The sequence below is a fragment of the Dreissena polymorpha genome, chromosome 9, assembly GCF_020536995.1.
Source record: "Dreissena polymorpha isolate Duluth1 chromosome 9, UMN_Dpol_1.0, whole genome shotgun sequence".
NCBI classification, from domain to species: domain Eukaryota; kingdom Metazoa; phylum Mollusca; class Bivalvia; order Myida; family Dreissenidae; genus Dreissena; species Dreissena polymorpha.
Window position 1 is genome coordinate 75,324,742 of NC_068363.1, and position 60,777 is coordinate 75,385,518.

The 60,777-nt window shown below is 36.8% G+C and overlaps 2 protein-coding genes across 2 annotated transcripts in view; one reads left to right on the forward strand and one right to left on the reverse strand.

Moving 5' to 3' along the window:
* The window catches only part of LOC127843608 (zinc finger protein 91-like), a 37,762-nt gene extending 27,079 nt beyond the window's left edge, over window positions 1–10,683 (forward strand). Inside the window, exons 11-15 of the mRNA XM_052373293.1 lie at window positions 1,640–3,212; window positions 6,688–6,804; window positions 8,150–8,275; window positions 9,106–9,230; window positions 9,883–10,683. Of these exons, the coding sequence (XP_052229253.1) occupies window positions 1,640–3,212; window positions 6,688–6,804; window positions 8,150–8,275; window positions 9,106–9,230; window positions 9,883–10,083 (2,142 nt within the window). The 3' untranslated portion in view covers window positions 10,084–10,683. The remainder of the gene's footprint in view (window positions 1–1,639; window positions 3,213–6,687; window positions 6,805–8,149; window positions 8,276–9,105; window positions 9,231–9,882) is intronic.
* A 5,407-nt stretch (window positions 10,684–16,090) lies between these two features.
* Window positions 16,091–46,832, reverse strand: LOC127846176 (uncharacterized). The gene is made up of 7 exons (XM_052377353.1): window positions 46,766–46,832; window positions 32,519–33,183; window positions 32,106–32,264; window positions 24,434–24,734; window positions 17,576–19,560; window positions 16,615–16,945; window positions 16,091–16,173 (listed from the first exon to the last, which is right to left on the reverse strand). Exons 2-7 carry the CDS (start codon window positions 33,107–33,109, stop codon window positions 16,091–16,093), a joined length of 3,450 nt encoding a protein of 1,149 aa, XP_052233313.1. The 5' UTR covers window positions 33,110–33,183; window positions 46,766–46,832.
* Window positions 46,833–60,777: the final 13,945 nt, after the last annotated feature.

The window sequence follows — 60,777 nt, forward strand, 5'->3', positions numbered from 1 at the left end:
AACGTCAGGTGCAACATTTATAGTATCATGCACTTTTAAGCTCACCTGAGCACAATGTGCTCATGGTGAGCTTTTGTGATCGCCTTCTGGCCGTCGTCCGTCGCCCGTTGTGCGCCGTCAACATCTGCCTTGTTAAAACTCTAGAGGCCACATTTATTGTCCAATCATCATCATCACCACCATCATCATCAGCATCATCATCATCATCATCATCATCATCATCATCATCATCATTATCATCATCATCATCATCATCATCAAATACATAAATAGAAACGTCAGGTGCAACATTTATAGTATCATGCACTTTTAAGCTCACCTGAGCACAATGTGCTCATGGTGAGCTTTTGTGATCGCCTTCTGGCCGTCGTCCGTCGCCCGTTGTGCGCCGTCAACATCTGCCTTGTTAAAACTCTAGAGGCCACATTTATTGTCCAATACATGAAATTTGGTCTAAAGATTGGTCTGAATGATATCTTGGATAAGTTCGAAAATGGTTCCGTTGGCTTGAAAAAACGTGGCTGACAAGGGGCGGGGCTTTTTTCCTTTTATGGCTATAGTAAAACCTTGTTAACACTCTAGAGGCCACATTTATTGTCCGATCTTGGTCAGAATATTCATCCCAATAATATCTTAGACGAGTTTGAAAATGATGCCAGTTGGATGAAAAACATGGCCGCCAGGTGGCGGGGCATTTTTCATTATATGGCTATAGTAAAACCTTGTTAACACTCTAGAGGCCACCTTGTCCAATCATCATGAAACTTGGTCTGAAGATTTTTCCTAATGATATATTGGACAAGTTCGAACATGGTTCCGGTTATTATGACACATTGTCAGAAGATTTATCCCAATGATATCTTAGACACTTGACAAATAGTTCCAGAAAGTTGAAAAACATTGGCACCAGGGGGCGGTACATTTTTCCTTATATCGCTATATGACTATAGTTAAACCTTGTTAACACTCTAGAGGCATTTATTGTCTGATCTTCATAAAAATTGGTCACAAAAATATCCTCAATGATATCTTAGACGAGTTCAAAAATTGTTCCAGTTGGTTGAAAAACATGGCCACCAGGGGGCGGGGCATTTTCGTTATAAGGCTATCGTAAAAACATGTTTACACTCTTTATGTCACATTTATTGTCCAATCGTCATGAAACTTGGTCAGAATATTTGTTTTAATGATATTTTGGATGTGAACGAAAATGTATTCGTCTGATGTAAAACGTGGCCGCCAGGGTGTTCACTATTCATGAAAGTTGGTTAGAAACTTAGAACATTTGTTCTTATTACATTTTGGCTTCACAGAACAGGTCAGTTCATTTGAATCTCAGGTGAGCGACTTTGGGCCTTTCTTACCCTCTTGTTTTATTTGTGTCACCAACGAAATCAGCACACATACATGTAAACGGATAATAATTATTTTATAGTATATCTATCTATATATATTTCTTGTGATCGATCTGATAGGATTACATTATGTCATCGCTGCATTTTAAAATTTGTGTACGTTGTCTATAACCCAGTGAAATACTAAGATGGCGAAAAGAAATTAATTGGCAATTTTAGCAACATTTTCCCCACCATATGGTATCGGTTTACATGCACATTCTCTAGATGAACTTTCACTTCAGAGCCACAAAATGCAGGACCATGGTCTGAAGCTCGTAATTGGCAACAAATACAGTCCGGAGAGCAGTCCAAAGCACGTGACCTCAACTTCCGGTAGTTTTGAAAGTAACCCCGTAATTTACATAGACACAGTGAGCAGAAATGGGACAGAACCGGAAATATCGTCTGTTTCGGACAAACCCGCCTCGTTATTACACACGGCGCTTACCTCATCGCTGACGTCATCGATGTCTTTGACTGGAGTTAATTTACCAGAATCGCCAACATCGGAAGCTACATATTCAGAGAAATTAATCTCTACTTACGGTGACAAAGTTTGCTTGGCGTGCCCGTTTTGTAGCCAGACTTTTAAAAGCAAATCTGAATTAGAAAAGCATAGTAAGATCCACGTAAACACCGGGTCACAGAAGTGTAACATTTGCGACGAGGTGTTCGAATCCTCTGGTATTTTGGCGGAACATAAACTTACACATTGCAAGATACAGCAGGGCAATGTTTGTGTTGCTTGCAAAATGCCGCTGAACGTTGAAGAACAATTCTATCTCCATTCGCAGGAACATGGTTTCCAAGGGGCAGTAATGCAATGCATTGTGTGCAGACAAACTCTTTCGTCGCTGCTAGAACTACAAATGCACGGAAAGCATCACTTCCAAAGTAGGTCATTCTGTAGTTACACTTGTTGTGTTTGTCTCAAAAGTTTTGATTCAGATGAAAATCTCGTGTCGAAAATAAATGGCTCCGGTCGGACCTATTACATCTGCAAACCGTGCTACCTTGGAAAGGCGGAATTCCCGTGCCCACAGTGCGGCGCTAGATACACGACTTCAAGCGGTCTCGAAGAACATGTGCACTCGCACAAAAAGTCCTACCAGTGCATCAAATGCCAGGAATCGTTCAGTTCTGAGCAGGAAATACAACTGCACGTGGCGACACATATGATGACGGAAGGCAATATCCACGAATGTTGCATATGTTTCACAATCTTAGATTCGCCAGCAAAACTTCAGTGCCATTTAATAGAACACACTTTTGCGAATTCTGAATTCAAATGCCACGCATGCGGGAGGAAATTCAAAAGCGCGGCCGAGATCCAAACTCACGCACTTGATCATGGCGTCTTGGCGCGAAAGTTCAACTGTTCCTTATGCAGTCAACGATTTTTCTTCAGTGCAGAATTGGAAAATCACAATTACGTTCATCAAAAGTCGCGTGAAACAAGTTTATCTGACAGCGATAAAGGGTTTTTAAGTCAGCATCTGACAATATATCCACTTGCACACCCAGTCTTTGAGGAAAAGCCAGTCTCGTCTCTCAGAGGTCACAGCCCGGGGAAAGGTCAAAGCACAGTCAAATTTCAAAGCCCAGCACAAAACGTCAAAAAGCATGTTGAAGATTCAGACTTGTCATGCACAAAATGTGACAAGAGTTTCAGATCGGTCATTCTTCTGTCGGAGCATTACAAAATGTGCAATGTGGCATCATTGGCGTCGGCTGTAGGGTCATGGACACATGGATGCCCTTGTTGCTCAGAGAATTTCCAGACTTTGAGTGAACTTCAGAATCATATGTATAAAGGTAATTAGGATTGACGTCATATTTATAAAGGGAGTTAAGATTGACGTCATGTTTATATAGGTAATTACGATTGACGTCATATTTATAAAGGTAATTAAGATAGATCTACAAGTATGCTCGTATCATATTAAGATAATTTGCGTTATTGCGTTATTTGACCAGATCCGGTTTATCTTGGGAATATATAAAAAGCTTAGTTGGATTTTACAATCACGTTTTTTTCTGGCTAATATGCCAAACTACAACGCTGTCAAACTGAACTTTGATGCAAATAAGACTCCGTAAAATGATTGGATGGATGCGACATGTGATTTTAAGCTCACCTGAGCACAATGTGCTCATGGTGAGCTTTTGTGATCGCCTTTTGTCCGTCGTGCGTCGTCAACAGTTGCCTTGTAAACACTAGAGGCCACATTTATTTCCAATCTTCATGAAATTTGGCCAGAAGAATGGTCTTAATTATATCTTGGATGAGTTTGATAATGGTTACGTTTGCTTGAAAAACATGGCTGCCAAGGCGCGTGGCATTTTGTCTTATATGGCTATATATGGCTATAGTAAAACGTTGTTAACACTCTAGAGGCCACATTTATTTTCCGATCTTTATGAAACTTGGTCAAAAGATTTATCCCAATAATATCTTGGAAGATTTCGAAAATGATGCTGGTTGATTTAAAAACATGGCCACTAGGGGGCGGGGCATTTTTCCTGATATGACTATATATGGCTTTAGTAAAACCTTGTTAACACTCTAGAGGCCACATTCATTGTCCGATCTTCATGAAAATTGGTTAGAAGATTTGTCCCAATTATATCTTGCATGAGTTCGAAAATGGTTTCTGTTGGTAGAAACATGTCCCCATAGGGGGCGTGGCATTTTTCCTTATATAGCTATAGTAAAACCTTGTGAACACTCTAGAGGCCACATTTATTGTCCGATCATCATGAAACTTGGTCAGAAGATTTGTCCTAATGATATCTTTGACAACATCGAAAATTGTTTCGGTTGCTTAAAAAACATGGCCACCAGAGGGCGGGGCATTTTTAGCTCACCTGAGCTCTGCTCATGGTGAGCTTTTGTGATCGCCTTTTGTCCGTCGTCCGTCGTGCGTCGTGCGGCGTCAGCATTTGCCTTGTGAACACTCCAGAGGCCACATTTATTGTCCGATCTTCATGAAACTTGGCCAGAACATTTGTCCCATTGATACCTCGATTGAGTTTGAAACTGGGTTATGCTGGGTCAAAAACTAGGTCACTAGGTCAAAAAAAAAGAAAAACATTGTGAACAATGTAGAAGTCACATTTGATGCCCAATCTTCATGTAACTGTGTCAAAATGTTTGTCTTAATGATATGTTGGTTGATTTGAAAATGGTTCAAATCTATACATGAATCTATATATATATAGTGAAAACATGTGACACATTTTTGTCTAATTTTCATGAAATTTGGTCAGAACATTTGTTTTCTGGATACGACGGTTGAGTTCAAAAATGGTTCGGATCGGTAAAAAAAACATGACCGCAAGAGGGGGGGAGGTAATTTTCCTTATATTAATAGAGTAAAAAAGCTTGTGAACACTCTAGAAGTCACATTTTTGGCCATATCATCATGAAATTTTGTCTTAAGATCGATTTTATAGATATCTCGGACGAGTTCAAAAATGGTCATGATGGGTGGAAAAACATGGCCGCCAGGGGATGGGGCAGTTTTCTCTATATGTATATTGTGAAAACATGTGAACAGTCTGTTAAAGAAAGATAACCTGTACATACTTTCTAATACCAGTAGTTAACTCCATTGTTAACACTCTAGAGGCCACATTTATTGTCCAATCTTCATGAAATTTGGTAAGAAGATTGGTCTCAATGATATCTTGGATGAGTTCGAAAATGGTTACGTTTGCTTGAAAAACATGGCTGTCAAGGGGCGGGACCTTTCCTTATTTGGCTATATGTGGCTATAGTAAAATCTTGTTAACACTCTAGAGGCCACATTTATTGTCCTATCTTCATGAAACTTGGTCAGAAGATTCATCCAAATAATATCTTGGAAGAGATCAAAATGATGCTGGTTTGTTGGAAAACATGGCCGCCAGGGGGCGGGGCATTTTTCCTTATATGGCTATAGTTAAACCTTGTTATCACTCTAGAGGCCACATTTATTTTCCGATCTTCATAAAACTAGGTCAGAAGATTTGTCCCAATGATATCTTGGGTGTGTTCCAAAATAGTTTTGGTTGCTTTAAAATCATGGCAACCAGGGAGCGGGGCATTTTTCCTTATATGGCTATTGAGATTGGTCTCAATGATATCTTGGATTAGTTCGAAAATGGTTTCGTTTGCTTGAAAAACATGGTTGTAAAGGGGCGGGGCATTTTTCCTTATATTGCTATATATGGCTATAGCAAAATCTTGTTAACATTCTAGAGGCCACATTTATTGTCCGATCTTCATGAAACTTGGTCAGAAGATTCATCCTAATAATATCTTGAACGAGTTCAAAAATGATGCCGCTTGGTTGAAAAACATAGCTGCCAGGGGGCGGGGCATTTTTCCTTATATGGCTATAGTAAAACTTTGTTTTGTTGAAAAATGTGGCTGCCAGAGTGTTCACTAGTCATGACAGTTGGTAAGAACATTTTGTTCTTATGACATCTTGGGCTGCACAGAACAGGTCAGTTCATTTGAATCTCAGGTGAGCGACTTTGGGCCTTTCAGGCCCTCTTGTTCCTAAAATGGCTATATGGCTTTAGTAAAACCTTGTTAACACTCTGCGGGCCGTATTTATTGTCCGATCATCATATACTAGTAACTTGGTCAGTACATTTGTCCCAATGAAATCGTTGATGAGATGAAAAATAGTTCCGGTTGGTTGAAAAACGTGAGCACCAGGGGGCGGGGCATTTTTCCTTATATGGCTATATGGCTATAGTAAAATCTTGTTAACACTCTTGAGGCCACATTTATTGTATGATCTTCATGAAACTTGGTCAGAAGATTTGTCCCAATGATATCTTGGACGAGTTTAAAAATTGGTCCAGTTGGTTTTAAACCATGGCCACCAGGGGCGGTACAATTTTATTCATTTGGCTATTGTAAGAACCTGTTAACACTCTTAAAAGTCACACTTATTGTCCAATCTTTATGAAACTTGGTCAGAATATTACCTTGGATGTGTACGAAAATGGTCCCGGTCTGTTGCAAAACGTTGCCGCCAGGGTGTTCACTATCCATGAAAGTTGGTTAGAACATTTGTTCTAATGACATCTTGGGCTGCACGGAACAGGTCAGTTCCTTTGAATCTCAGGCGAGCGACTTTGGGCCTTTTATGCCCTCTTGTTTGCACTTTTAATCAGACATGTATGTGCGAAAGGTCCATCCTATTTGTCAGAAGTTTAAATTTCTTGTCAGATTTGTCTGACAGGTTCCACATATGCAAATAAGAAGTGTTAATTAACTTTATTTTCAATCCAGAACATTCCAAGGCCGAGTCCATGGACCCCATGAAGTTGAGGCACACGTGCAGCGAGTGTGGCAAGGAATGTTCATCGGAGCATAATCTTCTGACACACATGAGCACGCATAGAAAAGGTACTTTCAGACATGAACATTATATTTAAAAAGTAATGAATTATAATCAGCGCAGCAAGCTTTGAAAGCGGACAGGCCAAGAGCATTTTCATGACGAGCAAATATGCTGGTCTTTAATGAATAACTAGTATTATCATATTATTTATCTGGTTTGATGCGCATTTGTTAGAAATAGTATAATCTTTATGCGAGATCTTACAAACGACAAATATTTGTTATTGGTTATAAACAAACAACAGTCAAGCTTTGCCACCGAATACATAATTAAATTTGGTGAGCAATATCAGGAGGGGCATTCTTGTTACCATCAGGAAGTCTTTTATTAAAGGCAATAGACACAATGCATATACACGACAGGAAAAAACTTACAGCACAGCATGAACAAGCACATGTTAAAATTTGTGGTCACCGCCTTTGAGCGGGCAATGCAAATAATTGCGGTTTAAATTAAACCAGTTTCACGGCTACACATGCAGAAACAATATCGTAATCGTGATGTCAATTTGTGATTACCGGTAGTCAAGGACACGCTGTACATTAAAATATGTGTGAAAGGAAACTGTATATTACAATGCATTTTTTTCATTAACAGCAATACGGGAATTTTGTAAAAACTGAAAAGTCCGATGCGTGTATCATAATTAAAAAACCTCTCTGTGTTGTTTGTTATATTTATAATGCAATAGGCCATACGCACATTTCTTGTTGGCGTTAACGAATTCCATTAAACGGCTTATGTTTACTACATGGGTGTATTTTTCCTAATTTCATCTGATTACAACCTTTTTTAATGTCAATATAGCAAAGTTAATAGTTCTTAAATTGACTTTAGTTATGAAAAATGTTTGAACTTTAAAAAAAAACTTAGGGGATCAACAGACCATACACCCCTGAACTCATTCACCAAATGTTTTCATTATTTTAAATGTTCATTAACGATGTTTTTATAGCAGGTAATTAGCTGAAACTATGAGAAAGTAATGACCTGAAATCACATCCTATATAACGGGGTATGATGTAACGTCACATCCTGTGTAACGGGTGTGTTACGGGTATGATGTGTCGTCACATCCTGTGTGTCATGGGCATGATGTGACGTCACATCCTGTGTGTCATGTGTATGATGTAACGTCACATCCTGTGTCCCAGATGTGATGAGTTCTTTCTGTAAAATGTCAAGACAGCTTTAATTTTTGACGTTAATCGATCTATTTCAACGTGGATAAGTTTTGATGTACCCAGTGAGGTTTTGGGTGTAAGATATCCTCCCTCCCTGCATCCTCAAGTTTTACGAATATCACACCCACGTTTTGATAAAATCCAATAAATGGCATATGCGTTTCAGGAGAGAAGCACGTATGTTCCAAATGCAATCGTGTGTTTTCAACAGCTGTCGGCTTGTCTGTTCACATGGCGGCGAAATGCCATGGTTACCAGTACGAATGTCCTGTGTGTCAAGTACGATTTGCAAGTGAGTAGTGGTGGCGACCCCTTCTTACTAAATTGACGTTAACAAGATATTCTTTACGACTGTTCTAGTTTCGAAGTATTTGAATTGGGTACACTGAAAGGATAAACTCGATTGGTGATAAGCTGTTTATGTCCCCCACCACTATAGTGGGGGACATATTGTTTTTGCCCCGTCTGTTTGTCTGTACGTTGTGTTGGTTTGGTCAAACTTTAACATTTGCCATAACTTTTGCAATATTGAAGGTAGCAACTTCATATTTGGCATGCATGTGTTTCTCAAATGGAGCTGCAAATTATGAGTGTTGGAAGGTCAAGGTCAAGGTCATCCTTGAAGGTCAAAGGTTAAAAAAAAGAAGTCAAAGCGGCGCAGAAGGGGACATAGTGTTTCTGACAAACACATTTCTTGTTGTAGTATGATTTTAATAAATAATATTCAATGAATACAATAACATACACCTTCCATTTAATAATCCTTTACAGACGGTTCAATAAGGCAGTTGAACAGTTTAATGCGTCTGTACTTTATTGTCACTGATCACACAGTTTCTACTATTTCCGATCATTTGAAAACAACGCCGTATCTCTGTGTCTTAAAACTAGAATTTCAGTATTTTGTATTCGTCGGTGCAGCGAATGCGTAAACTGAAAAGTAATTGGGAGGTCCAGGGGTCGATCATCACCATGGTTGAGTATTTTAAAGACATTCTTCACTGATTCTACCCAGGAAAAATGATCAATATTGTGTTAGTAAGCCAAAATTCGTTCGACGTCATCGAAATGCAATAAATATGTTAAACATTTACTCATGACACGCGTTGCTTAAATTTACAGAGAAAACCCAAAAGATGGATCACATGAAGTCGCACAGTGGTGACAAAGTGTATCCTTGCCTACAGTGCGGACTACTTTTTACGTGCAAAGAGAAACTGAATGTGCACTCGGACCAACATTCATTGGTAGGTTTTGCGGACTAACTTTTACGTGAAAATATAAACTGATGGTTCACTCAGACCAATATTGATTGGTAGGTTTTGCTGACTACTTTTTACGTGCAAATATAAACTGAAGGTTCAATTAGACCAACATTCATTAGTTGGATTTATTAGTGTCGGGATCAGCTTTATACGTAAAACGATGTGTCTGCTCCTACACATTGTGGGCGACTTTCAGTACGTATGTCCGTATTTTTTGTAATTTCCATGAAAATAATTGACGTGTCCTTTGTATGTCCTATTTTGTCTGCTCATGTACATACTTGTATTTCAATTACAACATTTCTGCAATTTGCACTTAACAAAATATAATATTTAATACAATATCGTCAATATGTTGGTTGAAAGTTAGGTAAATTATAAAGTAATAAATTATAAATATACAAGTTATAAAATGAAAACTACTTTAAACAAAAATAAACATGTTTATTTTTTATGAATTGTTACAATTGTTACATCAACGTCAACATCAACAAAACCCACATGCACATCCATAAAAAACTTAACGAGACCTAAATGACAAACCGCTTATATATATGCCCAAGGGCGATTTTCAAAAATCATTTTGCAAGCGGTAAATTTATGTTTATTTTTTCTTTTTCTGTCGAACTTAAAGGAGACGGATTCGAGTCAGGTTCCCGATGAAGCAAACGTCATGGATGAAATAATCGCCTCTAGTGAAGACGTCGCTGCCAACGGTGATGTCACAAGTGTTGAGCAAAAAGACGCTAGAGATAAATCAGACAGTGAGAAGGATGGCATGAAACCGGAAGTAACGAGCACGTGTTCTCTGTCAGACGAAGGCTCGATGGATTAATGTTGATGAGCTGTTAAGAAATTGCATGTGTGGGTGTTGATAATAAGTGAACGCTTTAATCGTTGTTAAATTAGATCTGTATTTTTATTTAAATAGAAAATGCTTCTATTTTACAATGATCACCATATGTTCGTGTCCTATAAACCACTGTTACCTGGATTTTCCTTCATTCTGTGTATAATAGTTTCACCAAACACCTTATAAAAATGTTCGCTCGTTTATTCATATGATCTGTTGAATAACTTAGAAAACTGTATGTTTGTGAATACACACAAAAAACACTTACACAAAACTTAACCTCTGTACCATTTGATTCCATGCTATTATCGCGTATGAACATTCCATAACCAGTTTGATAGATTTTTGTTTAAAAATGTATAATAATGTTTTCAGAAATGACATATGTTTGATATGATGAATTGATGCACACGTTTAGCAAAACATCACTAAACTGTCGTTATTTATGATTGTGTAAAATATTTTCACATGTGTGTATACTAAGATTGGTCTGATGTTGCTTTAAAACATTGTTTCCTTGTTGTTTGATATGATAACAGTAAACACAGTCGTTATTATTTCATTAAAATAGAGAAAAACCAATCAATCTCTTATTTAATCATCACAATCTTACTATCTAATAACAACAAACTTACATATTTTATATTTACATATTTGCACAAATAGCTTAGTACATGTCTTAATTTATTGATATCAGCGTTAATATTATTAATTAGAATCTACGTATTTAACTGTTTGTATAACGTTTTAGTTATGTATATAATCAATTCTAACCCGACTTATTTATCAACGTCTCGGTCTTATGGTGTCAATAATGCAAGTCCGGAAAATAGTTCTCCGTAGCAACTACTAAAGATCACGCGCTGAAGTATGAATAACCTTGATTGTTTACTTTTGTATCAAGTTTAAGTGTACGGGCATCCATGGCGATAGAGTTTAAGTGTACGGGCATCAGTGGCGAAACAGTTTAAGTGTACGGGCATCAGTGGCGATGATACAGTTTAAGTGTACGGGCATCCATGGCGATGATACAGTTTAAGTGTACGGGCATCAGTGGCGATACAGTTTAAGTGTACGGGCAACAATGGCGATACAGTTTAAAGTGTACGGGCATCCATGGCGATAGAGATTAAGTGTACGGGCATCAATGGCGATACAGTTTAAGTGTACGGGCATCCATGGCGATATAGTTTAATTGTGCGGGCATCCATGGCGATGATACAGTTTAAGTGTACGGGCATCAATGGCGATACAGTTTAAGTGCACGGGCATCAATGGCGATACAGTTTAAGCGTACGGGCATCAGTGGCGATACAGTTTAAGTGTACGGGCATCAATGGCGATACAGTTTAAGTGTACGGGCATCAGTGGCGATACAGTTTAAGCGTACGGGCATCAGTGGCGATACAGTTTAAGCACACGGGCATCAATGGCGATACAGTTTAAGTGCACGGGCGTCCGTGGCGATACAGTTTAAGTGTACGGGCATCAGTGGCGATACAGTTTAAGTGTACGGGAATCAGTGGCGATACAGTTTTAGTGTACGGGCATCAGTGGCGATACAATTTAAGTGTACGGGCATCAGTGGCGATACAGTTTAAGTGTACATGCATCAGTGGCGATACAGTTTAAGCGTTCGGGAATCAGTGGCGATACAGTTTAAGAGCACGGGCATCAGTGGCGATACAATTTCAGTGTACGGGCATCAGTGGCGATACAATTTAAGTGTAAGGGCATTATTTGCGATACAGTTTTAGCGTACGGGCATCGATAGCGATACAGTTTAAGTGTACGCGCATCAGTGGCGATGCAGTTTAAGTGTACGGGCATCCATGGCGACAAAGTTTAAGTGTAAGGGCATCAATGGCGATACAGTTCAAGTGTACGGGCATCAGTGGCAATACAGTTTAAGTGTACGGGCATCAGTGGCGATGCAGTTTAAGTGTACAGGCATCAGTGGCGATACAGTTTAAGTGTACGGGCATCAGTGGCGATACAGTTGAAGCGTACGGGCATCAGTGGCGATACAGTTTAAGCGTACGGGCATCAGTGGCGATACAGTATAAGTGTACGGGCATCAATGGCGATACAGTTTAAGCGTACGGGCATCCATGGCGATAGAGTTTAAGTCTACGGGCATCAATGGCGATACAGTGTAAGTGTACGGGCATCAGTGGCGATACAGTTTAAGCGTACGGGCATCAGTGGCGATACAGTTTAAGCGCACGTGCATCAGTGGCGATACAGTTTAAGTGCACGGGCGTCCGTGGCGATACAGTTTAAGTGTACGGGAATCAGTGGCGATACAGTTTAAGTGTACGGGCATCAGTGGCGATACAGTTTAAGGGTACGGGCATCAGTGGCGATACAGTTTAAGTGCACGGGCATCAGTGGCGATACAGTTTAAGTGTACGGGCATCAGTGGCGATGCAGTTTAAGTGTACAGGCATCGGTGGCGATAAAGTTTTAGTGATACAGTTTAAGAGTATGGGTACTGGCATCAGTGGCGATACAGTTTTAGTGTACGGGCATCAATGGCGATACAGTTTAAGTGTACGGGCATCAGTGGCGATGCAGTTTAAGTGTACAGGCATCAGTGGCGATACAGTTTAAGTGTACGGGCCTCAGTGGCGATACAGTTGAAGCGTACGGGCATCAGTGGCGATACAGTTTAAGCGTACGGGCATCAGTGGCGATACAGTATAAGTGTACGGGCATCAATGGCGATACAGTTTAAGCGTACGGGCATCCATGGCGATAGAGTTTAAGTGTACGGGCATCAATGGCGATACAGTGTAAGTGTACGGGCATCAGTGGCGATACAGTTTAAGCGTACGGGCATCAGTGGCGATACAGTTTAAGCGCACGTGCATCAGTGGCGATACAGTTTAAGTGCACGGGCGTCCGTGGCGATACAGTTTAAGTGTACGGGAATCAGTGGCGATACAGTTTAAGTGTACGGGCATCAGTGGCGATACAGTTTAAGTGTACGGGCATCAGTGGCGATACAGTTTAAGTGTACGGGCATCAGTTGCAATACAGTTTAAGTGCACGGGCATCAGTGGCGATACAGTTTAAGTGTGCGGGCATCAGTGGCGATACAGTTTAAGTGTACGGGCATCAGTGGCGATAAATTTTAAGTGTACAGTCATCAGTGGCGATACAGTTTAAGCGTACGGGCATCAGTGGCGAAACAGTTTAAGTGTACGGGCATCAATGGCGATACAGTTTTAGTGTACGGGCATCAGTGGCGATACAGTTTAAGTGCACGGGCATCAGTGGCGATACAGTTTAAGTGTACGGGCATCCGTGGCGATACAATTTAAGTGTAGGGGCATCAGTGGCGATACAGTTTAAGTGTACGGGCATCAGTGACGATACAGTTTTAGTGTACGGGCATCGATGGCGATACAGTTTAAGTGTACGTGCATCAGTGGCTATGCAGTTTAAGTGTACGGGCACCCATGGCGATTAAGTTTAAGTGTACGGGCATCAATGGCGATACAGTTTAAGTGTACTGGTATCAGAGGCAATACAGTTTATGTGTACGGGCATCAGTGGTGATAAAGTTTAAGAGTACGGGCATCAGTGGCGATACAGTTTTAGTGTACGGGCATCAATGGCGATACAGTTTAAGTGAACGGGCATCAGTGGCGATGCAGTTTAAGTGTACAGGCATCAATGGCGATACAGTTTAAGTGTACAGGCATCAATGGCGATACAGTTTAAGCGTACGGGCATCAGTGGCGATACAGTTTAAGCGTACGGGCATCAGTGGCGATACAGTTTAAATGCACGGGCGTCCATGGCGATACAGTTTAAGTGTACGGATATCAATGGCGATGAAATTTAAGTGTACGGGCATCAGTGGCGATACAGTTTAAGTGTACGGGCATCAGTTGCGATACAGTTTAAGTGTATGGGCATCAGTAGCGATACAGTTTTAGTGTACGAGCATCAATGGCGATACAGTTTAAGTGTACGGGCATCCATGGCGTTAGAGGTTAAGTGTACCGGCATCAGTGGCGATACAGTTTAACTGTACGGGCCTCCATGGCGATACAGTTTAAGTGTACGGGCACCCATGGTTATACAGTTTTAGTGTACCGGAATCAGTGTATAAACAGATTAAGTGTACCGGCATTCATGGTAGGACATCTTCATACATTTATAGCTCTATATATTAAGTCATTTACTGTATTAACCATTACCATGTTCATTACTACTGTAGTACAATACTACATACGTGCCTGCATAACGTGTGTTTTAATGATTTGTGGTACTAACCTTAATTATACTGACAAAAAGGGGAATAATTCTGCTTAATGGTTAGATGAATCGTTACAGTTGTATGGATTGGTCAGTGAAGTATATACTACCAATGACAAGCAATACAACAAGCAATACAATACGCTTGTGTTTGAACGTTCACAGATATATTATAATTATTGTTATTTTATGCTGTATAGGACGTAAAACACTTCAAATTATTGCACTTTATTTTTAATAAATCTAATCTACATACAACCACAACATTTCGACAAGAAACATTTACAGTAATAGCTGCATGCAGCCATTCGTATACATACTTGAAATAGGTAATGGAATATATTTGTTTTAATTCGCATTTTAATTGACCTAAAAACACAACATGTAATAGTAAAACACACGCAAAGAATTTACATATGTTCAAATTATTAACAAATCTGATAACATATGTTAAATAAAAAATCTGTAATGTTTGTTTGTTGCAACCGATTGAACCAAAAAATATATTGCCATCCCGGTAATTCGAACCTAGGTCCTCAGAAAGCACAAGCCAAAGCGCTACCACTGCATCACGAAGCCTCTCCTGTTGTGAAGTGAAACATTAACGGTAAGATACTGTAGTCGACGTTTGTAACCAAATTATCGGGTAAACACGTTACACACGCATTATTGTTACCAATATCGAAAGATGATTATCTGTTAATGAACCAATATTTTATACATTCTTTTGAGTCAAGAGCGTTATTTCGCTTGTTGAAACATAATGCATACAATATTTTTTAATATATGAAACATATTTTGAATATTGTCATTTTACCAAATTGTTTATTGGTCCTGTTTATGTATGTGCGTTAAGTGTCGTCCCACATAAGCATGTGGGGAGGGTAATTTCCTTTATAGGAGGAAAGTGTCGTCCCTGATTAGCCGGTATGGACTGCACATGCTCATAAGGGACTATACTTTTCGCACATAGATTAAGCCAGTTTTTGCACAGAGCGGGGTTAATACATATAATACAATAACTGATTTTTGCGATATAATCACCAATACATACAAGAAGAAATACCTCGACGATTTACACCCTTAAAATTAGCAACTTGCAAATACAATCCGACATAAATCACGTAAGTGCTCAATCTGATTCATAAAGAATATTTTCAAACTTATCAAAAATACAAAATGAACATATCAAATGCGAACGTCATCTTCTTCAAAATCATTGTCTTCGTGGTTGTCTTCGTCAATGTTAAATTCTGTATTCGTCGATGGCTATTATACCCAACAACATTTGTTAATCATGAAGCATGTGCATATCAAGTTGAGCTAAAACAAGCAAATTCGTTGAATTGATATCTCCCGCCAATATGCTTCTGGACACAAAAGTGTTATATTTGACACTCAAAAAAGCATTTTTTAAGATACAAAGGGCCATAACTCCGTTATTAACGGTGGGTGTACAATGCCATTTGGCGTGCATCATCCTCTTATCCATATATATACTCATACCAAGTTTCAATGAAATCCTCCAAAGCCCTTCCAAGATATGGCCCAGTACAGACGAAAAGACAGACGGTGGGACGGAAAGACGGGCGGACGGACGGACGGAATGATCATGGTTCAAACAAAAATCTCAAACCTAAATTCAAGCACTTTTCAAGGACTTTTTAAGGCCTTTTTTTTCCATTTTCAACAACTTCAACGAAATAACCCTCCGCCGATGTTAATATTCCAATTCATAGTCGGTGTCGCTATCTATGTCATATACGGACGAGGATTCATAGTCGGTGTCGCTATCTATGTCATCTACGAACAACACATGTTCACGAATATTCTCCGGTCTATTCGGCAGCAAAGTTACTTGTTTACCGATCTTAAGAGTCAGAAAATTCTGACAAGAAGACAAGTCAAGCCCTTCATATTTGCATCTTAGTGTCAGATGTTCCAGGTTTGAAAGATCACGTAGAGAATTAGGCAACAATGTAACTAGCTTACCAAGCTTAATGTCTTCTAAACTGTGACAAGATGACAAATCCAGCCCCTCACATTTGCAATATAGTGTAAGACATTGCAGCTTCGGAAGATCACGTAATGCACACGGTAACAAAGTAACTTTTTTACCGAGAATAAGTATCACAAGCTTGCGATACAGTGACAATTCAAGCCCATCATATTGACAGCCTAATTGTAAATGTCTCATGTTGTGTAGTTCACGCAGCGTATTCGGTAACAATGTTATATGTTCACCGAGACTGATGAGCTCTAGGTATGTACAAGAAGATAAGTCCAATCCATCACATTTACACTTCAAATTTAATATTTGCACTTGATGAAGATCACGCAGAGCAAATGGTAATAGTGTTATATGTTCACCGAGACTGATGTGCATTAGATTTGTACATGATGATAAGTCCAACCCATCGCACATGCATCTTAAATCGAGATAATCCAAATTTCGAAGCTGTTGAAGTGCATTCGGTAATAATGTAACATGCTCGGCCAGTGTAATCCACTTTAGCTTTTTGCAACTCGTCAAATCTAACCCGTCATATTTACATGCTAATGATAGAGACTCCAGGTTATTGAGCTCATATAGAGCATTTGGTACCAAGGTCACATGTTTACCAAGCAATAGTTCACGCATATTCTTAAATGATGACAAGTCCAATCCATCCTATTTACACTCCAAATTTAATTTTTGCACTTGATGAAGATCACGCAGAGCAAATGGTAATAGTGTTATATGTTTACCGAGAAGTATGTCCTTTAGATTTGTACAAGATGATAAGTCCAACCCATCGCACATGCACTTTAAATCGAGATGATCCAAATTTCGAAGCTGTTGAAGTGCATTCGGTAATAATTTAACATGCTCGTCGAGTTTAATCCGCTTTAGCTTTTTGCAACTCGTCAAATCTAATCCGTCATATTTACATGTTAATGATAGAGACTCCAGGTTATTGAGCTCATATAGAGCATTTGGTACCAAGGTCACCTGTTCACCAAGCTCAAGTTCACGCAGATTCTTAAATGATGGCAAGTCCAATCCATCACATTTACACTCCAATTCTAATTTTTGCACTTGATAAAGATCACGCAGAGCAAATGGTAATAGTGTTATATGTTTACCGAGAGTTATGTCCTTTAGATTTTTGCAACTCGTCAAATCTAACGCGCCATATTTACATTTTAATGATAGAGACTCCAGGTTATTGAGCTCATATAGAGCATTTGGTACCAAGGTCACCTGTTCACCAAGCTCAAGTTCACGCAGATTCTTAAATGATGACAAGTCCAATCCATCACATTTGCAGTACAATGTAAGCGACTTCATGTCCGAAAATCCACGAAAAGGTAGCAGTTCTACATAGCGTTCGTATACATAGAGCTTCTGTAAACGTTGCAACAAAGAAAGATCCAGTTTAGTATAGGTATCTCGTATTGTTTCGTGTAGATAGGTTAGAAAATCGCCTATTTGCAAATATTGTAAACAATGTGCCGACGATGATAGTACCTCATATCCATGGAGGTCAGGATACTTGTATGTACTGAACCCAAGTGATTGCACATTGCACACATTGTTTGACAGAAGGGATTTCAAAGCACAGTTTCTATTCTCATCAATATCGAAGTTAAAATGATGAAGTTGCAGATTTACTTCCTGATCTTTGAAATTATTGGATTTGGCTTCTAAAAAGCCAGTGATAAAAACGTCCTGAAAACGTTTTACGTACAGGTTCCGAATACACGTCCGAACATAGTTTTTGTGCAAATTCCTTTTTTTATAGTATTGGTTCAAATTCGTTATACAGTGCGAGTTCATCGTGGAGGATATTCGATTTGCAGCACCTATATTAAGTCCGCAGACAAAAATGAAAACTTGAGAAATGTCGAACAAAGAATTAGGAGTTTGACTCAAATATGCTGAGAAAACATCGTCAATGACGTTCACATTAAGAGCAATATACAATGCAGCGAGAAATTCCTGAATACTTTTGTGGATGAAGAACATCGTGGACGGTTTGCAACTCAAAGTTGATGTTTTTCTCTCTGATAGGATTCCCGAATTAAGTGCAAACACTTTTTGTTCCTCAAGAAGGTGTCGGTATAATACTTTATCGCTAAACACTAACGAACCATCTCTATCAAGAGAAAACAGCAGATAAAATGCTGCCCTTGAAATAGATTGTATATGATCATAATTTGGTTGCAGATATTTTGTATTTTCGAAACATTTGAATGGCGGACACTGAAAATAGCTCCATTTGTTGCTGTTCCTTTTTAGAAAACTATCCAGAATCAGGCTGTAGATTTCACAGGTCGATCCTGTTAAAATTGTTCCATCCACCCACAAACATACTATATGTGTTAGCATCATTGGAGTCAATACCAAATCTTTAATAAGACTATTTCCACGTACATACGTCTCAAAATGTTCGTGCTTGCTGTCCAGGTCATCACTTAGAAGGCATCCTAAAATGTTTTTACTGAGCATTGATGAATCCATCACGCCTTCTAATTCTAAAAGGCAATCAATCTGAGAATTTTTCAAACGTTCGTCAGACATTTTCCATGGCCGTGTAGTAATTAACACAATACACCGGAATGTTTGAGCTAAAAATGGCAGGACAAGTTCCTTGTCTGGATCACACCATTCGTCCAACCCGTCTTGAACAACAAGACATATTTCCTCTTCAAAAATACGTTGAAGAAGTATGTATGCTGCATTGACATCTTTTTCAGCATAGATCTTTTCAATTATTTGTTTTTTAATAATCTCTGTTAAATTCCGTTGACATCTAGACTCACGTAATGCAATGTGAAAGACAAACGTATACGCCTGCAGCGTTTCTACATCAGCAAAGTGATGGTTTTTTACATAAGATTTCGATGTGGTTGCGCAGTCATTGCACCAGTCTGAAAGTAATTTAGCTGCAAATGTAGTTTTTCCCTTGCCTGGTTCTCCTTGCAAAAATACGTGCTTCTTAGCTTTGGGATCTTCCTGGAAAATGTCATTGTATTTGAAAATTTGGCCAGCTTTCCGTTCCACGCCGTCCTTTCCCGTAACGATTCGATGTATTTTTGGTGTAACATATATTTCCATTAAAGATTTATCATGGCTTGGAACCAATGGAGAAACAGGTACGTGCCGTAGGTTGTCTAGGTAATACTTCTTCAAACGTCTTTGAAATTCTGAAAGTGAAATGCATAATAAAAAGATGCACTAATTGATTGTTGTTTATTCAATGTGTTACTACGATACAATTTAACTATTCACATCTAAATAATGATTCCCTTCGCAGTCTTGACATGCCCAAATTAGCCATTTGACCTCAAACTGTGGCCTTTTCCTTAGAGCTTGGGACAGAGTGAACATTTTTCTTATATGTCTTATATATATATTAATGCAATAAACCTTCAGATAAGTTTGCATTTCTCTTTGTTTACTTTTGTCCCGATTATCAATGATGAACATTTGAGCAATAATTGCAAAGTAAGTGTTAAAAATATAATAAATCTTAACAAGAGCTGCGTTTGTGAAAGACAATGCCCCATGCTGCATGTATGAACCACCCAGCAGCTATATCCCAAATGAAAAGATATTTATGGGATATAAGGCCATAACTTCGCCAAAAATCAATAGACCGAAACGAAGTTTACACTTCATCTGTAGGTCATGTAGGTAGACTCACATACCAAACATCAACTCAATATCTGAAATGCTTGTGTTAAAACAACGGAAAACGGTTATTATACAGAAAATGTATATTGCCAAGGTCCATAACTTCGCCAAAAATAAATGTTCCGGAAAGAATTTCACACTTCATCTGTAGGTCATGTAGATATACCCATAAACTAAAAATCAGCTCATTATCTAAAAGAGTGGCATAAAAAACTCCGAAAAACGGTAATTATAGAGAAAATGTAGTCTAAAGCCCATATCTTCGCCTAAAATCAATATACCGAAAGAATTTTACACTTAATATGAAGGTCATGTAGGTAGACTCACATACCAAAAATAAGCCCAATATCTGAAAGCGTTGCGTAAATAAACTCCGTAAAACGATTATTATAGAGAAAAGTCCAAGTCTATGTCCAAGGCCTATAACTTCGCAAAAAAAACAAGAGGACAATGATGGCCCTGTATCGCTCCACTGTTTTTTATGCAAAAAAAATCGTGCAATGCGCATGGGTTGAAATGTACTCAAGCATGTGACTTTCTCTTTCTATCCCTCGTCCCACTGGGCGCTTAAAGTTGGAAGGGCGAGCATTTTTATATATTGCAAAAATTACTACCGTGTTAACTAAACAGACTTAAAAGCCCGGGAATTGTTGCACAGGTCCTTTGCTTATAATGTAGGTACATTTATCTCTCCAAAAGATATTGTCGTTCTTTCTATTTCACATATTTTTAGATGCTGAAGATCAAATCTATGCATTTGATTTGAAACAGATTCACAAGACCCATATGAATCAAAATGCCTTAACCCTTTACCAAACGACAGATTTTGGACATTCCCAATTTGAAAGAGGTTGCAGACGACAATTAAATTGTAATGGAATCTGAAGGAAATGATCAGGTAGGGTAGAAATAATTGTGATAAAAGGAGAAATTGCTCATCTTGAGCAATTTCTCCTTTAATCACAATTATTTATAAAGTCGTCAGCTACAAACCTGTAAAATCCTGTTAATGTTTGGCAAAGGGTTAATAATCTCTGGCTCATTCTTAAGAGCCTTTCACACATTTATAACAAATACATAGTAGTATCTTTTTTGCTTGTAAAGCATCATCTCATAATATAACAAGGGCTGTTTGTAAAACATGCATGCCCCCCATATGGGCTGTCAGTTGCAGTGGCAGCCATTGTGTGAATACGTTATTTGGCACTGTGACCTTGACCTTTGACCTAGTGACATAAAATCAATAGGGGTCATCTGCGAGTCATGTTCAATGTACTTATGAAGATTCATGATCCTAGGCGTATTAGCTTTCTTGAGTTATCATCCGGAAACCATTTTACTGTGTAAAGTCACCATGACCTTGACCTTTGACCTAGTGACCTGAACGTCAATAGTGGTCATCTGCGAGTCATGATCAATGTACCTATTAAGTTTCATGATCCTAGGCATAAGCCTTCTTGAGTTATCATCCGGAAACCATTTTTCTAAGTTGAGTCACCGTGACCTTGACCTTTGACCTAGTGACCTGAAAATCAATAGGGGTCATCTGCGAGTCATGATCAATGTACCTATGAACTTTCATGATCCTAGGTATAAGCGTTCTTGAGTTATCATCCGGAAACCATTTTACTATTTCGGGTCTCTGTGACCTTGACCTTTGACCTAGTGACCTGAAAATCAATAGGGGTCATCTGCAAGTCATGATCAATGTACCTATGAAGTTTTATGACCCTAGGCATTAGTGTTCTTTAGTTATCATCCGGAAACCATTTTACTATTTCAGGTCACCGTGACTTTGACCTTTGACCTAGTGACCTGAAAATCAATAGGGGGTCATCTGCGAGTCATGAACAAATTTGGTAGAGGACTATAAGATATCACTACATACCAAATTTAGTAGCCCTAGGCTCTATTATTATGAACAAGAAGATTTTTAAAGTTTGCACAAAATAGGCCTTATTTAAGGATATGTTCATTTTTGTGACCTCCGGGGCAGGGTCAAATTTGTCCCCAAGGGCATAATTTGAACAAACTTAGTAGAGACCTATTAGATGTCACTAAATTCCGAATTTGGTAGAAATAGGCCCAATAGTTATGCACAAGAAGATTTTTAAAGTTTGCACAAAATGGGCCGTATATAAGCATATGTTCAATTTTGTGACCCCTGGGGAACAGTCAAATTTGACCCCAGGGGCTTATTTTGAAAAAAATTGGTAGAGGACTATTAGATGTCATTACATACCAAATTTGGTAGCCCTATGCCATACGGTTATGGACAAAAAGATTTGTAAAGTTTGCACAAAACAGGCCTTATATAAGCAAATTTTCTATTCTTTTGACCCCCGGGGCAGGGTCAGATTTGACCCCAGGGGCATAATTTGAACAAACTTGGTAGAGGACTATAAGATGTCACTACATACTAAATTTGGTAGCCCTAGGCCCAATGGTTATGGTCGAGAAGATTTTTTAAAGTTTTCACAAAATAGGCTTTATATAAGCAAATTTGCAATTTTTTGACTCCCCAGGGCAGGGTCAAATTTGACCCCAGGGGCATAATTTGAAGAAACTTGGTAGAGGACTATAAGATGTCACTACATACCAAATTTGGGAGCCCTAGGCCCTATGGTTATGGACAAGAAGATTTCTAAAGTTTTCACAAAATAGGCCTTATATAAGAAATTTTCAATTTTTTGACCCCCCGTGGCAGGGTCAAATTTGACCCTAGGGGCATAATTTGCAGAAACTTGGTAGATGACTATTAGGTGTCATTACATACCAAAATTGATATCCCTGGGCCTAATGGTTATGTACAAGAAGATTTTTAAAGTTTTCACAAAGTAGGCCTTATATAAGCAAATTTTCATTTTTTTTGACCCCCAGGGGCAGGATCAAATTTGACCCCAGGGGCATAATTTGAAGAAAAATGGTAGAGGACTATAAGTTGTCACTACATACCAAATTTGGTAGCCCTAGGCCCAATGGTTATGGACGAGAAAATTTTTAAAGTTTTCACAAAATAGGCCTTATATAAGCAAATTTTCAATTTTTGACCCCCAGGGGCAGGGTCAAATTTGACCCCAGGAGCATAATTTAAAAAATTTGGAAGAGGTTCACCCCAGGAACATTCCTGAGAAATTTCATCAGAATTGGACCAGTAGGTTAGGAGAAGATGTTAATAGAAAAAGTTAACGCACGGACGGACGGATGCACGCACGCACGACGGACACAGGACCATGACAAAGGCCCCGCTGGCCTCTGGCCAGTGGAGCTAAAAATAGACCGGAACGAATTTTACACTTCATATGTAGGTCATGTAGGTAGACTCACCAACCAAAATTCAGCTCAATATCTGAAAGTGTTGCGTAAAAAACATCCGGAAAACGGAATGTCGGACGGACAAACAGACAGACAGACAGGCAGACAGTTGACTGATTTATCCCAGCCAACCAGGGACATGAACAATCTATGTATAAACTGTCGGTACATGGGGAAACCCGCATAGTTTTCCGCAAGCGAGCTCGACACAGCTATTATAATTAACATTTAATATAACCTTAAATTCATTTTAAAAACCTATATTTCACTGCAACATACATGACATATAATTAGTATATACATGCCAACGGCACTGTACACAGGTAACCTTCATTAATTGGAGTGCTTATATCGGTACGATTTTATGATAGTGTTGTCGCAATCTATTTAATTTTGTACAGACATTCAAGTGCATTCAAAACCATTATTGAAATGCAAAAGTATGTACTTGAAATTACTAATCACATATTATTTACAATTTTTTATTTGTCATTTAACCAATGAGTTGCACGGAACATTGTGTCCCCAGCTGCAGTAACAATTTTTTCAAATTGTTTTCATGTAATGCAATTCATGTAAAAAAAATTGTTTTCATGTAATGCAATTCATATCTGTTTGCGAATATGCGTTATTTTGCACCGAACATAAACATTAGGTTTTTATCGTTTATCAAAGCGAGTGATTTTGATTATAAAATTTTCATCTGTTGCCTTCATTCACCAAAACTCCATACTCTAGCTACGTTTTTTCAACATCCTGCACTGCATTGGAACGTAATAGCGGACACATCATTTGATGTTGGTTAAGATATCATATCTGATACTGTAGCCTAAGTATGTTATACATTTGAAACAAAGATATTTATCAAATTTACGGGTCCATGTTTACTTTACATTGACACATAATTATGAATCGTTTAGAGTGAATACATTTAAGGACACATGAACCGGGATTTTGTCCGAAGTGTATACATTCATTACGTTTATAAAACAGCTGAAAAGAGCGTTTACAAATGGAAATGTAATGGTTTTACTCATAAGAGTAAGTTAATGTGAGAAACATACAAACCGTCAATAGCCTTTTCGTAGTCCAGCTCCTCCTTTCTTGAATGAACTTTTTGCACATGTATATCCAATTCGCGTTTAGATCTTTCAGTGCATGTGTTTGTATGTTTCGTAATGTCCTCTGTGCATTTGTCTAGCAGATTTTGAACGTGTACATTAAGTTTTAATTCAAGTTTATCTATGTAGGCTTCCATTTTTGTCTTTGACTCCTCCGACACTTGTTTGGCCTGTGTTAAAGTTTGATGTGCGTCTTTCAGCAACTGACTCACATCCGTCACAGATAGCTTCAAACTGTTACTTTGTAACTGTTAAAATAAAAAATGGAAAATGAATATGATATTGCACTTGTCAAATAGGGTTTGTGTATGATTTCGTGTTGTTTTGATAATGTATTTTTCTGAATATTGCAACAATATTTAAACTACCTTGAAGTTGAAAGTACATTTTGTGATCCAGCGACAACAAGGACAGTACATTTTGTGATCCAGAGACAACAAGGAAAATGCGTTATGTGATTCAGAGACAACAAGGACAGCGGGTTATGTGATCCAGAGACACAAGGACAGTGCATATTGTCATCCAGAGACAACAAGGACAGTGCGTTATGTGATCCTATCAAGTTTCATGATCCTAGGCATAAGCATTCTTGAGTTATCATCCAGAAACCATTTTACTATTTCGGGTCACCGTGACCTTGACCTTTGACCTGAAAATCAATAGGGGTCATTTGCCAGTCATGATCAATGTACCTATGAAGTTTCATGATCCTAGGCATAAGCGTTCTTGAGTTATCATCCGGAAACCATTTTACTATTTCGGGTCACCGTGACCTTGACCTTTGACCTAGTGATCTGAAAATCAATAGGGGTCATCTGCGAGTCATGATCAATGTACCTATCAAGTTTCATGATCCTAGGCATAAGCGTTCTTGAGTTATCATCCGGAAACCATTTTACTATTTTGGGTCACCGTGGTCTTGACCTTTGACTTTGTGACCTGAAAATCAATAGGGGTCATCTGCGAGTCATGATCAATCTACCTATCAAGTTTCATGATCTTAGGCATAAGCGTTTTTGAGTTATCATCCGGAAACCATTTTACTATTTTGGGTCACCGTGACCTTTACCTTTGACATAGTGACCTCAAAATCAATAGGGGTCATCTGCGAGGCATGGTCAATCTACGGATCAAGTTTCATGATCCTAGGCATAAGTGTCTTGAGTTATCATCTGGAAACCATTTTACTATTTCGGCTAAGGGTCATCTGCGAATCATGATCAATGTACCTATGAAGTTTCATGATCCTAGGCCTAAGCGTTCTTGAGTTATCATCCGGAAACCACCTGGTGGACGTACCGACCGACCGACCGACAGACCGACCGACATGTGCAAAGCAATATACCCCCTCTTCTTCGAAGGGGGGCATAAATATGTGTTTTATTATATCGAATACATAATCAGTAACTTATTTATCCATCCAAATCCGCCGTGTATCAACCCTGGTTAATAACACGTACAATTATATTTCAATCAGCAGCTCAGACAGATTGTGATAATGTTCGATTAAAACCGTTCTGGGCCCATACCAATATATAAGTACCAGATCCGATAAATAATCAATCTAGTTACACAACGGCGAATGAGACCTACACACTTTTCAATACCGGTGTGACTAGTGAGCGTGAGCTCAATTTAGATGTGTCATGTTTATAAGATATACTTGCGATGGGAATTTTCTACTGCGCGTTTGTTTTAAGCATTAATCAACTCAAAACGTATCATGTGACACATAATGAATTAATAAACTTCAAAATCTCTTCAATGTATGAGCATAAACTGTCGTGTTTGGAAAAAAGACACTTTCGTTGCAACGTGAATTCGCCAATTTTTATCTAGGGAATGCATTGATATTTGGATGTTGCATCGGTCAGCCGCTGCCGTATAGGGGGTTAGGGCAAGTCTCTGTTCAAATTCCATTTCACAAGCCCATTGTTATGAAGTTATGTTACGGTGTTAAAAGCATGTTTTGATTGATAATATATTGTGAAACGGGGAACCAGCTGCGAAAGTTTCTTGTTGATGACTTTTAAAACCATTTTAATTAGCGGTGTCTAAAATTATTTTTAAAACCAATATTAATGACCGTATGCATGTTTCAAAAACAAATACAAATACAAATAACGTTCTTACAAGTCATTGCTATTTTTAATCGTACAGTTCATTTTGCAACAAGAGGGCCAAGATGACCCTAGTTCGCTCACCTGAGGAGTCGGTTCATTCAATCTTTACTAAATGTCAAACTTGACCTAGATATTGTCCATACAAACATCCTGGTCAAGTTTCATCATTATTGAAACAAAACTCTGGCGTATTGAGTGTTATTGTTTTTGTAAGATTTGACCTGGTTACCTATATTTGGAGTTGACCCCCCTTACCAAACATCAAACTTAATTGCTAACAAAAAATAAATATCATGACCAAGATTCATAAAATCTTTAAAAAATTGTGACCTCTAGACTGTTTACAAGGATTTTGCATAATATAAGGAACAAGAGATGTGTTCGTCAGAAACACAATGCTCCCTATTGCGCCACTTTGAAAGAATTTTTTTTGTGACCTTTGACCTTGAAGGATGACCTTGACCTTAAACTTCCACCACTCAAAATGTGCAGCTTCATGAGAACGCCGCTTTGATTATTTTTTTGACCTTTGACCTTGAAGAATGACCTTGAACTTCTGCCACTCAAAATGTGCAGCTTCATGAGAACGCCGCTTTGAAATTTTTTGTGTGTTCACCTTTGACCTTGAAGGATGTCCTTGACAGATGACCTTGACATTCCACCACTCACAATGTGCAGCCTCATGAGAACGCCGCTTTGAAGAAAAAAATTGTTTTGTTTTTGACCTTTGACCTTGAAGGATGACCTTGACCTTGAAGGATGAACTTAACCTTGAACTTCCACCACTCACAATGTGCAGCTTCATGATAACGCCGCTTTGAAAAAAAAGTGTTTTTTTTACTTTGACCTTGAAGTATGAAATTGACCTTCACCTTTCACCACTCAACATGTGCAGCTCCGTGAGATGCACATGCATGCCAAATATCAAGTTGCTATCTTCAATATTGAAAAAGTTATGGCCAATGTTAAATTTTTCGGACGGACAAACGCCATATATTTGACATTTGACCTTGAACGATGACCTTGACCTTCACCTTTCACCACTCAAAATGTCTAGCTCCGTGAGATGCACATGCATGCCAAATATCAAGATGCTATCTTCAATATTTAAAAAGTTGTGGCCAATGTTAAGTTTTTCGGACGGACAGACGCCATATATTTGACATTTGACCTTGACGGATGACCTTGACCTTCACCTTTCACCACTCAAAATGTGCAGCTTCGTGAGATGCATATGCATGCCAAATATCAAGTTTCTAAATTCAATAACGCAAAAGTTATGGCCAACGTTAAAGTTTTTTTTCGGATGGACGGACAGACTGACATACACACATACTGACATACTGACACACTGACTGACTGACGGACAGTTCAACTGCTATATGCCACCCTACCGGGGGCATAAAAATTGGACAATCTAAGGGCAATAATTATGGAATTAATTACGTGATTTTGCTCATTATCAAACTTGACCGAGATCTTTCAGCAACTTTGAAAAAGAATGCTTAAGAAATGTGAATGCTACAGTGTTAACAAACCAAATGTGGACTGACGGACGGCGGACAAAGACCAATCCTAAAACCTCACCTGAGCAATCAGGTGAGCGCAAAAGTGTGTTTCACCGATCTGAGCAATTTTCCAACTTGTCAGAGAAATCAATAAAACCAATGTTTTGACTAAGTGTCACAATGATTAGGCAAAAAATGTGACTTCTACAGTGTTCAATAACAAGGTGTCTCTAGTCACATAATGAAAACTGCCCCAACCCCTTGCAGTTATGTTTTTGTACCAATCAGGATTACTTGCAAACTCATCTGAGATATATATAAAACCAATCTTTTCACCAAGTTTCGTGATGATTGGGCAAATAATGTGACTTCTAGAGTGTTCACAAGCTTTTTTACAATATAAATATAAGAAAACTGCCCCCCCCCCCCCAGGCAGCCAGGTTATTCAACTGACCGGAACCAATTTTGATCTCAACTCTCGTATCAAGGAAACAAATGTTCTGACCAAATTTCATGAAAATTGGGCCAAAAATGTGACTTCTATAGTGTTCAAATGTTTTCACTATATACATATAGAGAAAAATGCCCCGCCTGCTGGCAGCCATGTTTTTTCACCGATCTGGACCATTTTTAAACTCGTCCGAGATCTCAATAAAACCAATGTTTTGACGATTGGGCAAAAATTGTGACTTCTAGAGTGTTTACATTAAGGTTTCTCTATAGCCAAATAAGGAAAACTGCCCCGCCCACTGGCAGCCATGTTTTTTTTAACGGACCGGAACCACTTTTGAACTCAACCAACATATCATTAAGGCAAACATTTTGACATCAACAAGGGACAAAATTGTCACAAAACCAGGTTTTCATTGTGAAAAAAAATCTGATAAAGGGAGAAAACTCAAAGTGAACTTTTGAAATGAACAAACAAAATTAACCCCCTTTGTAAGTTTGTTTTTAAAAAAAATCTATTTTTAGTCGTGGCGACCTTGACATTGGAGATATTGACGTGATTCTTTCGTGCGACACACCGTCCCATGATGGTGAACAAATGTGCCAAATGATTTTAAAATCTCACAATGAATGACATAGTTATGGCCAGGACAAGCTCATTTATGGCCATTTTTGACCTTTGAACTCAAAGTGTGACCTTGACCTTGGATATATCGACGTAATTATTTCGCGCGACACACCGTCCAATGATGGTGAACAAATGTGCCAAATGATTTTAAAATCTGACAATGAACGACATAGTTATGGCCCGGACAAGCTTGTTCCGCCCGCCCGCCAGCCAGCCCGCCAGCCCGCCCGCATTCGCCAATCTAATAACCAGTTTTTTCCTTCGGAAAACCTGGTTAATAAAACCAATGTTTTGACCAACTTTTATGATGATTGAGCAAAAATTGTGACTTCTAGAATGTCACAAGGTTTCTCTATAGCCAAATAGGGAAAACTGCCACTATATACATATAGAGAAAAATGCCCCGCCCACTGTTGGCCATTTTTTTTCACTGATCTGGACCATTTTCGAACTCCTTTGAGATATCAATAAAACCAATGTTTTGACCAACTTTCATGATGATTGGGCAAAAATTGTGACTTCTAGACTGTTTTCAAGGTTTCTCTATAGCCAATAAAGGAAAACTGCCCCGCCCACTGGCGGCCATGTTTTTCAATGGACCAGAACCACTTTTGAACTCAACTAACATTTCATTAAGGCAAACATTTTGACCAAATTTCATGAAAATTGGGCCATAAATGTGACTTCAAGAGTGTTAACATGTTTTCACTAAAAACATATAGAGAAAAATGCCCCGCCCACTGGCGGCCATGTTTATTCACCGATCTGGACCGTTTTTCGAACGCGTCCGAGATAACAATAAAACCAATGTTTTGACCAACTTTCATGATGATTGAGCAAAAATTGTGGCTTCTAGAGTGTCACAAGGTTTCTCTATAGCCAAATAGGGAAAACTGCCACTATATACATATAGAGAAAAATGCCCGCCCACTGGTGGCCATGTTTTTTCACTGATCTGGACCATTTTCGAACTCCTTTGAGATATCAATTAAACCAATGTCTTGACCAATTTTCATGATGATTGGGCAAAAATTGTGACTTCTAGACTGTTTACAAGGTTTCTCTAAAGCCAAATAAGGAAAACTGCCCCGTCCACTGGCGGCCATGTTTTTCAATGGACCAGAACCACTTTTGAACTCGACTAACATTTCATTAAGGCAAACATTTTGACCAAATTTCATGAAAATTGGGCCATAAATGTGACTTCTAGAGTGTTAACATGTTTTCACTAAATACATATAGAGAAAAATGCCCCGCCCACTGGCGGCCATGTTTTTTTACCGATCTGGACCCATTTTCGAACTCGTCCGAGATATCAATAAAACAAATGTTTTGACCAACTTTTATGATGATTGGGCAAAAATTGTTACTCCTAGAGTGTCACAAGGTTTCTCTATAGCCAAATAGGGAAAACTGCCACTATATACATATTGAGAAAAATGCCCCGCCCACTGGTGGCCATGTTTTTTCACTGATCTGGACCATTTTCGAACTTCTTTGAGATATCAATAAAACCAATGTTTTGACCAACTTTCATGATGATTGGTCAAAAATTGTGACTTCTAGACTGTTTACAAGGTTTCTCTATAGCCAAATAAGGAAAACTGCCCCGCCCACTGGCGGCCATGTTTTTCAATGGACCAGAACCACTTTTGAACCCAACTAACATATTATTAAGGCAAACATTTTGACAAAATTTCATGAAAATTGGGCCATAAATGTGACTTCTAGAGTGTTAACATGTTTTCACTATATACATGTACATATAGAGAAAAATGCCCCGCCCACTGGCGGCCATGTTTTTTCACCGATCTGGACCATTTTCGAACTCGTCCGAGATATCAATAAAACAAATGTTTTAACCAACTTTCATGATGATTGGGCAAAAATTGTGACTTCTAGAGTGTTTACAAGGTTTCTCTATAGCAAAATAGGGAAAACTGCAACTATAAACATATAGAGAAAAATGCCCCGCCCACTGGCAGCCATGTTTTTTCAACGATCTGGACCATTTTCGAACTCATCCGAGATATTAATAAATCAATTATTTTACTAATTTTCATGATGATTGGGCAAAAATTGTGACCTCAGTGTTTACAAGGTTTCTCTAAAGCCATATAAGGAAAACTGCCCCGCCCACTGGCGGCCATGTTTTTCAACGGACCGGAACCACTTTTGAACTCAACCAAGATATCATGAAGACAAACATTTTGACAAAGTTACATGAAGATTGGGCATGAAATGTGACTTCTACAATGTTTACAAGGTTTTTCTTTTTTTGACCTAGTGACCTAGTTTTTGACCCGGAACGACCCACTTTCAAACTCAACCGAGATTTTAGCAGGACAAAGCTTCTGACCAAGTTTCATGAAGATCGGTCAAGAAATGTGGCCTCTAGAGTGTTCAGAGCAAATGTAAACGGACGGACAGACGGACGGACAGACATACGACGGACAAAGACCAGTCACAAAAGCTCACCTGGGCAATCAGGTGAGCTAAAAAAAATGCAAATACTTCTTGCTAAAAGATATTTTTAAACCAATTGATCTACATTTCCATCATCGGACTCTTACGGACAAATGTGCGTTTCACATTGCGATAAATACTGGTTTTCCAGAGTTCTATTTTGAGCTCCACGCGATGGTGACATAGCGGTAAGTGGCAACATTGCCATGAGAGAATCGATAAGGTGTGTTTTTTTTTAATTATACATGTTGATGCGATTATTGTATAAATGATATATGAAAATTAATCTGAACATTGCATGCAGATTTAACTGTTTGATATATAAATAGGTTTGTAGCATATTACAATTTATACAGGGTTTAACATCAATGATCAAGTTAATTTTATCAACGCAGTTAATATTAAGTTAATGTTTTACTTCTTTACAAGAAAATATTGCGGTACCTGGTTTAATTTTGTGACTGCATCTTGGGCACGAACGTCATGTATCAGGACTTTTGAATCACTGAGTAAGGTGACCAGTGTTAAAACATACTCCTGGAGATCGGCGCTTGTTACTTTACAATCAGGAGAATGGCGGACAGCTTTCCCTACTTCACGAGCCTGTCAAAAGCATATTAACTGTACTGTTATATTAACTATGTGTGCACATTGTAAACTGTAAATACTGTGTGAACTGTTCACAATACTTTTTTACGTTTGTAAATAATAAATTTTCCACACAACACATATATTAATTCAGATTTCAAAATTAATCGCTCATACATTTTACGTACAATAATTGCGACACTGATCATGAATAGTGACAATCAAAGCACAATAAACACATCAGATTTAAGTACACGATGCTCATTTACCTTTGTCAACAGACAAGGAGAACTGAGCTGAGGTGCTATGCTGAACGATAACTTGCTATCAAAGATTGTACAATTCAACATGATACTGATGACGCCGTTGAAATCTGTTTTTTCAAAAGAACGCACTTTAATATACCCATCTGGAGGCATATAACATTTCCCTACTTCCCAATGATTACTCGCCCATTGTTCCGCTGAGGTGTTATTCCAAGAAGGACCGTTACATCTAGGGCCTTTAAATCTATGTGCGTTTACTATTTCGTTACGCACTTTATCGCATATCTGGGTTGGACATTGTCGCCATAGTTTGCTGGTTGTGTCATGAAACTTGCAAACTCCGCTGTGATTTCTTTTGTTACACAATTTGTCTGTGGGGCATTTCAGAAGGTTCGCTGTACAGCATATTGTGCATGTTGTGTTTGGTGAAAGTCCTGAAGTCTTTGTAACGGATTGTAAAATACTCAACTGAAATTGTTGTACTTCCGTGTCAACAAAATTGTGTAGGCCGGTCTTTGTTATATTTAATGCCAGCCATGCTTTCAACCAGTTTGTCATTTCCTGCTCCAAGAAAACATCTTCTAGGCTCGCCATTGTTCTTATTTAGAGAACAGTACCTTTCCAAAACAAATAGAAGTCTAATGAATGCTTGAGCTCCGGTTCCATGGCTGAAACAGATATGCAAGAAATAAAATATTCGGAACTATTCGGTAGCAGAAACTATGATTGAACAAAGACCTTCATTTAAATTAGCGAGCGTTGAGGTGTTCATTAGATTTCCAATAAAATGACGTTAGAAATCTCTTGTTTCCACGTGACCATGTTTAACAATCGGTCCAGCAATATACAGTCCAACCTGCCCGAGCGACCGCCTGTTAATAGCGACCAACAGTCAATAACGACCACATCGTTTTCCTCCCGAACGATTTCACTATATATTGAACCTGCGAATAAAGCCCACCTGTGAACAAAGACCAACGACCACCCTTTTACAATCCCAAATCTCCATTTTGATAGCTTACAACGACCACTGCAATCATAAAAATCAACGATTTCGCAACTTTCAAAAAACAAAATGGCCACCAGGACGCTGCGTAGTCACGTGATACACAACTTACCAGTGGACTCGTTGGTCGCTATGGAGATATTGGCAAGTGACAGTTTATTGCACTCGGTAGCAGTTGTTTGTTTATTTAACATGCATTGCTAATTGGTAGTCGCCTGCTTCTTTTATGCATTTGACAGTTTGTCAAAAGTGTAAAAATTTGCCTTTGTATTTAAGTGACTCGCGATTAATGTACTATTTGCCGAAAATATGAAGGACAAATTTGAGGCTTTCATAAACTCATTAAGGAAATTAACGGTTTCATATCATTTACGATGCCTATTAAAGACAAACGTTTTGATAGTCATTCTCTTCTTAAATTTCTCCGTAATAAGAAGTTCATAGAAAAGTAAATTGTCAGTTCAAGTTAACCATCATGGCTTCCAAGCGTAAGTTCTTGACGTTGGAAGAACGCGTTAAGGTTATTAGTTTGTTAGGTGAAGGACACAGTTGTAGACGAGTGGCTAGTGATCTTGGTGTAGGAAAAACTCAAATTCAGAGCATTTTAAAGCGTAAACATGAGATTATGGACGAATTCGAGGAGAACGTAAACGGTGAAAGTAAACGCCCTAAGCGTGAGTCGGATTGTCCATTATTGTCAACTTTACTGGTTGTGTAGTAGTGATTCATATATAAATGGTTGCTATGTTATGTGTATTTTGTACTTTGTTCTTTATAGAATTACATGTACATGTACGTATACATGTATGTCAATAGTTATTTATACAGTATATGATAAATTAAATAAATAATTAAAACATAAGGGAATAGAAATACAACATGTAATAAATATACAAATGTAAAACAAAACTGTGTTTTCAATCCTTTATTTCATTACACATGCATAAGTATTCAAACATTTAAACAAAAGAGCAAATACATAGATAAGGTACCTGTTAAAAAACTACTAGCATATTTTGCAAAGTTTCGATCGACCCTGCGAATAAAGACCACCTGTGAACAAAGACCACAACGACCAAATCCCTTAAGTGGTCTTTATTGACAGGTTGGACTGTACTCTCGTCTAATCTAGAGCTAATTGTGACACGGTCATCAAAACAAGGGACATTTAACAAACTTTTTAAGAAACAGAAATAGCACAAAAACGAAATTCTAAAGAAAAACTAACATTATATACATCTATAGTGCTATTTCTTGAACTACGATTTTGAAAGTTTGTTTGTATCATTATTTGAAATACAAATTTATTTAGCATGCGTTTATGTTATTAATAGGCCGTGAGCCAAGAACGCTTTTGCTACCCCCCTCCCCCCGGGGGGAATTTTGTAGACCTTATTTTTTAATCCTCTATATCCCCTGAGTCTCATGACACATTGTTTGAAATAAGCTAGCGGGGCGTTACGGATAAATTTAACTTCTTTAAAATATATGAGTAAAAAACTTGTTTACGTCCCCTACCACTATAGTGGGGACATATTGTTTTTGCCCTGTCTGTTGGTCTGTTGGTATGTTGGTCTTTGCCCTGTCTGTTGGTATGTTGGTCTGTTTGGTCAAACTTTAACATTTGCCATAACGTTTGCAATATTGAAGATAGCAACTTCATGTTTGGCATGCATGTGTATTTCAAGGAGCTGCACATTTTGAGTGGTGGAAGGTCAAGGTCATCCTTGAAGGTCAAAGGTCAAAAAAAGGCAAAGTGTCGCATAAGGGGACATACTCATAGTGTTTCTGACAAACACATTTATTGTTAAATAATTGTTTCTATATTACCTTTCTAACAAAATGCAAACTTTTTAAGAAAACAACTTATCTTAACATTCTTTAATAAAAAAAGATTGTAATCATTCAAAGCATACCTCTTCTGTTTATATAATGATATTTTCTATTAAAATATATGTAACACATATATATTTTACACATATTTGTATATGATTCATGTACATATTCCTTAATACTTATTGTGTGTCAAACATTTTATTTCAGATCATAATCACATTATTCCATCAATCAGTATGCCAACAAGCTAGATAAAATAATGACAATAATCCATGTAACAATTATTAATCATGTTTTTCAATGGACCGAAACCAGTTTTAACTCAACCAACATATTATTAAGACAAACATTTTGACAAAGTAACATGATGATTGGGCATCAAATGTTACTTCTACAGTGTTCACAAGGTTTTTCTTTTTTTTTGACCTAGTGACCTAGTTTTTGACCCAGCATGACCCAGTTTCGAACACGGTCGAGGTACCATTGGGACAAATGTTCTGACCGAGTTTCATTAAGATCGGACTATAAATGTGGCCTCTATAGTGTTCACAAGACAAATGTTGACGATGGACGCACGACGGAAAAAGGCGATCACAAAAGCTCACCATGAGCACGTTGCGCTCAGGTGAGCTAAAAAGAGAAAAAATTTCATTGATAATTGTCGTGAATTCGATGATCAGTACGTATTTCAACAAAATTAAAATACTTGGAAATAAATCAAGAACGTGCCAACTAATCGAAATAAAAGATGAATATGTCCATTCATATTACAACATGTTAAATTTAAGTTGAATAACGTATTTGAGGAAATTCAAATGTTTTTAGAGTCGGATGCCAAATTTTCATGGACACTTCTTTTACGGATCATCTCAAAGACAATGGCACTTCGATTCCAGATAACTCAACACTTATTACCAGATATAACACACTCTATTAGTGAATCAGAAATGCAGAATTCGCTGTGGAATACTGCTATAGTAAGCAGGCAATATATAAAAATGTATGTACTAACGTAAATTAAAAACGAAGTACCGAAACATGTTCTTATTCCTTTGGAATATGATAATAAAAGGGAAAGCGAAGTGTAAAGGGAAGAGCTATTCTAATGAGCACCAATGACAAAGCATTTTATGAGGTGTATTGGTCGCTTTATCTAGAGTCCTGCTATAAGTTCAATTGAACACAGTCGTGTTGATCCACATGATCCATTGTATTTCCAATTCCCTTAATCTCAATTTACCACTTAAAAACAAGTTAATTATTAAGGCAATTATTTTCGGTCGTCACTTGAAATATATTACTTCAAAAATAAGCATTTGAATTTTAATTAAAATTTGCAATTATAATATTAATTATATAAATTAATAGTAATAAGAGTTTCAGGGCTTTTCATCTGGAAATTGGGAAGAAGCCCTAGCCTTGCAAATTGGGAAATTTAAGCGCGATAAATGGCCATTTTGGGAAAAAAACTTTTAAAGCATTTCATCACAGGTAAATCATTTAATCAATTTTAAACAGTCACAATAATGGTTTGAACTTTATTTTTGTTATGAATTAATGACCTGGAAATGTTCTTTTCAAAGATTGGCCAGCTATATTTTCAAACAGATAAACTTTTCAACAGGTAACAGCAGTTTTTGAACAGTAAACTAAAAGTTATCTCTTTTTTCGTTATGACAGACTCTGTCATTCAAACTGAAAATTCAGCGATGACACTGGTGACCTCCCTTGCGGCCCTCGTGCAAAAACCGACAATAAAACCCGTACTACGCAATATTCTGTTCTAGACTGGAACACAAATACAATTAAAATTCGGCTTAGCGGTAGTGGGGAAATACCTGAACTGAACTGGTAGCGAAAAAATCGATACCAGACAACAATTACGCAAAATAAACCTTCATCTTTGTTTATCGCTCGTGGAAGCTTTCAATGAAATTACAATCATCTACAAGACCAGTAAAACTATACCGAATAGTAACTTGGCTACAAAACACTATCCGCTGTGTTTATTTTTTTGATTTTCAGGGGAATTTCAATCGTTTTTTTTGGGAAGTCTTTCAGCCAGAGTTGGGAAAAAATAAGGCTTTTTAGAATTGGGAAGGAGCCGAATATCGGCCTCTGTTATATAAGGATGAAAAGCCCTGAGTTTTGAAAACGAACAACGCCATTGGTTATATTTTTCATGTGTATGTAATTACGTTATGCATAGATTTCCCAATGTGTCGGGCTTGACAATGCAAATTGCTTCATAATTTAAAATGTTTGGTAAGAATAGCCATAATATACATAAATGCATTTCAGGTTGAAGATAAAACTCGGTTATCAGAGTGCCCAATTTGTTGAAAGTCTCTGTTATCCGAAGTGCCCTATATCAGGAATCAAAGTATCCGCAACTTCATGAATACCACCTATTAAAACTATCTCTCTATCTTCGTTTATATTTCATTGAATACTATCAAAATTTCAGTATTTGAATCACAGTGATTACTCTTACTCTACATGCTGGAATATTAAACACTTTCTTGCAATATTTCTAAGTAGTTTTATTTTGTTGAAATGTTCACTGTTCATCCAGTGTATGCTGTTTTCCGACCGAAATAATCAAATTTCAATTTTTGGGGGAAAATCGACCATTCTTCCGTGATGTTTTTCTTTGCTGTAGATAAGGATACACCACTTATAAACTCGACCATGCGCCTTGTCTTAAAAACTAATCTTTATGATATAACTTCTAAAAAGACTGATGAACATACCTCTCGCACGTAACTTTTGTTGCTATCTGGTATCGAAGTGCCATCTGTTATCAAGGTATCCGCATACCCAGCGTGATACAGAAATACTCTTAATATATGTTGTGTTAAATATTGCGAGACGTTCATATGATACCTTACCAATAAAATACGTTCGTGTATTTCTACTTTTGCAACACATTGCATGTATCTTAGGCACGATTTTTTAAACTACAAGATGTGTTTGTGAAACACAATGTCCCCCTACATGATGTTTGACCTTGAAGGATGACCTTGACCTTGTGAAGGATGACCTTGACCTTGACCTTTCACCACTCAAAATGTGCAGCTCCATGAGATACACATGCATGCCAAATATCAAGTTGCTATCTTCAATATTGCAAAAGTATTCATAAAATAAGCGACTTTGGCCACATACATGTATATTCGACCTCTGACCTTGAAGGATGACCTTGACCTTTCACCACTCAAAATGTGCGGCTCCATGAGATGCACATGCATGCCAAATATCAAGTTGCTATCTTCAATATTGCAAAAGTATTTATAAAATAAGCGATTTGGGCCACATATATTTGACCTCTGACCTTGAAGGATAACCTTGACCTTTCACCACTCAAAATGTGCAGCTCCATCAGATACACATGCATGCCAAATATCAAGTTGCTATCTTTAATTTGGCAAAAGTATTCATAAAATAAGCGATTTTGGCCACATATATTTTACCTCTGACCTTGAAGGATGACCTTGACCTTGACCTTTCACCACTCAAAATGTGCAGTTTCATGAGATACACATGCTTGCCAAATATGAAGTTGCTATCTTCAATATAGCAAAAGTTATTGCAAAATGTTAACGTTGGCGCAAACAGACCAACGTTCAGACCAACAGACCAACGTACGGACCAACACACCAACAGACAGGGCAAAAACAATATGTCCCCCACTACTATAGTGGGGGACATAAAAAATACAGTATGGCGCATATTAAGTTTGTACTTAAGGACCTGTACATTTGTTTCAGTTTAATACATGATAAGGAGAACAGTATATGCCTCTTGCCAATTTCCTTTTTATCGGCGGAACGGAAAAATACTAAAATCCGTAATTACAAAGTTTTTGAACAAGTGTGATAATAAACTTCCGTATTGAATGGGAAAACATTCAACTTTAAAACACAGGGGAGAATTAACGTACTACCCTGGATAGTCTATGGGCCCGGGAGCCCAATATATTCAAATAAATATATAAAAACATGTTTAATGAGAGAAACATTGACAAAAGCCCATGACAAAATCCCCACCCTCTGATATTGGAATCATAACAATGTCATTAACTAGAATTTATCATAGACCTGTCTTCGCGGGCCGCAACAAATTCAAAAATAGCTTTAATCCAAAGCATCCCTCTGTCCTCTTATGGGCAATTGGACAACCTTTAAAAACAAATTTACTTCACAAAAATCTGTGAAGCCATTTACTCACAGTCGGCCGATAATCAAGCAATTTTTCGAGCCCGTTTGTCCACCCGAATAAATCTTCGACAGACTTTCAAACAATATTTTTGAGTTTTCTCCCCTTAATCGATAGCTCGCGTCCTATTCCTTTAAAACAACGAGGCAAGTCACAAAATGCGAGCATATGCAACCACTTACCCCTAAAAACTAATGATATTATTGGCTTCGCTCTGGAGAGCGGCGACTAGGATGTAATGCATTTTTTTCGCTTATGGGAGGAGAAGTTATTTAACGGATCAATGTATATATTTTTGTTTTAAGAATATCTTGCAAAGTGGTGATTTTTTGTGTAAATTAGTGTAAATAAGTACTGCATTTGTGCCTTTTACATTTATTACAACATTTATTGCCAATAATGCAAAGCTAATTGTTTTAATTAATAACTGATCCACAACTGATCACAGGGACTGGGCAAATACGTGAAACTTTCTGGTTTTGTATAAAAACAAAACATAATCAAAATATATTTATTTTGTGTTTTTTTCTAAATTGCTTATGTAGTGGAGAATCAATGTAGTACGAAATTTTGACGACCTATCGCGCAAGCAAGTTTATTGGAAGGCGTAGTAGTACGAAAACCTACAATGTATGAGTTTATTAATATACATATAATAACGATCGCTATACACACCCTCACCAAATAGCAGTTCATAAATGATGTCAGCCGAAATAGCTCAGTTGGGAGAGCGTAAGACTGAAGTTGTTTACGCAACAATCATCTAAAGGCCCCCGGTTCAATCCCGGGATTCGGCACTAATGGAACAGTTCGGCGGCTGACATTTTTTTTTCAGTCAGGTTAATAAATATAATAAAGCTTTATTTTATGTAGACATTTTAAAATCCATTTTACTACAATTTGACATTTTTATTAAAATAAATGGATGCCGCGTGGTGAAAACGTTAATTAAAATTTCTTACATCATTTAAATATCTTATAAAAAAATACACGTGTTTTATATTAACAAATGAATGCAAACAACACATCTATTATCCATGTATTTTTATGGTTGTCTATCATAGGCCCTAAGTACTATCCCTACCACATAGAGCGTATTATTGATTGTAACAATGAGTTGCGATAAAGGAAGCAGCCGCTTATCAAGGAGGAGCTGTGTTTCAACAACCCGTTTCCCTAGAGTCAAGCACTCATCGGAGTTTTTTTTAAGAACCACATATAGAGCGCAAAGTGCGACACGTATTACTATCCAGGTGGTATGGGCCCTTTAGCATTATCCGACCATTACGTCCATAGTTATCTTTCTTAGAAGTTGAGAAATTTTGAAATCGTTGTTAAAAGTCCAAAATTTTCATCCGATTGTTCCCAAACTTGCACAGGTTTTTTTTATCAATGAGGACCCAACTCAAACTCTATATGAGCAATATCGGACCATTAGTCCAGAATTATGTCTCTTTGAATTTAAAAATAAAAGTGAAAAACTGCTTGGTTAGGTAGTTATGTCAACATTTTTCATCAGATTATTTCCAAACTTACAGTGTCTTCATATCAATGAGCATTTTTACCTCATTTAAAATGAGAAACACCAGGACAATAAGTCCAGAATTTTCTATTAAATTTGACAAAATGAACAATTTCCACTTGTTTAAAAGATTTCACAACTTTCGTCTGAATCTTTCCAAACTTGTTAAGTGTTTGTACTCTAACTCTATTGAAAATGATGAATATCGAAGCAATAAATCTATTATGATCTTTTACTGAATTTCAAAGTATTGTGAAATGCAGCTTCTTTATGCAATTTACAGTTTTTATTTTTATTTTTTTTAACTTTTACAGTGTTTTCATATCAATGAGTACTCAACCACTATCGTAAATTAGCAACGTAAGAATACGTTCGAAATCATCTCCCCTTGAAGTTGAGAAAAATAATTATGCAATAACACTTACAAGATGAAGGAGATTTTTTTAAACCTACACAGTTCTGTTCCATTAATGAAAACTGCACACGGATGCCAGAAACCAAAGGAAACCAATGTAAATAAAATGAACTATGAAATATTTGGGGGTTACAACACAAAATTATAGATAATGGTTATACCAGTATCTTTTTCTATATTTTTTTAAATAATCGGCCAATGTATTAATATTTACAGTAGAAAAAAATCGTTCCATGTAACTTCTTTGAGTGCCTTTTACACGGAAATTCCCGACGCCCATTGATGCTTTGCATCAATACTTATCTTGTAATATAATATAATCGCTTATAAACCCCAGTATAATGAAAGTTTCTTTAGCACCCTCTTTAGAGCACCCCGTCTACCACATTGTTAATTTTGAGTAAATTAAAGCTTACTTGGAAGCTGAATCGGTGACAGTTTCATTCCAAATATGACATACTATGATGGTAGTAAACATATGGTTCTATTCTTAAGTAAACTTATTTAGGCCGAATATAAACTACGTAAACAAATCCAGTAAGAATCTGAAAGCAGCTGACAACAATCAACATACATGTATATTTGTGTAACGACATTAAGGATCGTTTCCAAACGTGTATTCGCCATAATACAAGTACACACGTTGCGTGGGACAGAATATGTACTATGTGTATGCTCATAAAACTAATAGACACATACATGTAACTTACGATTTTACAATGTTTTTTAGCACTTGTCATTTGGCTGATCGGTCAGCTGTTTTTGTCAAAGGACCAATTCGCGACAATAAACAGAAACGACAAATATAATAACAAAGGAAAATGTCAATATAATGAAACATTTTTTTCACTATTCGTAAAAAAGTATACTTATTACATGGACCGAGTTCTTTTATGAAAAGTATTCTATGATCGAAGAACCCGAACTCAGATATTGGTGGTAATTATGTAATATATCGATAAGAAAGTGATCGATAGTTCCCATGTATGATTTCAAATAGACAGGAAAATGAACCGTGAACATTCATGAAAAAAAATACAGCTAAAGATCAGTATGGGTTGTACCAACACCGGTGTTGAGTTTACCGTTCCGTTAATACTTGCTGATACATATCTCTAATTACACATACATAACCCATACACTTATATTCATAAATACAGTTATACAACATTTTCACTCCCAATATATGTATGTTAATTTAATAGCATTAAATTAAGATGAATATTTAAAATGTTAACTTTCTTGCAAATTACGGTGACACACTTCCAATTGAGCTCTAGCGAAAACAACCGTATGCCAGTAAATATAATAGGCATGTGTGTATTCTCCTAGCTTATTCATACTCGTAGAGCCGTTTTGGTCATGCCTTGTTTACTCCTTTGAACAAATACAATGCTACGAAATTTGATCTATCGTTTTACAAAATAGACACAAGTATGCTGCGGTTTGAACAACTTCAACGATATTATTTTTGCAATGTTAAATGAACTTTTTCATTAATATTTGTTCACAATCATGAAGCTGTTCCATACTTAGATTTTTTTAGTGGTTTGAAAAATCACATGTCAGAGATTGTATTTAATGGGAAAAAAATATTCTTTTATAAACACGAAGACGAAATTACACTTTGTTTTGTTCTCATACTGTTATGAAATTGCCGTTATGTCCGTCACAGACCGTATATGTAAAGTGTCATTTACAAACGCATAATTATTACACTAACATACTTTTTCGTTTAAAACATTGTACATGTATGTTATTGGTAACTGTTAAATAAGTACCGGTTTCGTTTAATCATTTGATCCGGGTTTACACATGAAGAAAAGTATTTATTTTACTAGAGTTTGTCATCCGGATTTTTTTTTATTACAAACCAAACATTTAAGTTAATGATTTTTTTTTCAAACTTTAAGATTCTTAATAGAATTTATAAAAATGCTGTTGACTTTGATGATGATTATTATTATTAGTAGTAGTAGTATTACTATTATTATCATCATCATTATTATTATTATTATTGTTGTTATTTAAAAACAAAATAATAACAATAAATAGCAGAGGTTTTTTTTAGAAAAAGGGGAAGACGCTGGACGCTGGTAAAAAGGGGAAAATCGAGCGCGAAAGAGACATATTTGGGAAAAAAATAAAAACTGTTCATTTCAATGTCTATAACTCGCCTGCAGACTTCAGGGTTTTTTTTAGAAAAAGAGGCATGTCTCTGACCTTTTTGTTCATGAACACATGAACAAGTATGATATTAAAGTCAAAGTCCTAAATAAAGTTGCAGGGGTAGATCTAATAATGGGAAATGTTTTCAACTGGGGCCGGGGAACGATGTTAATATTGTGATTTCAATTTCATGATGAATGGGTTGACGATCTAGATCTGCTACAGTATTGGAAGGGAAAGGTGCGGCAGCTGCCGATTGTCTACTTTCACTTTCACAATAATCAGAAAGTATTAAGCGATGTTGATTACATGTACTTCCGAATCCTGCTGGGTTTCAACGGTTTTTGATGATTCATTCTTAAAAAATGCGTCAACGCAATTAATATTTTCCGAGTCCGAACGTTTAATTTTGTTCGTGTATGAACGCCAATTGTGAGACTTTTTTTCTGTTTTAACTTTTATATCTTGGCTTTCACATAACCCGGGTGAAAATTCCACTGGTTTCCGGTAATTAATTGACGAAACACCCTTCTCGCGCAAGACCGGAATCCAGTAAAATAGTCACATGATTAATACGATTAGTTGCACGGTTTCCATGACGTAATTTAAGAGCTATATATAGAATCACTGGGATTCCCAGATTTGAGTGTTCGTCGGGAGAGAGAGACAGAGAGAGATCGTTGTACATGGTACAAATTGGATAAGTGTCGACTTCCCAAAAGAAAAAAACAACATTTCTTTGAGGATAAAATATTATATTTTGGTGAAAAATTATATTTTTGGAGGGGAAATGGTATTTTTAGCCTAGGGGACAAATTCTGGTAGGGGAAGACGCCGAATATCGGCGTCACTTTCTTAGTAAAAAAAAAAACTCTGAATAGGTATACTATTAGCTTATGCGTTGAAAATGTATTACATTGTCTCAATCTAAGTATCTAGTTATACAACTTTTTCCAATGTAACTTTGAAAAACAATGTATTTAACAAACAATATCGTATGATCATTCTGACGAGCCTTTATTTGGTGGCCTTCTGTGTAACTAAAGCTGTCACAGACGTGACGAATACCCCCACCGCCGCATTGACACAGAATATTTTGCATGTTGTGTTCACAAAAAAACAGCGGACACCATGCACAATGTTTAAAACGCACTAGGTGACCCCGTGACCTAATTTTTTACCTGCCATGACCCGTGTTCGAACTTGTCCTAGCCATCATCTAGATACAACTTCTGACCAAGTTTGGTGAAGCTCGGATGAAAACTACTTGAGTTTAAGAGCGGACAACATGCTCAATGTTTAAAACGCACTAAGTGACCCCGTGACCTAGTTTTTGACCCGGCGTGACCCATATTCGAACTTGACCTAGACATTATCTAGATACAACTTCTGACCAAGTTTGGTGAAGATTTGATGAAAACAACTTCAATTAGAGAGCGGATAACATGCTCAATGTTTAAAACGCACTAAGTGACCCCGTGACCAATTTTTTGAACCGGCATGACCCATAATCGAACTTGACCTAGACATCATCTAGATACAACATCTGGCCAAGTCGGTGAAGATTGGATGAAAACAACTTCAATTAGAGAGCAGACACCATGCTTAATGTTTAAAACGCACTAAGTGACCCCGTGACCTAGTTTTTGACCCGGCATGACCCATATTCGAACTTGACCTAGACATCATCTAGATACAACATCTGACCAAGTTTGGTGAAGATCAGATGAAAAGTACTTGAATTAGAGAGCGGACACCATGCTCATTGTTTGAAACGCACTAAGTGACCCCGTGACCTAGTTTTTGACCCGGCAAGGCCCGTGTTCGAACTTGGCCTTAAGATCATCTAGATAAAACTTCTGACCAAGTTTGATGAAGATCGGATGAAAAGTACTTGAATTAGAGAGCGGACACCATTCTCAATGATTAAAACGTACTTAGTGACCCCGTGACCTAATTTTTGACCCGGCAAGGCCCATGTTCGAACTTGGCCTTAAGATCATCTAGATACAACTTCTGACCAAGTTTGGTGAAGATCGGATGAAAACTACTTGAATTATTGAGCGGACACTTAATACGGACCGACAGACAAGTTCACTCCTATATACCCCCTAAACTTTGTTTGTGGGGGTATAATTATCGACTGAGTGGTGTAGTTTCCAAAACGATCGTCTTAATGTTGATTTGATTAGTTGCGTGATCTGAGCATATTTATTTCTGGAGACCTTAAGAATACATTATAAGAAGAGGATCGTTAGCCTTAGGCGATCTCCTGCGACCAGAAGGAAATGAACTATTATAAGAAGGTGGTATAAAGAATAATACTTTTGATGAAAGATTAATACTTCATTTATATGGACATTTTTCATTTGGAACTCGACTGGTTATTCATAAGAAAGAATACTGTGACCAAGTTTTAGGACAATTGGATAAAAATGCGTCTTCTTAATAAGATAAACTTGAGATTGCATACTTTAACAAGATAAACTTGATAGTTCCTCCATTTATAAGATAAACTTAAGATTGCCTACCTTAAAAAGATAGGCATAGACCCATTTTCGCATGACGAGGCTCTTCAAGCGGTGAGTCGAAATAAAGAACATAAGGCATTTTAATATAATGGCTATAACGCTAATGTCGTCTCGTTGAATTATTTGAATTCACGATTAAGCATTCAAAAAGACATTCGTGCTTTCAAATTGTAATATAACTATGGTCGGTCATTGTATTCGTTTACTAACGAGTTGAGTTTTCAAATGGGTTTAAATATGTCAACTTTATTTTGGCATTTTTTAAATATAATATGTTACAAATATCTGCATAAATGGATAGGAAAAAGACGTTTATCTTACGGTTATTATAATGGATCAACATTATTAACAGTAGTTATTGTTTAACATTTCTAAATTCATCCAAATTGAAATTACACGTAATAACATTATTAAGTAAAGAGGTGAATGGCAAAATATGAGAATTGAGATACAAATTACAATACATTTTGCATAAACGTATGACTTGTTTAAAAATAATTGTTCATTAAATTGATAAAACTACTAAAATGTGTAAAAGAGACGTTACACTTACTTGGTTATTGCAGTCGTTAAAGCATATAATTAAGTAATGTAAAGAACTGTTGAGATGAGGTCAATATTGTCAAATAATGATGAGAAATTGGGTGAAATATTTGGGTTTTCTTTATGTACGAAATATTGACAAGTATATCAGTAGCGAGTATGCAAACATATCGTTTATCGTTTATTCTTATGACTTTATTCTTACGATAGAAATTAAAAAGGATAATATGTATATTCAAATAATGTATATATGCAATGTTAAGATAAAGTCTGAACAATTAATAATGGGAGGTATTTACAAAACTAAGACCTGGTTAAGATTTATTTAAAGTAGCAAACACACTCAGGGTGGGGTATAATTGGAATCAATAACATGGAAAGTCAGACCTGATTAAATTTCAAATAAGAACACATTGAGTCCAGAGTCGGCATATAGATACGAGATTATAAGTAACACTCATGGTCAATAAACAGCACAGATGAAAAGGTCACCTATTGTCTGGGGTACAAAAGTTATAGTACTGACGAAAGTAACAGAATTACTCTATATCAATAAAAATTGATTAGTACCAATATATATTGATTAAATTTTAGTATATCCGCCAAGCAAGTGAATACATGAAAAAGTGTTCCTTCTAGAATATTCTGACGAATCAACCAATGAATAATAACCATACTAGCTGAGGACCAATCAAAAGTTTAAAGGAAAAATATGCAAATTAATTTGGGGACAAAATGGGGATGTTTGGAAGGAGAGGGCACTCCGCGGTAGAGTTAGCGTTTAGACTTGGAGGTGTACGGATCGAGAAAGATACGATCATGTAGCTATCAGACTGTATTTGTATAACCGAAAATATTAAGTATGTTAGACATTAAATTGGACTAGAAACTGATATGTGGTGTTGTTGAATATTTTATCCTATATTATGCAGAGAAATTAAAATAAATAGAGAGGGACCGACTGGTCCCATGCGCGGCACGAGAAAATGGTAGTTAATGCAAAACTCGTCATCTTGGCATTATGCGCATGACGAGATATCGAATGATAGGCTACACACTGGTAATTTAAGAGTAATGAAGAAAAATATGCAAATTAATTTGGGGACAAAATGGGGATGTTTGGAAGGAGAGGGCACTCCGCGGTAGAGTTAGCGTTTAGACTTGGAGGTGTACGGATCGAGAAAGATACGATCATGTAGCTATCAGACTGTATTTGTATAACCGAAAATATTAAGTATGTTAGACATTAAATTGGACTAGAAACTGATATGTGGTGTTGTTGAATATTTTATCCTATATTATGCAGAGAAATTAAAATAAATAGAGAGGGACCGACTGGTCCCATGCGCGGCACGAGAAAATGGTAGTTAATGCAAAACTCGTCATCTTGGCATTATGCGCATGACGAGATATCGAATGATAGGCTACACACTGGTAATTTAAGAGTAATGAACATTGTTAGTAACTATGTGTCGTCCATGAACTATGAACGATTACGGGACAATATCCTTACTACAAAATATATTGTCCGCCATTTTGATCTGTTAACAGTCCCGGCCAATTTTCTATATCACAAGAACGCAGCAAAACGCAGGCTGCACTCAACCGTGCAAGAATGGAGTTTGCACAAAACATAGAGTGACGACAACTTTATTTATAGATAACTTGGGAACATATTTCAATCGTAGACCCTATTTGTAAAGAGTTAGAACGGTAGATGACAAGAGTTATGTGTGTACCACAAATCGTTCTCTGTCTTGCGAGTTACCGAAAACTGTTTCACTACAAAATGGCCGAGGATGTGACCGTGCTTTTTGGGTCACATGAAGAATGCGTAAAAAGCCTTCGTGACCACGAAATACAAACAAATACGAGGTATGCTGTTGGCTACAGCAGCAAAGGCTTTGGCAAAAGAAGTACCGGTAGGTCACCAGCAGTCAAAATACATTATTAATATGAAAAATGACTAGGATTTGTTTAACCATGTGCGTTACGTGTGTTTAAATCGGTGTGTAGATATACCGAAATCCTATTAATATTAATAATTTATCAAAATACTGCGGATATTAAGATAGAATATTGCATAATTCACTGATAAAGCAGCAGTATAATTAATTCCCCCACCCAACCTTCCCCAGGACCATACCCCCACCCCAGCTTACCCCTTGGTTTCCAGATTGTTAAATGTACACCTATTGTGTTTGGTTTGTCTTTTCGACAACAAATAATGACAAAAATATGCAGTTAAAAAATCTCGTATAGGTATTATAAACAGGCATGGCAACTCGAGTGTTCTCGATGAAAATGGTCTTGTCCAGTGTTCCTCAATCTTTCGTCAATAGGCACATAGTGCGTTTTATACTTTGTGTTTATATAATACATTAACACAGGTTCTTTTTTCAAACTGTGTATTTTCATCAATATTCCTTGTTGAAAAGTCAAACCATTCCCAATAGGTGTACATTTAACAATCTGGAACCCCTGGGATAAATGGGGGTGGCAGGTTGGGTCCAGGGAAAGTCAATATACTTCATTTATTCGCATGCAAAATGACAAGAGTAAGAAAAAACACATGCTTTATTTGTATTTTAGGTCACCAGCCTTTAATATGCTTTATATATTCATATTAAAAATGACACGAGTTAGAAGAAACATATATATCATTTACTTTTTTTGTTATCGCCACTTATTTATTTAATCAAAACATTACTACTCTTAACTAAGGGTGTCACGTTTAAACGTTTGAACGGCCACGTTTAGTGGTTTGCTCAAAAACCTTTACAAAAACAGTTAACCTTTAAATGCCAGTCTATATCAATAAAATTCGTTTTAGTTCATTACGTTGTGACGTTTCAAAGCTTTTTAAGAGCTGCCAGGGCCCTCGTTTGGCATTTTTTACTGCAGAATATCGGCGGCTTCCCCCATGAAAAAAGTATACTTTTTTCCCCTATTTCGGCTATAAATCCCCCCTCCATTTTTTTTTTTAATGTTATACCTATGTTGCCTGCTGGTATGGTGCTACTAACTTTGATAAGTTGTTTATTTTTATAAATCATATTAAAATATCGCAATTTTAAGTGCTCAATGGTTGTTGAAAAGATCTTCTAAAATTCCCATTTTCGCCCAAAACGATACAAAATTCCCCCCTCTAAGGGCCCCGGCCCCAATCCCCAAAGTGTAGAGAGGGCCCTTGCTGCTGAAAAAGACTCGTATTAAAAACTATTTGTCTCCTGTGCGCCAGATGGCCCTTATTCACAATACCGTAAGCATAACAATACACCATGTACGGACTAGACCTCTTGAATATTTAACGCTCATCATCATGAAATTCCCGGCTTTTGTTGCATGAGAATGCCCCGAATCCTCTTGAACATTCAACGCGCGTCGGTCCGAGGAAATATTCACGACGTTTATTCATCGATATTCATTTCTCGAGATATGGCGAACAATCTCCGTATAGGAACATTTTACTTAAATTTTAGTATGCATCTTTTGATATACATCGTGGTATAAATAGAACGTTAAAAAATTTAAAACTGGTTTACTCTTGTTTAAGGAATGTTGGTAAATAATTCACATTCGTGTCAAAATATTACGGCATGTAAGTAGACAAATTGTAACCCATTGGTTAGACAACTATGAGAACAGTTGGTTTTAGTATGACATCATGTGCGAATGGGATATGCACTAAATATAATATCCGGAAATAAGTACTACTTTCAGTTTGAAGAAGTGATGGCACTGATGCGTGATGATTTTAAAACGGACATAGGGATACCGTTTAAACGGTAACGTTTCGTTTATTTCATTTCGTTTAAACGTTTAGAAAAATCTGTAAACTTGACACCCTTACTCTTAACTAAAACATCAGTTATAGACATAAACAAACCTTTTCATTAAGTAGGTACATGTAATAGCTAATATGTAGCAAACATATGTAATAGTAGAAACATTATCAATTTATTTATATGTTCTTGTTTGTTATTGAATCAGGCTCAAATATTGACAACAACAAAAGGGTCCAGTGGCTGAATGGGAAACTGTTCCCCATAGCCTAAGGCCTAAAGCATGTATATTTTGTATAAAACATTGTACAGTAGACATTTACAATGTTTCTTTTAATAATACTGAAGTTGTTAAAATGATGTACCACACTCCGCATAAAAAACAACACTTCTGTGTGTGTTCAGATTGAATTTCAGTGAATGTGGAAGTGATCAATAAGCAGATTTGCACTTCATTACAACCAGCCTAAGGTAATTGTGGCTGCTGTTATGTGAATGCAAGTCTGTTGTAATCATCATATTGTAATCATACATGTATTGTGTGTTAAAATGCAAGGAGGATAATCACAGGAGGATGCAAGGAGGAAATCACAGTAAGAGGATAATCACAAGAGGGGAATGCAAGGAGGATAATCACAGGAGGATGCAAGGAGGAAATCACAGGAAGAGGATAATCACAAGAGGGGAATGCAAGGAGGATAATCACAGGAGGATGCAAGGAGGAAATCTCAGGAAGAGGATAATCACATGAGGAGGATGCAAGGAGGAAAATCTCAGGAGGAGGATGTAAGGAGGATAATCACAAGAGGGGAATGCAAGGAGTATAATCACAGAATGAGAATGCAAGGAGGATAATTATAGTAGGAGGATGCAACGAGGATAATCACAGTAGGAGGATGCAAGGAGGATAATCATATGAGGAGGATGCTAGGAGGATGCAAGGAGGATTATCACAGGGTCACTGAGTGTACATGATGCAAGAAGATGCTGATATTTCATTCCGCTGACAGAAATTAAGAGCCTGACCCAACATAGTTAAAGCAGAATACTAATAAAATTAAAAAACAGAAGCATTCCAATTCTCGAATTCACAGTTAATGAGATACATCAACATCAAATTTACCAAATAACAATGATGACAGAATATATTCTTTTACAATAAAAATGTTCTAAAACATTAAATGTGTAAACATTCTGTGTAGTTATCATAGTATTTTTATGCCCCCCTTTGAAGAAGAGGGGGTATATTGCTTTGCTCATGTCGGTATGTCGGTATTTCTGTCGGTCGGTCCGTCCACCAGGTGGTTGTCAGACGATAACTCAAGAACGCTTGGGCCTAGGATCATGAAACTTCATAGGAACATTGATCATGACTCGCAGATGACCCCTATTGATTTTGAGGTCACTAGGTCAAAAGTCAAGGTCACAGGTGAAGGTCACAGTTACTGGAAATAGGCATTTTAAGGATTTAGCATGGTCCAAACAAGGGAAACAACTACCGTTTATGCATGTTCTTTTTTGTTACAGCATTTGCCTCCCTTGTAATATATTTAAATTTTACCAAATATAAGGCTAACTGCATTTTTGTAATGCATTGTATCCACCACCACCACGACCACCACAACCACCACCGCCACCACCACCGTCACCACCACGACAACCACCACCGCCACCAACACCACCACCGCAACCACCACCGCCACCACCACCACAACCCCCACCACCATCGTTGTTCACAGTGACAAAAAACGTATTCACACAATGGCTGCTACTACAACTTATATCCCATATAGGGGGGCATGCATGTTTTACAAACAGCCCTTGTTGCTTCTTTCTTTGTACAGGAACTAGCGTTAAGGAGAAGATGCCTGTGTGAAGGTGTTACCTCTTCAGGGCAATACAATACAATACAAATCGGAAATTGTGTTTGTTTCTCCCGCAGTTCTGCATATGTATTTTCTATTACTGTTTGTTAATGGTGTTTTGTATGGTTATTGGCCTTTTCTTGTGTTAATTTCAAATTAATTTAAGAACTGTGCATGATTATTTTTAGAAAATTGTGGTAGATTTAGTTAGTTGTTGCAGTGAGGGTCTGAAATTTGTTAATGACATTTAAAGGAGTGTGTTCACAGATCGATGATTTTTTATGCCACATATATCAAATATAAAAGGATACTGTATGAACGTGAGTTAAATACATGTATACATACAATTAAAATAGGTGGGTACGCAGTGTTTAAAAATATGTGCGAACTAAAACGAAAATAAAGTTGCTAATACCGAATTGGAACTTAAGTATCAAGAAATACATGTACATGTAAGCAAATATTGTAAGTTCAATAAATTTTTTCATGAGTTATTTCTCCATGAAGTGTTGTGCAATATTTATACAAACTTACGTTTTTACTGAATTGCAAAGGTAGCTTTATTGTATTTTGATGATAAAAAGTCCTTACACATGTTTCATATGCCAACCACTTTGAACTTGTATAGCCAATATCTGTGACAAAGCCCATTCCTCGAGCATTACTTGTATGTGACAGCCTTTTGTATTATGTATTGTTTTTGTATAATTCAAGCTCTATAAATAAATTATGCATATATTTTTGCTATAGTGAATCACTGTTGTGTCTTGAGTATGTATTTATGAGTATGTCTTTTAAACTTTAAAAACGTATTTGCTCACTTATTGCAATGTAGTAAAACATAATGATCGGATGATTTGTAACCGAATAAATAATAATACATTAAGCAATTTGTTTAAGTTTACTTAAGTAAGATCATTTTGAACAATTTCATATTAAATTTTTGCAACATTCCACTACATGTACCAGTATGTGTAACATCACTACGGTACATAATATGACCGAAAATGCATAACGTCATTACCTTAAGGACGACCGAAACATACTTTTTTTACTTTGCTCTCAAAGGCGTAATTAAAGCTTACTAATAACTTCCATCGTAAAACGGCTGAATACATTTGCCCACTCCTCGAGCATTACATGTATGTGACAGCCTTTTGTATTATGTATTGTTTTTGTATAATTCAAGCTCTATAAATAAATTATGCATATATTTTTGTTATAGTGAATCACTGTTGTGTCTTGAGTATGCTCTCAAAGGCGTAATTAAAAATTACTTCCATCGTAAAACGGCTTCATACATTTGCCAAATGATATAAATTACATAAGTTAATGTTTGAACTAGTTTAAGCCTATTTATTTTTGCTCGATTACATCAAAATCCTAAGGCTTATTGAGACACTCTCGAGTCCGTTTCCTGGGAAGAATCAGAACTTGGTATCTATCGAGGAGATAATGAGAACGCTCCCCGACTAGGGATCGAACCCACGAACTCCCGATCGCTAGGCGGACAACAAATCCATTACACCACCGCGACCTTCAATTATATTGTATATCATTGAAACTATTGCAGTATTGCTCTCTCATTATACACTAGCATGTGGTCCTTTATTTATTGCAAGTGATCAATGGCCAAAACCGCACTGCACGATACAAAAACAGCATTACACAATACATAACAACATGAAAACATAATCAAATAAAGCTGGGGTCACCGCGTACCGGAATATGCTTTTTCTAGCTCTTGTCATTTTGCATGTAAATAAATGAAGTATATTTACTGCTCGCGACATAAAACACAATTAAACGATAAGTTTCTGCTAAACTCTTGTTATTTTGCATATGAATAAATTAAGTATAATTGACTGCTGGCACCGTGAAACACAATTAAAGAATTGCTTTTAATATCTTTTGTCATTGTGCAGGTGAATAAATGAAGTATATTTACTGCTGGCCTCGTGATACACAATTAAAGCATGTGTTTTTCTAGCTCTTGTCATTTTGCATTTGAATAAATTGAGTAAATTGACTGCTGGCCTCGTGAAACACAATTAAACGATATGTTTCTTCTAACTCTTGTCATTTTTCCATTCGAATAAATGACGTATATTTACTGCTGGCCTCGTGAAACACAATTAAAGTTTGTGTTTTTCTAGCTCTTGTCATTTTGCATTTGAAAAAATGAAGTAAATTGACTGCTGGCCTCGTGAAACACTATGAAAGCAATTTTTCTAACTCTTGTCATTTTTGGACTCAGATGTTCAATGCAAACGACAGGTTTTTTTCTAACTCTTGTCATTTTGCATGTAAATATATAAAGTATATTGACCGCTCGTGACCTAAAACACATTAAAGCACGTGTTTCTTTCTAACTCTTACAATTTTTCTTGTGAATAAATTATGGTTTATTGACTGCTTGCACCGTGAAACACTATTAAAGCATTTTTTTCAAACTCTTGTCATTTTTGGACTCAGATGTTCAATGCAAACGACAGGTTTTTTTTCTTACTCTTGTCATTTTGCATGTAAATATATAAAGTATATTGACCGCTCGTGACCGAAAACACAGTTAAAGCACGTGTTTCTTTCTAACTCTTGTCATTTTTCTTGTGAATAAATTTAGGTTTGTTGACTGCTTGCACCGTGAAACACTATTAAAGCAATTTTTTCTAACTCTTGTCATTTTTGGACTCAGATGTTCAATGCAAAAGACAGGTTTTTTTCTAACTCTTGTCATTTTGCATGTAAATATATAAAGTATATTGACCGCTCGTGACCGAAAACACAGTTAAAGCACGTGTTTCTTTCTAACTCTTGTTATTTTTCTAGTGAATAAATTTAGGCTTGCACCGTGAAACACTATTTAAGCAATTTTTTCTAACTCTTGTCATTTTTGGACTCAGATGTTCAATGCAAACGACTTTGCGACATCCTTTGCGACAATGCTCCTAACCCTTGTCATTTTGTATGAGCGAGTGTCTAACTCTTTACAAATAAGGCTAACCTATTTCAATGACTTGTAGTTATTTACAGCTTATGAAATCATATCTTTGGAATGCTTGCTAAACATTAAATTTAATTAAGTAACGTGGCATCAATTTTCAATATGTCTGAATTACATTAAGTGTTATTCATACTCATTTTTTTGGTTATAGCCAGTTCTAAACAGAACAAGAAAGGAATAGGACTGAATGCATTAGTCATTGCACGAAATATAAATCGCAAGAAATGTTTAAAAAAAATGTGTGCCAAAGTACACAGCACATTTAAAAAAAAGAAAGTACGCTCGCATGGTTTTCCACTTAGTCTGATTTTGTCAATTGAAATGTATTTTAATGTATTTATTTAATTTACAATGTGATGCAATAATGATGAGTCTCATGCACTCGTCACTATTAAAAGAATAATTATGGACCATATCTGAAGTTTTGAGGTATCTACCATTCCAATGCGGTGACTCAGTTTTGTTCATGTTTGTGAGTTTGTCCCGTGCGTTTTTGTGTTGTCTTGTGCATTTGTTGTGTTTCTCACTGTTAAATTATTCATTTCTTGCCATTAATAAGGGAGAGCATTGCATAATTTGGCTCCAAAACTAAAAACTAAATTATAAGATTGACTTAATTCAGTAAAAATATAACCGAATACGTAAACGGTCACTTACTGTATGCAACGTGTACGTCACCAGATGATTAAATATGGTACGGTGATACACGTTATTGATAATTTGGAGTAGCCGGGAGGGCAGCTTGCTGCACAACACAACACAATAAGGGTAGACTTCATGCGATTTTTGCGTAACCTTGATATTTAAACCCGAACGTAAGGTAGAACTTAACGCCCTAAAAGTAGGCTGCGCTTATTCGTTTAACTCGTGGCGACGGTTTAAAGAGTTAAATAATTGTTGATATGTAAATACTGCTACCAGCAGAGCTGAAGCACAAATGATTTAATCAGCGTAGCAGGAAATTTTAGTGGTAAAGATATATCACCAGTTAGGAAAAGTAATTCATTAGTCTTATAAAACTTCCCGTCTTGAATCTTTGTTTATATCACATGACTAAGCTGAACGATTACTTAACATTTTAATTTGTAAGTTGTATCTTCGTACATTTTGTTATTACAAACTTAACTTAATATAAATCTAGTGATTTGAATATGGTTTGAAAGAGTGAAATAACAATGTGATATTACATGCAATTACCAAACACGGATGCTATGTTTAATGTTGTTATGAATTTGATTAATTTAAGTTAAATGTTTCCAAAAACAAGCGGCCATTAAAATAGGCTCCTCCACTTGCTTTCATAGCGAAGCTCTTTATGTGTATATCACACATATATTTTGCACTATAAACATATATGTATCCTTTGAGAAAGCAGGCTCAAGACACAGGCACTAAACATTAAACCGTGTATGTTTTGCACGCATTGTCGTTTGAAGGAAAGTTAACGTTTATTTTATAATCAGTGCTCATTGTTCGGAAATCTAGTAACGAGTGTCGCCAATTTGCAAACAAACAAGTAAATGTGGACCAATAACGCCACTTTATGCAAATACTCGTAGGTAAACTATTTCAATTAATTCATAAACGGCCATATGGGAAATTGAAATTCGGGCTTTTACATTCTGTAACGAAATTGTCATTTTAGCCCATTCGGTCATTTTCCGAAAGCAGCACTACTAAGTACTACTACTACTACTACTACTACTACTACTACTACTGCTACTGCTGCTGCTGCTGCTGCTGCTGCTACTACTACTACTATAACTACTACTACTACTACTACTACCACTACCACCACCACCACCACCACCACCACCACCACCACCACTACCACTACCACTACCACTACAACTACTACTACTACTACTACTACTACTACTACTACTACTACTACAACTACTACTACTACTACTACTACTACTACTACTACTACAACAACAACTAGTATTACTACTAATATTACTTCTACTACTTCTACTACTATTACTACACTTCTGTCATAAACAGTATTACATGTTTGAAAACATGTTTGTGGTAAATCCAAATATTTAAAGAACATGTTCGCAAGTAAAAGCGATATTTTAAAACAGTGACCACAGCTATATAGCGCAATAAATTCAAACCACGAATTTATCGGATTCTATTTATATTTTCGTTTAAATAATACCCTTCCCCGTGTTAAATTGCAAACTCTCGCGACGCAGAATAACGACCTTAAAGTGCATTGCAAGCACCCAGTACACCTCACAAAATGTGTAAGGTTTACAGTAAAGTGTATGCGCTTCGTGGACCATTTCCGAGAGGTTGCAAATACATCCTAGTAAGCGCGCCAGCGTCCTTCCTGCATTATTTGCATTCTTACAGCGATATCCTGCAATCATGACAAATGCAAACGATCCTGCGGTGTAATATCGAATGCCTTTAGTAGGAGCAAACTAGGTGTTAATATCAAAGTACCTTACAAGGATGTGTTGTAAGTAAACGACCCGAGACGTCATTTATGTTCCTGTGGTGTCACGCTCCGTTGTAATAATAAACCACTAGATTATATTTAAAATCTAGTATGATGATCATCAGAGCAAATGTGGTCTGAAGAAAAAAAACATTGATAATTGCACAAAACAAGTATATACATAAGTCGTATAATACAAAACGTTCTGTGTTCGTTAGTGTATAGAAGAACAAAATTAAAACAAGCATTTTCGTTGACCACAACGAGATTAAAGAATGTCTCCGAAAAATACAGACTAAAGAGATTTATGACATAAAATGACATTATATTTATCACTCATAATCACGTTTAAAGAGAAATCAAGTGCATGCATAGACAGTTCAGTTTGCTCTACGTTCGTTTTTTCACCTGTATAAAAGAATTCTTCAATATTGTCTTTCACTGTAAAAGAAAATTATTTCAAGTTAAAAGAAAAATGACATAACATTTAAATAGTGTCATGTGCTTTGCTTTGCATTTGATATTGCTTTTTCTTAGAGTCAACACATCTTACACGGTCGATCGTTCATGAATAATAGTACACACCAACAAACATACTTTTGAGGATTAAAGTTTTATAAATGGATTTATAAGACTGCGTTATGACGGAGTTTAATGACGGAGTTTAATTTACCGGTACCCGCTAAATAGGTTTCGTGTTAAGCATAAAATTTTATAAATATTTCAAATGCATAGGTTTTAAGCACTTATTTATGTATCCGAACATTATTTCACAAGGACAATCGTTCCTACGATAATTTTGACAAAGCGGACATTCGTTCATACGTTGTCCTAACTACCCGGACATTCATTCCCACGCTATTTTGACATCTCGGTAAATCGTTCCAACATTATTTTGAAAGACCGGATATTCGCCCCTACATAGTTTTCACGCTCCGATTTTTGCCATGTGTCGCAAATAACAGATCTCAGTGTAAGTCGATTTTTAAACGTTATCATTCTCATGATTACAATAAAGTCTTACAACAGTATAAAGTAATACACAAAATATGAGATTTATATATATATATAAAAAAAACTATCTTAATAACGACACATTAAAATACCGGATAAAATGTCTAGAGTGTCATATTATTTTGAACAAAAAATGTTATAATGATGACCGGGATAGCAATTATTCAGGAACGAATCTCCGGGCTGTCAAAATAACGAAGGAACAAATGTCCGAGCAGTCACAGTTATGTGCAAACCATTATCCGCATTGTCAAAATAACGAAGGCACGAATGTTCAGGTTGTCAAAAAACATAGGAACGAATGTCCGCCTGTGTGAAAAATAGGCTAAAAAGGATGTCCAGCAATCACTGTATTGTTATGATAAAACTGGCTTATATCTATACTGTTTTTAGTTAGAGTATTTGGCGTTACATTAGTCTTAGAAATTACTACGTAATACTACTATCACCACGATAGACATTGAGTATCATAAATGATGTCAAATGACCAGGCATCTACCACGGGTAGTTTATGACACCATGCTGTTATTTAGTATTTGTCGGCACAGTATCTGATCATAACGAGATAATGGGTTTGTGCTACAGGGGCTATTAAACCTCAGACTATCAATAAACAAGATAGATCTTTATTTAAACAGCGCGATAAAAAAAGCTCTAACAAAGAGTGTCAAATGTGTGCAAAAATGAAGTAAAACAAGTGCTTTAATCAATATTTTTTATAATGTATTGACACTTAAACTGTGAAGTACATATTTATTACTTATTCTGACAATGTAATATTGTGTTTTCGAAATCATTACATCGCCGAATGTTCAAATTAAGAGTGAAAGGTTGAAATCAGATTCGGCGTGGTGTGGGACTATTGTAAATGGTTACACGTTCAGCCTCGTTCTGGAGTTCTGCGAGTCACGTGACTTTGCGCTCTTATCAATTTAGGCCTATTGTGAAAAGGGTCTATTCATATACGACACGCGTTTTCACACTTACCCCTACATAACATTTACTTAATTTATAGATTCAAAATCAATTAGTGATGTGCGATGTTCATTAAAGGGACCTGTTCACAGTGTTTCATATTTTTTAAGAACATGTCATAAAATATGTTTACTAACAAATCTGAAATGTTTTGAATGGTCTTCACTAATCTAAATAGAAAGAGAAAAAAATATTGTCGTCCCCGGAATCTTAAAGCAAGGTATAATGCGATGCCACTGCATCACGCAGGCGTTATACTTGTATTGTGCATTGTAAACGCTATGTTACATCTGCACGTTTTCCAATACCGATTTTGAATGATGATTATCATTCAAAGACCCAATATGTGAAACCTTCGTATAAGAACAACAAATAAAAGTACATGTGTTTTATTATGACTCGCACAATGTGCATCGTAAGTATAACAAAACAAACAAAGCATGATTAAAAAGATTCATGTCAAGTTTATCATATAAGTACCAACGGTATACATTTCAATACCTATGGTATACCTGGTCTTTATTACAGAACATATTACATTTGATTATTAATATTTTCATGTAAAGTGTGTTTATTATTTTTTATGTATGTGTCTTTGTTTTACGAGGAGAAATTTACATTTAACGATGAGTTTATTTTATTCAATTCGTACTTAATACAAATATAGTATTCAATTAATTAATTTGGTTTTGTTATCAATGCCCAACATTTCCAAACATTTAAACATAGATGGGCGTTGGTTATAATACTTAGAACATATTTTTTGCGTAACTCCTCTAAAAATGGATTCATACGCGTTAAATGCTATTCATACTCAATATCTTGCGAATTACAAAATAAACAATAACGCTGATCCCAAGCAATTACAATTCTTCCATAAATTAGGAGTGCTATTTCGAGTGTTAAAACGCTATTTATACATTCCTG

Excerpts from the sequence above, each read along its gene's own strand:
- LOC127846176 (XM_052377353.1), bottom strand. The coding sequence starts at position 33,109 with ATGGCGAGCCTAGAAGATGTTTTCTTGGAGCAGGAAATGACAAACTGG. Across the intron at positions 32,265-32,518 it reads CTCCTTGTCTGTTGACAAAG|GCTCGTGAAGTAGGGAAAGC; the intron begins GTAAATGAGCAT and ends TGCTTTTGACAG. Across the intron at positions 16,946-17,575 it reads CTCTATATGAGCTCAATAAC|CTGGAGTCTCTATCATTAGC; the intron begins CTGGAGTCTCTA and ends GAGCTCAATAAC.